The sequence below is a fragment of the Taudactylus pleione genome, unplaced genomic scaffold (genome assembly GCF_031769625.1).
Source record: "Taudactylus pleione unplaced genomic scaffold, aTauple2 ptg000329l, whole genome shotgun sequence".
In the NCBI taxonomy this organism is placed as follows: Eukaryota; Metazoa; Chordata; class Amphibia; order Anura; family Myobatrachidae; genus Taudactylus; species Taudactylus pleione.
In genome coordinates, this window is record NW_028284730.1 from 4,257,984 (window position 1) to 4,318,931 (window position 60,948).

At 44.3% G+C, this 60,948-nt stretch overlaps 1 protein-coding gene across 1 annotated transcript; it reads left to right on the forward strand.

The window, feature by feature from the left end:
• The first annotated feature begins 19,398 nt into the window (after nt 1-19,398).
• On the forward strand, nt 19,399-59,610 carry NPC1L1 (NPC1 like intracellular cholesterol transporter 1). The gene is made up of 21 exons (XM_088443444.1): nt 19,399-19,525; nt 19,592-21,033; nt 31,162-31,376; nt 32,805-32,905; nt 34,247-34,419; nt 35,086-35,214; nt 36,303-36,485; nt 36,719-36,833; nt 39,446-39,573; nt 40,251-40,388; nt 42,914-43,003; nt 43,883-44,073; nt 48,691-48,806; nt 49,502-49,628; nt 51,027-51,082; nt 51,769-51,919; nt 52,169-52,400; nt 52,890-53,003; nt 53,099-53,261; nt 56,303-56,434; nt 59,194-59,610. Exons 1-21 carry the CDS (start codon nt 19,399-19,401, stop codon nt 59,355-59,357), a joined length of 4,287 nt encoding a protein of 1,428 aa, XP_088299570.1. The 3' UTR covers nt 59,358-59,610.
• Nucleotides 59,611-60,948: the final 1,338 nt, after the last annotated feature.

Below are 60,948 nucleotides of genomic sequence, written 5' to 3' on the forward strand. Positions count from 1 at the left end.
TATTGCCACTAAGGAGAGATGCTCTGATGGATGACCTGTGAGCTGCCATACGTTCTTTGAACATACGTTCTGTTTTCCCAATATATGACAGCCCACAGGGACAAAGCAGTTGATAGATAACAAATTTAGAACAACAAGTCAATCGCTGGCGTATAAATAATGTACGTCCCGAATGGGGATGTTGAAAAGTGTCACCCGGAATCATGTATTGACAGGTGATACAAGTGCATTTAATGCATCCTTTCTTTGACGTTAGAAAAGTTGTTTTGTTACTAGGTATGCGTGTAATATCAGATTTAACTAATATATCACGAAGGTTCCTACCTCTAGTATAGCAGGGCATCAAAGTTGAATCACTTAATCCCAAGTCAGGATCGGTTTTTATAATCGGCCATAGGTTCTTGGATATACTATTAATTCCTGAACTAGCAGGATTAAATTGACATACCCAAGGGATCCTGGATGCATTGCCTGTCTTACGATTATATTGCAATAAAGTATTGCGATCTAATTGTAATACTTTTTGTTTAGTTTGTTCCAAAAAATTAGAATGATATCCTCTTTGCTTAAATTTTTCTATCATGGTATCCATTTGTCTTTCTGCTACAATAGGATCAGATGTAATTCTCTTAATCCTTAATAGTTGGGAATAGGGAAGGCCACGTTTTAATGGTTTAGGATGAAAGCTACTATATTGCAATAAGTTGTTCCTGTCAGTGGGTTTAGAGTACAATGCTGTGTTAATTCTACCCTCAGTTAGTGAAATTTCAACATCCAGAAAGTTAATTGAAATATTACTCATGGTATACGTTAATTTGATAGGATGAGATTTAATATTATGTTGATCGATGATCCCAATAAGGTTATCTTTAGAACCTCTCCAGAACAATAAAATATCGTCGATATAACGATAGTAAAGGGCGATATTAGCTGCAATATGGGCATCTGTAAAGAAAATATCCTGTTCTACTTCGAACATGAATATATTAGAGTAGGCAGGGGCCACACTAGAACCCATGGCACATCCCCTGCCCTGGAGGAAAAAACGACCATCATAATAGAAAAAGTTTTTTGTTAATACCATCCGCAGTAATTCTAGAACAAGTTTCAAATCTGGACCATGGTAATCTGGATGACCCGCAAGATATTTGCCGGCAGCCGCCACGCCCATATCATGAGGGATCACCGTGTAAAGACTTTGAACATCAATACAACACATCAGAATATCATCACTAAATGTAGGCAAATTATTAAGTTTGATCAATAAACTCGTGGTATCAAGTAGAAATCTGGGGTGTGACTGAATACAAGGCTGTAAGATAGAATCCAAAAAGAGAGCCACAGGTTGAAATAAAGAATTTTTTGCCGATATAATCGGGCGGCCCGGAGGTTTCACAAGTGACTTGTGTATTTTAGGAATTATGTACAACAATGGTACGACAGGACCTATCGGAATAAGGGCATCTCTAATTTTACTTGATATCAAACCGCCTTGTACTGCACCATCCAAGAGATCAAACAGTTCTTTTTTAAAAGAAAAAATAAACACATTATTTATTTATTACCAGTTTTTTATATAGCGCACATATATTCCGCAGTGCTTTACAGAGAATATTTGGCCATTCACTTTAGTCCCTGCCCCAGTGGAGCTTACACTTTACATTACTACCATATATGATCGATGGTGCACATGTAGGGGCCCAAACAAAAGTCTGTAGCAGTAATTGTATAGCCAATCTCACTCCAGTTTATGTAAGTTTAGTATACTGTCAAAATGTATATCACTTAGGTTGAGTGAGTGGGTTACACTAAGATATACACACATACACATATATATATATATATATATATATATATATATATATATATATTTATATTTAATTTAGTATCCTCTTGGTTTTAAAGTTATTTTCAGTGTAAATGGTGACCTCTGGGGTTAGTTGCACTCCTCTGGGTTTAGTAGCAGCTGCTACTTGTACTTAGCTTTATAATGAAGCAGTCTGTAAACGCACAAACTCTTTTTCGTCGGGTGGCTTGTCACCTAGCAACAGCTGGTGGGTATGTGTGCAAGCATCCCAACTTTGTTGAGAAGATAAAGTTAATTTTTTTTTTTACTTTTGGGCAGCACAGATGGTGTAATGGTTAGCATTACTGCCACACAGCACTGAGGTTGTGGGTTCGATTCCCGCTACGGCCCTAACTGTGTGGAGTTTGTATATTCTCCCTGTGCTTGCGTGGGATTCCTCCGGGTACTCAGGTTTCCTCCCACACTCCAAAAATATACTGATAGGTTAATTGGGTCCCAACAAAAAATGAATCCTAGTGTGTGTTTGTATGTGAGCATGTGGTAGGGAATATAGATTGTAAGCTCCACTGGGGCAGGGATGGATGTGGACACATATTTTCTGTAAAGCACTGCAGAATATGTGTGCGCTATATAAATAACTGGTAATAATAATAACTTACCTTCTGTCACATCCAGGGGAGTGGGCCGATGTGACTACCATGGCTTGTACATGCGCACAAATCATAGATGCACGCGCATCAAGGACTGGTCACATGCACGCCCCCTGTTCAGATTTTACCTCAGAGCTAGAGATGGAGGATATAGTGTCTGTGTCTTCCACAGTGACTAGTAATTTCTGACCTCACAGCAAGAGGATTCCCAGACAGTCCTCTAAACATGGGATGTCTGATACTGCAGATAATTCCTCCTTAGAGGAGGAATACTTTTTAAAAGAAGAATTTTTATTAACCCTGCCAGGTCAGTAGACAGCAGGGACAGCTCAGAGGAGGAAGGAGTCTGTTAGGCTGTGGGGACTTCTTCGCCTCCTGCTTTCTCACATAGGGCTCTATTTATTAACATTATTTTTACTAAAATAAAGTGAAAAAGGGTGTTTTCACACCCTTTTCACATTATTTTAGTTTCACCTATAGTTATTACATGGCAATTGGAGTAGAATTAGTAAAATTCTACTCCAACCCCTAGTATCACTTATTTTTAGTAAAGCAGATCACATTTCCCATAATAGTTACTAAAATAAATTGTAAAAAAATACCGGGGAAAGCCCTGTGATAATAACGCCACCTGGAGGTGGCGTTATCCAGGGTCTCCCCCGGTTACCGGGCTCCCTCTCTGCTCTATCAGTAGGGATGTGCAGGCTCGGATAGGTTCGAGTTTGCACGTTGAGTTCGGATTTTTCCCTCCAAAAAAACGGAACTCAGAAAGAGGCTAAACGTCATCTTACATGGACGAACATCATCATTCCTGGACTTTTGTCCACAAGCTGTTGCTAGTGGCAAGCCTCCTGACAAACATTAGTTTGCAGGAATCTGCAAACTCTCCTTGTTCTAGGGAATAGGTTTGCCACCTAACAACAGCACCCACCATACCCACCCTATAACTTGCTAGGTCTGTTGGTTGTACTCTCTAAACTTCAGTTATTATTAATGCCTGATCTCCCTATTGGTTCTAGGAGCTCCAAGAAGTCAGAAGAAACAGCAAGTGCAGCCGCCTAAAGAACAGAAATGTCTGTTCTTCCTCCGTTACCACAAATTTGCTTGAGTTTGACTTCCATTTCCCAGTTCTGTGACAACATGACGGTCTACCTTTGTCCCAACAGCGGCGTCACAAGGGTGGTGCGGGGGTGCAGGCCGCACCGGGGGTCACCCTCCAAGGGGGTGACACCAAAAGCCACACACTCCTACCCATACACCTCCCTTCCAAGGATTACCACAATGGGGGAGGAACGCGGGTGGAGCTACAGCTCCAGGCCGCCCACGAGACCACTAATCACAGTGCTGCTGTGCACAGGAATTTTCTTTTCCTGTTTACAACAGCCTGCCAGTGTTCGTGTGAGGCCCCGCCCCCTGGTTACAGGCTCTGCCCCCTGGTTACAAGCTCCACCCCCCACAAATGCTGCCCGCGACCCCCCTCCGGGTCCAGGTCGGATCATCGGCACCTGCCCCATGAGGAAGTTTGGGCCCCCCTCTCACATGCAGTTCCCCACCTCAGCTACCTGCTAGCTTCCTTTCTTAGCTGTCCCACCCCCCAGCTCTCCTGGGCATAGTGTGGATGCAGGGCACTGCACTAAAGAACATATATACAGTATGTGAGAGAAAGTGACAATGCTGCCCGTGCAAAGAGGTACCTCAGCCCTTCTATCCTGTGAAGTCTGTCCCACTCCCACTGTCCTCTTTGCCATTCCTGCCTATGCCACCTTCCTATATGTCTGCCCCTTTCCCATATATGTGCTTTTGCAAGTTTTGCTCCCTCCCCATGTCTGTTCTACTGCCCATCCCCATATTTGTGCTACTGCCCATCCCCATATGTGTGCCTTTGCCCCTCTCTCCATATCTGTGACTCTGCCCCCTGTCCCCATATCTGTGACTCTGCCCCCTCTCCCCATATCTGTGACTCTGCCCCTCTCCCCATATCTGTGCCTCTGCCCCTCCTCCCAATTGGTGCCTCTGCCCCCTACCTATCTATGCCCCTGTCCCTTTTCCTCTGTGTGCCTCTCCACATTGTGCCTCTGCCCACATTATCTATGTGTGCCTCTACCATTGGCTGCTGGTTGGCGATCAAAGAGGCAACACTGAACAGAGTATCAAGTTCATTCAACACCACATAAATGAACATACGGGTGCCAAGTAAGCAAAGTTTTCAATTATTAAGGGCCCATATATATTATTAACGCTGATGCGGTCTCTTCACTCCTTGCACATCGCAGGGATGCGCTCCATTCAGATCCCCTGTCCCTGTGGGTACTATTTCATAAATCCCGGCGCTATCATTGCATACTGCAATGCAATCATGGGGACTAATATTACGCCTAGATCTCATTTATTGATAAATTTTTCTCCAGTTTAAAAAAATGCTTTTTTCCTTTTTAATCATTAAACTTTTCAAAATATATATTTTTTTAATAGTTTATCTACTCTTTAACTTTTTGTGTGTGTTAGCGTATATACTCTGTGTGTGTGTATATACATATATATAAATATGTGTGTGTGTACCTTGGTCCATATATTTTTTTTTGGTGGAGGGAGGAGAGGGGGATGTCACCATGCATTATAGCACTGGGTGACACCAACCTTAGTGACGCCTCTGTGTCCCATTTCCAAGTTTAACTCCCTAAGATCTTGTTGAATTGCTTTCATGAATATTGCTTGTAAACACTTTTCTCTCTGCATCCAATGGTCTCTAGTTCTTTCTTTGGAATGCTAAAGGAACTATAGTGATTGCACCCCTTTTCCCTCTTGTTCTATTTAGGATTGCCATCTGTAAGCTTCTGTAAAATCTGGACAGGAGGCGAGTTTGTAGCGCATATGACCGTGCGTGCATGTGACCTATCTGTGATGCACGTGGTTCTGTGACGCATGTGCATGTCAGAGTGTGGAGCACGTGCATCCGTGATGCACATGTGCGAGTCACAGACGTCACGCAGCTCTCTCCCCTGGCTGTGAGAGAAGGTAAAGTGTTCTTTCACTTTACCTTCTCAGAGAAGTCGGGAGGCTTGCACACTTACTCACCAGCTGTTGCTAGTTGGCAATACTATTCCCTAGAACAAAGAGAGTTTGCAGACCATAGATTCCTGCAAACTAATGTATATGCTGGCTATGCTGTCACCAATATAAGCAGCTGTTTGGTTAATGTAGATAGAGCTGTTTATTTGAAGATGCTGTGCCTGTTTACAGCTAATGAAGCTCAATTATTTTACATATCCTAAAGTGGGTTATTGAAAGAAACAGAGCCATCAATCTCTGCTCTTAATCGGGACTCAGTGCTCCTTCCCATTTATTAGGCATCACCTCTCCCCATAGAACAGGTAAGGCTTTATTTCTCTGTGGCATTCTGGGGCTGCCATTGCCATCATTAAATGCGCCTCCATACAGCGCAAAATCCCCTCTCTCCACTTTTACCTCAGGAGCACCCAGTTCTAACTGACTCCTCTCTCCAACTGTCACTTTTAACTTAGGAGCACCCAGCTCTAACTGACTGCTCTCTACAACTGTCACTTTCACCTCAGGAATACCCAGCTCTAACTGACTCTTCTCTCCAACTGTCACTTTTACATCAGGAGCACCTAGCTCTAACTGACTCCTCTCTCCAACTGTCACTTTTACATCAGGAGCACCCAGCTCCAACTGTCCAACTGTCACTTTTTATACCTGTGTCCGTGTGCACAGCCTGCAGCACTGGCTCTGACTGGTTCTAAGCAGCCAGAACCTTCTGCCATATTCTGTCCCACGCCAATAATTATGTAAAGTACCCATATTTATATATATTTTATTTATAGAGTAATACACCTAACCCCTAGCATTACAGGGGTTACACACAGTTTGCTATAAATTGCGAGATGCGATTGCATTCGGACTTGTGTGTGACTCAGGAACAGGCCCATAGCACAGAACAGAATAAATACTAGTATCTGCTCTACCTTGCCATACAGCATGAGGAGTACAGGAATATGAGATGAAGAGGGAAATATATCAATCCCTCCAAACAGTGGAAAAGTTGACAAATGGAGAAGTTGCCCATACCAACCAATCAGCTTCTAGTTAGAATTGATCAAGTTCAGTCTATGCAAGCTGATTTGTTGCTATGGGCAACTTCTTCAATTGTCCACATCTCCACTCTTGAGAAAATTTTATACATTTCCACCTTTGCCTCATATTCCTGTACTCACCTTATATTGTTTGCCAAGGTGTGTGTGTGCTACATATGGGAAAGGGGTTATATTGTACCCCTTCCTCACACTGGTGGGTCATTGCCCTTCAAAAGGCACAACAGGTCCAGTAAATGCAAGGTTAACAAGAAGACAGAGTGTAGTATGTTTTTTTCGCTTTTTACCCTCTGTTGGTTTAATTACTATTTATATTGCATATAGCCCATTCAGTACCATCCTTACCGCTGCCCACTCCTGTTCTGTGTTTGTTGTTTCTGCACTTATAGAAGGACATCCACTATTAACTGGATACCACCAGGCTTATGTTTAGACCACTTAATGTTTTATGTTTTGCTTGTTTGACCACTTAGGGCCAGCTGGGCAGTCCCAGAGCAGGTTTATGTACTGGCTGATGAGACACGATACCCCCATGACTTAAGCAAACAATTGAAAAAGTGCAAGTGTATTTAAAAATTAGATATATGTATGTGCACAGGAGAAACTACAGGTTACAAAAAGCCAAGGTGTTTGCCTCACAAAAGCCTAATACTCAACCCTACCCTAAAGGTGTTATAGACACTGCCTTGACTGAAGTGCTGTCCAAGTCACCAAGCCGCACAGTTAACTACTCTGCCAGCAAGGCAGGGAAAAAGGACAATGTCCTTTAGTTTTTGGCAGGTATATATAGTAGCAAAGCAGCTGGATGGCTGGGGTCCCTCTTTTAAACCCATTTCAGTTGCCACAATGGTGTGTCCTCGGTCTGACTTCCCCGCTGGATCAGGTACCTACATATCAGAGTGCGGTCACTGAGCCACCCCATGTCCTTGATTTGTAGCAGGCACCAACTGGTCAATGGCTGGATAGACTCATTGGAGAACAAAGTGCAACCAGTTATTCAATTCCAAATATTTTTCGCCGGTGCGGAAACTCAATGCAATGGGACCCTGAAAATATTTTGCCTATGAATAGGTGTCGAAAAAAAGTGCAGAATTGGGGTTTTGGGGCACAAAGTAGAGGGAACCCCCTGCACTCTTGTCTTGGGACAGTCCTCCAACGGTAAACTGCATATAAAAAAGTTTAAAAAAGTCTTTAGATCACCCCCCAAAAAAACTTTAATTTTGGGGGCAAAAAAGTTCAAAGTTGGGGGACAAATGAAAAAAGTAGCGAAATAGACTCCAGGTGGTCCCCAGGTATTCCCCAGGTGTTTTTAAGTTTGCAGGTGCTTGCGGAAGGTGGATTTTTAACTATTATTAAAAGTTCACTTTAGCAACTTAAAAATATGCTAGCACCCATTTTCATGTACCCCAAGTTTGCTGGGACTACTTATTTTCTACAAAAAAAACCTGCTATAAGCTATTCTTCAGCACTTCTGCAAAGACGCTAATTAACAGCCATTGAGAGCATTTAAGTATCCCAAATACCTTCAGCAGGGTTATTCGGGGGTATCTAGAGTGATCCCCAATGTCAGTGCATCTTTTGGGGGGTGTCAGGCTGATTTCCCCAAATTTTACAGCACTTTTCGCATGTAACAGTTTCGCCAGCTCCCGTTTTCGACGATTTCTAATTGAATACGGGGAAAAGCGGGCACACGCACGCAATACTTTTCCGCATTGAAAACCAGCCAAATCAGCGAAAAGACATACGTCTCCCACTGTATCACTCTCTCACAGTAAAAACAAGAATGAAGCCTCCCTGGAGGAACAAATTGCTTAGTAGCGCACTCTCTTATCAACAATAACTCCTACCTAGCCTGTTCCAATTAGTAGTTAGAGTGCAGACCGGGCAGCTGGGCTCGAACTTTCAAGCATAGGTCGGTTCCCACAGGTGTGTATTCAATGGGACTGGACTCATGTAACATTTACCCTCTGGATTGGGTATGTGTTTATAGGAGGGCAGCTCAAGGTCTGGCTCAAGTTCGTAAAAAACAAAATGCATTCATGTACTTGATCATACAGTATAATTCCCATCCTGTGATTTACCCATGAGTGTCTTTTTGGAGAAAGTGTATCCAAAGTTGAACAGCACTTCCAGATCACAAACGGCAGATGACATTGAGCCTGGGTGAACTTAGCTATTTTAGAAGATGTGATGTAGATCCCAGCAGTACAGGAATAACCCACCGGGTGAAATTTAATAGAATAAACATCATTAATGTAGGGTCATTTTCATTTGCAATGCTGGGTAAGAGGAGATGCCAAATGGGCTTAAACTTCAATTGCAAGATGCCCGGCACATTGCTCTTTCCACAGTTGCAATAAAAACTGTCAATGTCTCTACATGTTGCACAAGAGCTGACACTCCACTGACTAAACTCCCAGTAGCCAACCATGCACTGCCTGTAACATCTCCTTATTCCTGCACCTTCCCTAGAATCATTACTCCCTAATTGTACATTTTCTAGTTGGCTTGTTTACTGAATCTACTGAATTATTGGGTACATTCTTCTAAACAGTGTACAGTAAAGTTATACGAACATGGCAAATATTTATTTTTGTAAAAATTAATGTTTGCTAACATTTACTGAAACTATTTTATGTTTAGGCACCCAGCCTGTGTTTGCTGTCCTGTATGTTATTATTGCACTGATTTTATACACAATTCTCATCCAGTATCGCAATATGCCAATCCTGTACTAACATGAAAAAATTTAGCCTCTGTTTTGCAACCTGTCCTCTGCTCTACTATGCTATTTATGTAGAAAGCCCTGGGCTTGGAAACTCCATAACAAACAAATCTACTCCAAAGGTCCCAAACAACCAGAGATATCAGGATGTACATATGTGATAGGATGGCTATAACTTTGACCTGTGTACATTGCTACAGACAGAGTAATGATATGTTCTGTAACAATCTCATATTTTGTAATGTTGTCCACTGCTGACCTCAGTTTGCAATTCAGCCTTTTAAAATAACCTCATACTGAATGTGAGGCTCCTGTGAAACTGGTGTGGATTTTTTTTCCCTTTATACAGCAAGTTAAGTAGCTTTTAAGCATGCTTGTGATAATAATTTGTCTAAGCTTACCACTTGAAATGAATGTCTCCTTTTCAAAAAAATTTCTGGAGGAAAAACTATTATGTCAACTGTAAAGACACCGGTTGCCTGCTACACAGAGCTCAGAGGGGCATTCAAAAAGTCTCTCTGCTCACTGCATCATGTGCCATGTGACTGTGGTTGCCATGGTAGTCACAGAACAGTCTGGAAAATCTGCAAAAATTTTAAACAGTAATAGATTTTGTTTAATGGGATAGCTGCTTTAAGTTCATGCGTTTCATGCAGAGGTCCATTTCAGTTCACAATCTTCTTGGCTATTAAGTAAATATCATTTATGAATTGTGTCTAGTATTCACAACAATCTTATTGATAAGATTTGGTATTCATCAAAGTCCTAAATTATTCATATAATACATCTTTAATAGGTAATACTTTGGGGCCTATTCATAAAGCACTTCCGTTCGGCAGTGTTACTGTAGTATCCATATCGCTGCGAGTAGCAGCTTTAGATACTAAAACAGCGAAGCAATTCTACAATGCTCCGCTGCAGAGAGAGTTGATGTGAAGATCAGCAATCCCTGTGATCCCTTTCACTGCTTCTTTGGTAGCAGTGAAACTTAGCACTGTCGAGTCTGACTCAGCAGTGCTAGAGAAGGTATGCAGTCGGGCTACCGATGGTCTAAATGGCGACCGTCGGCATCCCAACTGTCTAATCTCAGCAAGGGTCTAATGACAGGCGTCGAGATGTCGACGCCTGTAATTTTACCTATGCCGGGAGCCCGACGCCCGGCATCCCAATCGAAAGAAAACCTGGTGCTGGGTGCGGACAGCCGGGGAGGGGGTTAGGTTAGGGGCTCCTGGGGGGGACTTAGGGTTAGGCAGCACCCCGGGAGGGTTAGGCTAGGGGAAGGGGGGTTAGGGTTAGGCACCCCCGTGGGGAGGTTAGGGTTAGGCACCCCCGTGTGGAGGTTAGGGTTAGGCACCACCGTGGGGAGGTTAGGGTTAGGCACCCCCCTGGGAGACCTAGGGTTAGGCTGCTGGGAAGGGGGGGTTAGGTTTAGGCACTTAGAGGGGGGTTAAGGTTAGGCACTTGGGGGGGAGGTTAGGGTTAGGCACCCCTAAAGAAGGGTTCGGGTTAGGGTAGGGAATTAGGTTAGCGGTACTTACCTAAATTAGCAGTCGGGATCTTCACCCCTGCCGGGCTTCCACTGCGGCCGGCGGTAAATCATACTGATTCCCTAGAGAACATGCGTGAACTGTTTTTCACACAAGCACATGAAGAAGCCTGTGTCCAGCGGAGGATCCGAACAGGGGTAGAAGGATCCTAAAGGGTTCCTTTTCGTAACCAAGACCTCCTTATTATAGGAAAGAGCAGGGGATCAGGAATCAGCACCATCTGAAGATGGTGAAAGTTCCCGCAGTCAAGCATTAAAAAGATTATATTTTTTCGAGCTTGATGAATTTCCATCTCCATACAATAGTATGGGGACAGCGGGCCAGATTGGGAGTCAAAATTAAGCAATAGTTATCAGTGATATGCGTTACCTTTATAAAGAATAGCCCCGATACTTAATTTCTACAAAAAGTAGGTGAAAATTTAAATTTTCACCTAGTTTCATAGCAATTAAGCAATAATGAATTAGACCCCTTAATACTTTAAAAAAAAAAAAACTTTTTATTGGTATTTTCATAGTTATTTTTAATCACAGATAAAGGTGTAGATTAGAATAAAAAAGCATATAAACAAGTACAATAGATATGGCCAATTATAATGTATCTGGAAGTCATATCAATCAGTTGTAACAGTTAAGATTATGTTATATCACGTAAATTAGTAGGCACAAGGTTATCAGTGATATAATGTCAGACTGATAAAGCCTTGTAAATAAATCCCAATTTGTAAATTAATCAATGTAAAGCGGACTGTTGGCAATAGTGATAAGGATGTGGGGCAAGAAGAGGGTGAGCACCTGACTGCGGGTGTATCTACATGCGAAGTTCTACCTAACAATGTCACAGCGGCTGTTACACTGTAACGTAGCGTTTCGCATACAGATACACACCCGCAGAAGGTAAAAAGTTACACGAAAAGACGTTGGGCACTACCGAGCCACGCCACACTATGTCGCAACTAGAAGGGCTGTTTAACGCACAAGGAAGTAAGATGTATGTGGACACATCTATAACACCTAGATGCCAAAGGGGGCATTTTCTGTCCTGCACAAGTGGCATTACTAAACTCCACCCATGGGTGTATCTAGAGCCTTCACCACTAGATAGAACATTTGCCCCATTCCACCATTTGTGTCCATCTGTCTCTACCCCATCTCTCCTGCATGCACCCTCTCACCCCCTCCTGCCTCCTTCTCTCTATTGAGTATTCAAACTATTGTCTCCTGTGTAGCGATGGTCCGATGATGTCTGGCAAACAAGCAGAGGACAATGATTGATGTTTTGTTGTTTTTGTTTTCTCGCTGATGCTGATGTTGATGTTTTCTGCCAAAGTTGACTGTGTTTTCCCCCCCCCCCCCCCCAATTAATTTTTTTTTCATTTCACTTTTTCCATTCTTTCAAGACCAAAATCATAGATGTTTTTGGATGGTGTAGGTTGTGGTGTTGATGGTAAAATCGATGTTAAGCTGTCTTTGTCTCAACCATCTTTCGGGTATCAGCTAGGGATGGTCATCAATGGTTAATTAGTGCGCATGCGCAGTCAGAAGCGGAAATTTGCATATGTGCAAAAGGTGTTGTTCTGTGAACACAAGGCCTGATTCAGAGCTGCTCATAAGTGGTCACTCACTCCGAGCGATGTTCGCACATCTGCGCATGCGTATGGGTCATAATGCGCATGCGCCAACCAGTCAGTGCGGTCAGAAATCGTGGGCTCGCAAAATAGCGAGTGCCTGCTAATTTGAGTGACAGGATGAGGCGTTTGTGGGTGGTAACAGGGGAAGGTGCTTGAAAACGGGGAGTGGAGATCCGAACGCAGGCGTGCCAAAATGTCAAAACGGGCGTTTTATGGGTGTGCATAATTAACAAAGCAGCGTCATTGACCACGTCACTTGGTTGTCTTTTAGCCTGAACTGCTCGCATGATTGCGGTAGGAAAATGCTACCACAAGAATAGCGAGCAGTTCATATGCCTTTCGATGTACTTGATTAATCAAATAAATAGTGGAGATGACGTATGATGCGAACGGCCAAGGGGCGTCTTTACAAAATAGCGAGCGCATGTTTCGGACGCTCGCTCAGACATAGAGGCGTCAACAGACCGCAAAGAGCGAGCGCTCAATTTAAATAGCCAGACCATTTTTCTGAACGAGCGTCCGCAAACAGCGTCCGGCTCTGAATGAGGTCCTGAGTCTATTGAATTCTTGGAAATGTCAGATGGATCAGGCAAATGTTTAACATGTGAACATATCTAAAATGATGAAAATGAGGGCTTGTACCGAGGCTCTGATGATCAGAAATGGGTGCAAACTCCCCATGTCATGGCTGGGAACCTCATGCCTCTGCAGCTCTCATTCAAGGTTTCTACTAGGGGCTTGATTCAGAGTGGTACGTCCATGCACACAGGAGCTGTATCATCTTTACATACAGCTGTACTGTACATATATGCTAATGTATAATATATGGTAATGCTGCTGGAGGCGTGAAGGAAAAAGACGCCTCCAGCTGGCCTCTCAGATCCGATGTCTGCTTCCGAAGATGCAGGATCGAATCAACATCGCAACAACCATCGGTCACTATGTTTGCAGCCATCAGCCATCTGAGTAAGCCAAAACCACCTCATGGCCGCTTGCGAGGCTATTAAATCTGGGTGGACAGACACTGGCATCGGCACTCTCAGAGAATGGGTCCGATTCGCCCCTATTTCCTGGGCAACGCAGGCAGCACCGCTCCGTCCCCACCCCAAATGGTTGCAGCATGTAAATGTTGCGGCATAGGGGTGACTGCAACCTCCATGGCAGTCAGTGATTGGCACATGCGCTGTACAGATCCTGCGCATGAACTGATCATTAAACATCGGCGTTGCACACACCATCGGGTTTGCGTACCACTACGAATCAAGCCCTAGGTTTGCGCACTGGTACACAACTCTCCCTTTTTTAATTTCTAGATTGATAAAAGTCTGGGAAATCCCAGTTCTCTGTTGTATTTCGTTGTAGAACATACAGTCAGGTCCATAAATATTGGGACATTGACAGAATTTTCATATTTTGTCCTCTATTCACCACCACAATGGCTTTGAAATGAAACAAACAAGATGTGATTTAACTGCAGACTTTCAGATTTAATTTGAGGGTAAATACATCCAAATCAGGTGAACGGTGTAGGAATTACAACGATTTCTATATGTGCCTCCCACTTTTTAAGGGGCCAAAAGTAATGGGACAAACTAAACAATCCTAAATCTAACTTTTACTTTTTAATACTTTGTTGCAAATCCTTTGCAGGCAATTACAGCCTGAAGTCTGGAACGCATAGACATCACCAGACGCTGGGTTTCATCCCTGGTGATGCTCTGCCAGGCCTCTACTGCAAATGTCTTCAGTTCCTGCTTCTTCTTGGGGCATTTTCCCTTCAGTTTTGTCTTCATCAAGTGAAATGCATGCTCAATCGGATTCAGGTCAGGGGATTGACTTGGCCATTGCATAACATTCCACTTTTTAGCCTTAAAAAACTCTTTGGTTGCTTTTGCAGTATGCTTCGGGTCATTGTCCATCTGCACTGTGAAGCGCTGTCCAATGAGTTCTGAAGCATTTCACTGAATATGAGCATATAATATTGCCCGAAACACTTCAGAATTCATTCTGCTGCTTTTGTCAGCAGTCACATCATCAATAAATACAAGGGAACCAGTTCCATTGGCAGCCATACATGCCCACGCCATGACACTACCACCACCATGCTTCACTGATGAGGTGGTATGTTTTGGATCATGAGCAGTTCCTTTCCTTCTCTTCTTTTCCCCTCACTCTGGTACAAGTTGATCTTTGTCTCATCTGTCCATAAGATGTTGTTCCAGAACTGTAATGGCTTTTTTAGATGTTGTTTGGCAAACTCTAATCTGGTCTTCCTGTTTTTGTGGCTCACTAATGGTTTGCATCTTGTGGTGAAACCTCTATATTCACTCTTGTGAAGTCTTCTCTTGATTGTTGACTTTGACACATATACATCTACCTCCTGGAGAGTGTTCTTGATTTGGCCAACTGTTGTGAAGGGGTTTTTCTTCACCAGGGAAATAATTCTTTTGTCATCCACCACAGTTGTTTTCCGTGGTCTTCCGGGTCTTTTGGTGTTGCTGAGCTCTCCGGTGCGTTCTTTCTTTTTAAGAATGTTCCAAACAGTTGATTTGCCAAACCTAATGTTTTTGCTATCTCTCTGATGGGTTTGTTTCGATTTTTCAGCCTAATGATGGCTTGCTTCACTGATAGTGACAGCTCTTTGGATCTCATATTGAGAGTCGACAGCAACTGATTCCAAATGGAAATGTCACAGCTAGGATCAACTCCAGACCTTTTACCTGCTTAATTGATAATGAAATAACGAGGGAATAGCCCACACCTGTCCATGAAATAGCTTTTGAGTTGATAGTCCCATTACTTTTGGCCCCTTAAAAGTGGGAGGCACATATAGAAACCGTTGTAATTCCTACACCGTTCACCCGATTTGGATGTCATTACCCTCAAATTAAATCTGAAAGTCTGCAGTTAAAGCACATCTTGTTTGTTTCATTTCAAAACCATTGTGGTGGTGAATAGAGGCCAAAATCTGAAAATTCTGTAAATGTCCCAATATTTATGGACCTGACTGTATGTGCTGTGCCTGTGTCATATATTTGTTTCCAGCGGTTGCTGCATTTTTCAGCTGCAAATTGTATTTTTTATTGTAAGCGTGTGCTTATTGGTGCGTAGATGTGGGTAGTGGGCATGCAGATGTAGTACAGTAACATAGTGGTGTGAGTACAAATTGTGACTGAAATGGCCGCAGATAAGCCGCAAGTGTAGCTGGCTGGAAAGGTCTCATTTGCATTTGCTATAACCCAGGTGTAAGTTGCACCCTGATTATGCAAACACAGTACAAATGCTGCAACAGCGCTGTAATAGTCACTCTACACTACATACTTCAGATCAAGACTGCCTCATACTCAGCTGGGGAGGACGAAGCCTGCACATACACTATGGGCCTGATTCAGACCCGCTCGCAAATTGCGGCCGCTCGCTGGCAGAAAGGGGCCGGATATTGAAATTAAGCGCTCGCACTGCGTCTCGTAAGGACGCTCTCTATGTCTTAGCGAGCCCCGACAATAAGCACTCGCTAGTGTATAAAGACGCCCCCTTGCCACTTGCAACACATGTCATCTCCGGTATTTGAAGGATTATTCTCGGTAACATCGAGAGTCATCTGAGCTGCTCGCAGCGCTTGAGGTAGACCTTACCCTCCCGCAAGTACTGCGAGCAATTCAGGGTAAAAAACAACCAAGTGACGTGTTCAGTGACGCTACTTTGCTATTATGCACACCCATTAAACTCCGTTCTGATGGTCAGACACGCCTGAGTTCGCAGCACCACTCCCCTGTTCACAAGCACCTTCCCCTGTTATCACCCACAAATGGCGCAATATGTAACTCATTCCACCGGGCAGTCCTTTCAGGGCGAGCGAGCAAAATCCGATCTCTCGTACTAGTACACTGCGACTTATACGCATGCGCAGACGGGCGACCATTGCTCTCAGGGCCTGATTCAGAGCCGGACGCTATTTGCGGACGCTCATTAAGAAAAAGGGGCTGGCTATTTAAATTGAGCACTCGCTCTTTGCAGTCTGTTGACGCCTCTATGCCTGAGCTCGCTATTTTGTAAAGACGCCCCTTGGCCACTCGCATCATACGTCATCTCCGCTATTTATTAGATTAATGGAGTACATCGAAAGGCATATGAACTGCTCGCTATTCTTGTGGTAGCATTTTCCTACCGCAATCATGCGAGCATTTCAGGCTAAAAGACAACCAAGTGACGTGGCCGATGACGCTGCTTTGTTAATTATGCACACCCTTAAAACGCCCGTTTTGACCGTTTGGCACGCCTGCGTTCGGATCTCCACTCCCCGTTTTCAAGCACCTTCCCCTGTTACCACCCACAAATGCCTCATCCTGTCACTCAAATTAGCAGGCATTCGCTATTTTGCGAGCACACGATTTCCAACCGCACTGACTGCTGGTTGGCGCATGCGCATTATAAGTTAACCCATACGCATGCGCAGATGTGCGAACATCGCTCGAAGCGAACGAGCGGCCGCTTATGAGCGGCTCTGAATCAGGGCCTCAGAGCGAGCGAGCGCAACTAAAGGTGCCCACACACATAGCGACATTTTACACGATTTGGCCGATTTCGACGAATCGTGACGACGAATCGGGTAAAAAAAGTACAAATCGTGAGTTTATACTCACGAGCATGATGCCGATGCGCGTACCCGGTCGTCGTACATCGCATCTTCTGATCTGCCGTGCTGCAGGGCAGATTAGCCAATCTGGGATACAATGCATTGGCTGCAAGATAGATCTTTAGTCAGATTGGACATTTTTAACTCCAAATCGTGATCACGACGGCAAGGGAGCTCCCGTGAAAGTTCATGAGTAAATTGGCCATAAAATCGTATCGTGAGGACATCGGTATGTGTGTGGGCACCTTTAGCGTCCGGGTCTGAATCAGGCCCTATATCTTCAAGTGTTGTCATTAAAAACTGTAAATGTTATATATATATATATATATGTATATTTGTAGCTGCATTATCTGCCAATTAAATATGACTTTTTTTTTGTGTACTAAGATTTTGAACATTTTTAGTGGCCACACTTGCAGTCTTATTCCAAATGTCTGCATAGAGGGCCTGATTCAGCAAAGATCGCTATTGCGATCGCAGCTGCGATTACGCACGCATGCCAGCTGCAAGAAAAATTATAATGTTTGCAATCACCATGCCGTCGCAGCCCAACATAAGGACGTCCACATCCGTAATACCTTGCAAGTCTGCAAAACCATCGGTAACACTGATGCCATCGGAGCCTCACGCACAATTACAACAGGTCTGACCTTACTCAGAATTAGCTAATCTCATCGCATGCAGTGAAAGCTCAACCTGCGTATGGCATCGCAGTGGCTAATTTATGCACCTCCCCTCTAACGGCATTCAAATGCACTGACACGCCTACGTTTCCCAGACAACCTCCCTATTAACACCCCGAAATGGTCACCAGTGGTGCAGAGAGGGGGGGGGAGTGGGTACTAATTACCCGGGCTTGGGCTTGATGGAGGTCCGGCACCGCTACCCCCCCTCTTACATCACAGCAGCCCAGCACATGCTGCTGTGTGCTGGACTGCACTGGGAGACTGTTCGAGGCTGCAAAGAAGCAGCCACAGCAGTCTCCAATGCCTGTGGGGGGAGCGATCACGCTGATTATACTCCGGGCTGAGGGGGCTCACTGTGCCCCCCACACCAGCGCCGCTTCGCGGCCCTGCAAAGCTTTTTCTTTTTACATAAGGGGGCATGCCCATGCCTCCCGCAATTAGGCCACACCTTTTTTACCTGGGACCGGCGCAGCTCTTGGCGGGCCTGATGGTCACTTCCTGTCAATCACTATGGGATGGGTTTCCATGGCCACTGCGATTGCAGTGTGATCACTGTGGAGCCTTCACGCAATCGCAATAGTGATCCTTGCTGATTCAGGCCCAGAGATAGCACCGTTATTCCCAGATCATTGACATTTACTTCTCTCATTGTTTTAAGCTGCATACACACGGTACGATCTGCACAACCAATGATATCGCTGACCGATTTCCCTTGAACTTTCCTTAGTGCAGGACAAACGATATTGGGTGTAAACACTGAAAGATATCTATGATAGATATCTTTCAGTGAAGTCATCCTGCCACATCTCTGAACATGCAAATCGTGATCAAATCGTCCAAGTTGGCCTGTATGTACAGACGACCATAGATAGCGTTATCGTCCATGCGGGAACGCGCATCGTTGGTTGTTCATTGATTGTTCACTGCATAAAAATGAACTATATGAACGATTTATCGTTGAACAATATCATTATCGTTAATATCGTTGATAGAAATCGTACCGTGTGTACGCACCTTCAGAAGCAGCATGTTTAAAGTGTGGAACCTGTTAAATGAATATTATATTGCTGCATTGTATATCAGAAGTATCAGTATTCAGTTTACTTGTGACACATTTACTATCTGTGAGTAAATTGTTGCTACAACTGTGCCCCTGACCCCTCCTCTCCTAGTTAATGAGAAGCAGGATTTATAACACTCCCAATTGGCTCCTGTGTAGAATACAGGTCTACAAAAAGTCAGATCTATAGCACATTGTGTGTTTGCTTGTACAGAGGAACATCCCAGCTCCTGGCACAGATATCATCCAGTCTTCCTGACACCGACCCCCTTGGGCTATTTTGAAGGGGTGAAGGATGCTGGCCAGGATTATCCTAGTGGTAATACTGGGGGCAGTGTTCCCCCTAAAGGTGGGTACTAAAGTTTATATGAACGTTAATACACAAAATGCATAAAAGTGTTCCTTGGACTATTGTTAATGTATGTAACTTGGGTGGGCCAGGTTGGGGAATGCACTGTGCACTTAGCAGGTTCATTATTGAATTCTGCTTTTCTTTTCCTTTACACATATGTTTCTGCTCTGCACTGTGCTTATAACCTGCAGAGAATATGATGTTGGACAAATCTTCCAATCAGACCTGTCCAAGTTCAGTGCAGACTCTAAACACTTCCCTTGTGGTCAGCAGTGACCCAGCCAGGCTTAATCTTCCCACCGATTTTCCCACTATCGAGTGCCGTATGTAACTTCTTTCTCCGTAGTTTTGATCTCTAACCATATACAAAGTTCACTTTGCTTTTAAAGCCTCTTCTGTCTGCTCTGCTACTGTTCGGTCTACCACTTACCCACATGTTGTTACTGTCTTGCTAATCCCCAGACAATTTATTAAATGTCTCCTTTATGTTTCTTCCATACAGGTTATTGGGTTCACTCCAATACACCAGGAGGGGTATTGTTCAATGTATGAGGAGTGCGGCCTTAATCCGGAGGCGACTGGCAGTCTGATCCCACCTATAATCCCCTGTGTGTCCAACACGGAAGCCAGGAAGCTGTCCGGGGCACATCTACAGCAGCTCAAAAATGTCTGCCCAATGATGTACACTGGAGATGATAATACATATGCATGTTGTGCTCCCAGTCAAATAGAAAGCATTCGGAAAAGCTTTGCTCTATCTAAGACCATCTTGAGTCGATGTCCATCATGTGAAGATAACTTTGCCAACATCCATTGCCAGAACACTTGCAGCCCAAATCAGAGCTTGTTCATTAATGTCACTCGTACATTTGCCACCACTATAAATGGGAAGCCTGAGCAGGGTTTACTGGAATACCAGGCTTTCTATCAGCGCCAGTTTGCCGATCAAACCTTCTACTCCTGCAATAATGTGCGTCTACCCTCCACAGGGGGTTATGCTTTGGACACAATGTGTGGAAAATATGGAGCAAAGCTTTGCACCCCTCAGCGCTGGCTGGACTTCCAAGGAGACATCAGCAATGGGTTGGCACCTCTAGCCATCGAATTCAGACTACTAGACAATGGCACTAATGTTGATGGTGGTATTGTGCCACATGGCAACAGAGTCTGGAGTTGTAGTGAATCTCCAGACGGAGAACCAGCTAATGCCTGTACTTGCCAAGACTGCAAAGAGTCATGCCCCAAGATTCCCCCACCAGAGCCTCTACCAGAACCATTCATGCTATTGGATATTGATGGGAATTTGATGGTGAGCATTGCAGTTTTTGTCAGTTTGACCTTTCTTTTTTTAGTGTTCTTGGGTATAGACTGTGTCTCAAGAAAGTGCAAGAAACGCAAAAATAAAGAAGTGCCACGCTTGGTGTATGCTGATCTGAACTGCTCAGAGAAGGTGAGCTTATTGACTAATCGCTCCATGGAAAAAACATTCCGGTGGTGGGGAACTCTCATGGCAACTTACCCTAAAACAGTTATCGGTATCTCTGTAGTTGTGGTTGTTGCACTTTCATGTGGCATGATCTTAATTAAGCTGACTACAGATCCTGTAGAACTGTGGTCAGCACCAAACAGTCGAGCTAGACAGGAAAAGGACTTTCATGATTCAAATTTTGGACCATTCTTCAGAACTAACCAGCTTATCATCACAGTGAAGAATCGCCCTTCATACACCTACAACTCTCTCTTCTTTGGGCACCTGAACTTTAGTGGGATCCTTTCTCCAGACATCCTCCTGGAAATGCTGGACCTGCAGAACAAGCTGCAGTTCATTGAAGTAAGTGACAAATGTCATTGACCAGTGACACCTTATCAACATATTCTGAATATAGATGCAATGCTATTTTTATAGTGGTCCTTTGGGGTTCACTTATTAAAGTAGATGCATAAACTGAGGTGGGAGGGATGTGAGGAGTCAGACTAGGGAGATGATACTGAGTTGGCAGCAAAACAAAAAAGCCAGTAACTTTGCACTTGGACAAACCATGTTGCAGTGCAAAGGGGTGCATTTATTATTTTTGCATGCAAGGTAATACCAGCTGCTTTTGCATGTAGCCCACAAATGCTGGACAGCTTTATTTTTACACTGCAATTTATTATTATTAATGATAAAAATAATAATAATAATAATAATAATAATAATTCAATAATGCAATAAAAAAACTAAGCACAACCATTTTCTTCTTTGGTCTTAGCAGCAGGATGGGGTTTAAGAGTTACATATGTTTGCTAACAGTCTAGAGGGTATGCAGTCGGGAAGCCGGCAGACCTAATTCCGACAGCTGGCTTCCCGACTGTCATATTCCGGCAAGGGTCTAAAGACAGGCGTTGTTATGCCGATGCCTGTCATTAGACATATACGCCGGGAGCCCGACGCCCAGCATCCCGATCGAAGGGACGCCGGGCACCAAGCGCGGATAACCGCGCGGGGGGGGGAGGGTTAGGTCTCGGGTTCCCAGGGGGACATAGGGTTAGGCACCCCCCGGGAGGTGTAGGTTTAGGCTAGGGGAAGGGGGGGTTAGCGTTAGGCACCCCCGGGGGGGTGGACTTAGGGTAAGGCAACCCCCGGGAGACTTAGGTTTAGGCGGCGGGGAAGGGGGGGTTAGGTTTATTCTGTTAGAGGGGGGATTAGGGTTAGGCAGTGGGGGGGAGGTTAGGGTTAGGCACCCCTAAGGGAGGGTTAGGGTTAGGGGGTAGAAATAGGTTAGTCAATACTTACCTTAGGACGATCGGGATTTCCTCCTCTGCCGGGATACCGCTGTCAGGATTCCCACCGCCGGGCATGGGTCTGGCGGTAAATCATACCGATTTCGTCTAGAGCAGTGGTGGCGAAACCCTGGCACTCCAGCTGCTGTGGTACTACATATCCCAGCATGCACTGTCAGAGTTTCAGCATTCTCTAATAGCAAGGCATGCTGGGATATGTAGTACCACAGCAGCTGGAGTGCCAACCTTGGCACTCCAGCTGCTGTGGGACTACATATCCCAGCATGTCCTGCCACAGTTTTAGCATTCCCTTACAGCAAGGCATGCTGGGATATGTAGTCCCACAGCAGCTGGAGTGCCAGGGTTCGCCACCACTGGTCTAGAGCCTGTTTGTGAATATCATCTACATTAAAAATTTTCCAAGTGTGGACGGTTTGATTGCCCATAATGATATTTGCATCACTATAGGAGACATTTTTTTGCTAAAATGTTTATTGTTTTAGCTGGAAAATACCTTTAAATAAATTTGCATTTTTATTCCCATTCTCAACATAAAAAAAGACGTGCACACAGATTGCTGTTTCCACAGTCTTACTAAACTCAGGGGCACTGAGGAGGAGGGGGGGACTTGATTACCCAGGCCAGGGTGTATTGGAGGGGACCAGGTCAGCTGAGCAGGTTCAATGTGGCGCCAGTGTCATGGAGGCCACCAGCCTACCAGAAAAAAAACACTATGACCAGTCCACCACCTCTCACACCTATTTCCTCCAATCATGCCTGATTTACACTACTGAAAATCTTTAAATTGAATAGATAACTTTCTCAGAATCAGATAATTGATCCAACCAGGCAAACAAAACAGGATAGAATAGCTGCTTTACAGCACTGGACATCCTATTCAGTCATTGGCCAACTTATATACACATAATCAAGTTTTCAATGCAATGCACCAGTGGTTCCCAAAATTTGCATTACAGTGCTCTGTAGTATCAGCATTTTTTCACCGCACCCCTAGGGCCTGATTCAGAGCCGGACGCAATTAGCGCTCGCTCGTCCAGAAAATAGGGGTGGTTATTCAAATCAACCGTTCGCCCTTTGCGGTTTGTTCACGCCTCTAGGTCTGAACGAGCGAACAAAACTTGCGGTCGTTTTTTGAAAAAATACGCCCCCCTGGCCGCTCGCATCCTACGTCATGTCCGCTATTTATTAGATTAATCGAGTACATCGACCAGCGTATGAACTGCTCGCTATTCTTGGGGTTGGATTTTGCTACCACAATTTTGCGAGCAGTTCTGGCTATAAAATAACCCAGTGACGTGGTCAATGACGCTGCTGTTTTAATTATGCACACCCATAAAACGCCCGTTTTGACCTTTAAGCACGCCTGCGTTCAGATCTCCACTCCCCGTTTTCAAGCACCTTCCCCCGTTACCACCCACATACGCCTCCTCCTGTCACTCAAATTATCAGGCATTCGCTATTTTGCGAGCACATGAATTTCGACCACACTGACTGGTTCACGCATGCATATAACGCGATCCGTACGCATGCGCAGTTGGGCAAACATCGCTCAGAGTGAACGAGCGGCCGCTTACGAGCGGCTCTGAATCAGGCCCTTAGTCCAAAAGTTCCTTATTGTGAAATTCAGAAAAAAAAATATTCAATTAAGTAAATTGTACTTACCTGACATCCTTAGTCTCAGTGATGTGATGGTTGCTCTTCTGTTTGTCCACATATTTTATGAGTGGCAGCCACCAGCACCGGTTTTGCCTGTCACATTGCCCATAAATTGATTGATTTTGTCCTGGGCCACCACCCTGTAGCACCCCTGCAAGAAAGCCACAGCACCCATTTTGGGAACCACTGCAATATATCCAATGTAAAACAAATCTTAAAACACACGTGAAAAAACACTCATAGAGAAAAACTGAAAACTTTTTACTTAAAGTGCGGTTGGCGCAATGGTTAGCAATGCTGCCTCACAGCACTGAGGCTATGGGTTATATTTACTAAAGTGCAGGTAGAATCTGATTGGTTGCTATGGGCAACAAGTCCACTTCTAAAAACCCACGCTTTAGTACATATACCCCTATGAGTTCAATGCCTGGTCATGGCTGATCTGTATGTAGAATGCTCACCCCATGTTTGTGTTGGTTTCCTTCCACATGCCAAAAACATACTGGTAGGGTAAATGGATTCTGATCCCAAAAATTTACCCTAGTGTGTATATGGTATTTGTGCCCATGGGATAGGGAATATAGATTGTAAGCCAGGGACGGATTGGGGCTGCTGATCAGCCCTGGCAGTCCCCCTGCCAAAAGGGGTGTGGCCTCACCACAAAAGGGGCGTAGTTACACTTCACGGGGGCGTGTCCCGCGAGTCAATGTGCTGCAGAATTATTTGTGTGCTAAAGATACAAAGTAATAGTTCTATACAGGGCCGTAGAGAGCTGGGCCGGGCGCGGATACTTTCGGGGGCGTCGTCTAATGTAAGGAGCCATGATTACGGCTCATTACATAAAAAATTAGACAAAATAGTATTTGCTGCGCTGCTCCACAGGGTTGTGGTGGGGGGAGTATTGTGACCCTGATACAGCTGCAAATCCAGGAGTGGGGTGGGGTGGGGTGGGGTAGTGTGATCAGTGTGATTGTCCTTTCCCTCTACACAGCCAGAGTGGACTGATGCTGCTGAGGGGGCTGGTGGCGGATCTGGGCCCCTGCCGAGCCCCTCCATCAAGACCCGATAATTAGTACCTACGCCCCTGGTTCTATAGTTGTATTAGGCTGGACTATTGTGATGCTTACATTTATGCAGAATGAGCCTCTTCATCTTCTGCACAAATCAGGCACTTCTAGGGCCTGATTTATTAACGAGTTTTGGGGTCTATTTACTAAGCAGTGTTAGGAGAAGTGAAAAGTGAAGAGTGAAAAGTAATAAGGTGCCAGCCAATCAGCTCCCAACTGTCATTTTTAAAACACAGCCTGTGAGATGACAGTTGGGAGCTGATTCGCTGGCACCTTAATGGTGGGTACACACTACACGATATGCTCCCTGAGCGATATCGTGTAGTGCTGTCCCCGGCAGGCTGTGCTCAATGTCGTTCATGACATTGAGCACAGCCGCTGAACGATATCATTAACGATATCGTTCAGCGCCAGGCTCTCTCCTCCATTCCCTGACATGCAGCAACCTGACGAGATCGTCAGGTTGGCCTGCATGTCAGCCTGATGAACGATGATGACGAACGACCGGCGGGAACGCGTGTCGTCGTCATCGTTCATCGTTTTGATGTTAGAAATGGATGATAAAGTGGACGACTGAACGATAACGATATCGTTATCATTCAGTCGTCCACTTTATCGCCCAGTGTGTACGCACCATATCACTTTTCACTCTGTCTCCTAACACTGCTTAGTACATAGACCCCCTATCACCGAAACAAGTGATAAATGTCACTGTGTATGATGATAAATGGTGATCCAGCCAATCAGCTCCCAACTGTCAACTGTTAGAAAAATGATAGTTGGGAGCTGATTGGCTGGAGCACCATTTATCATACACAGTGAAATGTATCACTCGTTTTGGTGATAAAACTCGTTAATAAATGAGGCTCTTATTAGTTTGCAGAGATTTTGCATACAGGTGGAGACAGAGGGCCTGATTCAGAGCCGCTTGTAAGTGGCCGCTCGTTCGCTCTGAGCGATGTTTGCATAACTGCGCATTAGGGATGAGCGGGTTCGGTTCCCTGAGAACCGAACCCACCCGAACTTCGGGGATCCGGGGCGATCCGAGCCCAAGCTCGGATCTCCCTGTCTGCCCCGGATCCCTCTCCCGAGGCAAAACCTCGAGATCTGCTGTCGGATCTCGAGGTTTTGCCTCGAGCGGCCATTTAAAAAAAAATGCCTTTGCCTTTAAAGGGCAAAGTGCTGATTGGCTGGAAGTACCGTTCTATAGAAAGGTACTAAGTTCGTGGATCGCGTTTTCGTTTTGTTTTTTTGCCAAGTCCGGGGATGCCTACTTTGGAACGAAGAGGACAGAACCTTGCATAGGAGATGGTGAGTATGTTTTTTTTCACAGGTCCCCTATGGATACTTTACCGGACAAGTGGACCGATGCTACAGGTTACATAGTTGAGTATGTGTACATGTGTGTGTGTGTGTATGTATGTTTAATAAACTTATACTGTCACGGTGTGTGTGTCCTGTGTTTTTTTAAACATTTTTTTTACAGGTGAACTACAGGTACTAGTGGGCCCTTAATGCCCTGCATGCTGGTACTTGTGGTTCTCCAAGTACCAGCATGCGGGGCAGGCTAGCTGGGACTTGCAGTTCTACTTGTAAAGACAATGTTTGATATTCTTTATTTACACCACACCACACAATCAACCCGCCACCCACCGCCACCAGGGGTGGCGGGGATAGCCCCGGGCTATCAGCCTGGGCCTGGGGTGCCCTGGAGAGGGTGACCCCTTTATTGGGGGGGTCCCCAGCTCTCCAGGGATCCCCGGCCTGGGCTGACTAGCGGTCAGGGCTGATGCTGCGGCTGGGGGGCCCGGTGAAAGGGCTCCCCTGGCTGTGGCATCAGCCCCCCGCTAGAAAAAGTCCAGTGCTGGTCCTGGAACATACAGGGGAACCCTACTAATTTTTTTCCCCTGTATTTCCAGAACCAGGACTGGATCAGAGCCCAGAGCTGGTTGCGCAGAATACGGGGGACCCTACGTCGTTTGTCCCCGGTATTTTGGCAACCAGCACTGGTTCTGACTAGCCCGGTGCTGGTTGTGCTTAAGTACAGGGGACCCCTACGTCGTTTGTCCCCTGTATTTAAGCACACCCAGCACTGGGTTACTAATGCCCGGGGCTGGTTGCTCTTTTTTGGGGGGGTGCACGCCATTTTTTTTCCTTTTTTACACAGGTTTTTTTTTTTTTTTTTACCACAGCAGCACAGACGGGTCTCACGGACCTGTCATTGCTCTGTGCCAATCACACAGATGCATGTAGCACGGATCTCCCGGGTTCGTGCTACATGCAAATGGGCACCATAACGCTGATTGGCTTCCTGTCTGCCACTGCAGTGCCACTCCTAGATGGGCCACGTGTTTGTGCCGCCCACTTGTGTCGCTTAGCATAGTCATCCAGCTACCTCGGTGCAACCTTTTGGCCTAAAAACAATATTGTGAGGTGTGAGGTGTTCAGAATAGAGTGGAAATGAGTGGAAATTAATGTTATTGGGGTTATTAATAGCGTAGGAACAAAAAAAGGCCCATTTTATGTGATTTTAGCGTTTTTTTTTATTTTTTAAGAAAAAATCCAGATCCAAAACACAAAACCCAGAACCCAAAACACGGAAGGGTGGTTTTGGCAAAACCAATCCAGATCCAAAACACGAAGAAAGATCCAGATCCAAAACCAAAACACAAAACACGAAAAGTGGCCGGTGCACACCCCTACTGCGCATGCGTATGGGTCATAATGCGCATGCGCAAACCAGTCAAATCGTGAAATCGTTCGCTCGCAAAACAGCGAGGGGCTGCTAATTTGATTGACAGAATGTACCGTTTGTGGGTGGTAACAGGGGAAAGTGCTTGAAAACGGGGGAGTGGAGATCTGAACGCAGGCGTGCCAAACGGTCAAAAGGGCGTTTAATGGGAATACATAATTAGTAAAGGAGCGTCATCGACCACGTCACTTGGTTGTCTTTCAGCCTGAACTGCTCGCAGTGATTGCGGTAGGAAAAACCTACCACAAGCACTGCTAGCAGTTCAGATGCCTTTCGATGTACCCGATTAATCTAATAAATACCGGAGATGACGTGTGTTGCGAACGGCAAAGGGGCGTCTTTACAAAATAGCGAGCGCATTTTTCGTTCGCTCGCTCAGACATAGAGGCGTCAACAAACCGCAAAGAGCGAGCGCTCAATTTAAATAGCCGGCCCTTTTTTTGGAACGACCGTACGCAAATAGCGTCCGGCTCTGAATCAGGCCCAGAGTAGGATGGCAGCTTGGCGAGAGCTAGGCGGACCATCTAGTAACACTTATAAAAATTTACTTCATTTTACAAAAACTGATAGTAGCTGTGCTTGACTATCGGTTTTTGTTTGACTGAAACAGTATATGGCGTGCAGACCAACTTCTAAGGTATTTTAAATGGCAACAGCGCAAAATAGTTTTACAATTAAATCCAGTAAATTCATTAAGTATTTTTTTTCACACAGAAAGCAGAAAGTAAACATCCCAACATTCCTGATTAAAAAATCAGGACAACTTAGGCAGGACAGGCCCCTTTCCAAAGAGTCACACCAACTAAGAATGGATATCAAAAGGTTCGCCACTAATAATGTCATTAGTACCTTTCATTGATCGCAGAAAGCCATAGATGAACAGAACAAGTGTGGACATATGACTGTGGTGTGCCAATCAGAGAAAATGGACGGGGCTAAGAGACACCCAATGGGAGGGCAGGGCTAAGCGATGTGTAATGGGTGAAAAAAAAAAAACATCACTGCGTCATCATTGAAAGTCGGTCATCAATGGCAGAGAAACATCAGAACTCCCACACAGATGCGAAAACATTGATCATAGGAAGCAAATGTTTGCTAAATATCAATGGTCGATGTACATCCCTAATTCCAGCTTTAGGGAATGTCCCATGAAAATCGGGACATTTGGAAAGTATGAGACAAAAATGTCCCTTATTCCTTGCTTTGCTGCAAACAGTGTATTTGATTTACAAGGACATCCTGAGTAACCTGAGGGTTAGTCAGATGTCTGATGGTCACGCAGTTCATCTGATGGCTGCGTCTCTGGACACAGCATTGGATCAGAGAGGCCGGCAGTGGGCGTCTTACTATTTAAGACGGCTCCTGCGGCTTTTGCCTATTGTAGCACAGGCGCGGCGTGCAAAGAAACAGCGCCCATCTCTGTATCCGGCTCATAGACCACTAGGTTTCTTATGATAGGTGAATAAAGAGAAGTAAGCACCATTGCATGCCATTACATACAGGAGGAATCACAAACGTGTCCCTTTATGACAAAAAAAATGCTGTGGTAGGTAACAATTCATTTTGTACAGTGGGGTAGATGTATGAAAGCAGTGTTAAGAATGGAGAAGTGTGCCAGTGGAGAAGTTGCCCATTCAACCAATCAGCTTTGAGGTTGCATTTATCAAGTATATGCTAAAAATGATAGGCAGAAGCTGATTGGTTGCCAGCGATAACTTCTCCAATGGCACACTTCTCCACTCTTTTTACTGCTTCATACATCTACCCCACTGTAAATAATGTTCATAGGGTATAAAAAAAATTAGTTGAGTCACAAAATATTTTTTGTAGCACAAAATCAATTTGGCACAAAACCCCTATTTTGTCATGGATCATTTAGCAAATAATCAATTTTGCACTAACAAAATAGCTATTTATAAGACACAGAATGAGTTTTGTCAAGGTAATGCCATAACAAAGTGAAATATAATGTAAGCTGCACCACAGAAAACATTAACCACTCTTTTGTAATGTGATATGTTACAAATGGGACGACTGGCAGATATAAGACATTTAAAATTTCACTGGTTTTCCTACCTCGCTTCCGACAAATGTTGATGTAAATTTGGAAAAAAAGAGGTGGCAGGGCCAATGCCTCATCAACTCACTGGGATATATTTACTAGAGAGCGGGTTTCTAATAGTGCAGATATTGCCCATAGCAACCAATATTGTATTGTATTGTACTGTAAGTCACTGTAAATCAATCTATTTATGTACTTTGTAAGGCGCTGCGGAACACTGGTGGCGCCATATAAATAAACAATAATAATGATAATCAGATTCTACATAACGTTTATCAAGCACCTTCTAGACGATAATAGCTAGAATCTGATTGGTTGCTATGGGCGACATCTCCACTTCTAAAAACCCAAACTTTAGTAAATATACCCCACAGAGTTTATATTCATCTAAAATTATATCTTCAGTGTAGGAGAGTGATGGTCATTTTCTTGTACCATGTCTCTTCCTGATAATATTATACATCACAACTGTCCCTATTTGTGGACTTTGAAAGGAACAGAGGCGCTGACAGAGCGCTCGCTCTGAATCAGGGCCGTCCCTCTTAGTGTTTGGAGAGGCCTCCTGGCCGCTCGCATAGCTGCGGGTGACCACCCACAGCTATAGCAAGCGGCCAAAATGATGGTCGCGATGGTCAAGACCATCGGGCTTGCGACGAGACCCTTGCGGTAGGGTCTTGTTGCCGCAAGCCCTGGAGTGCTTTTGGCTCTATCAGAGGGAACGCCTCCGTCTGGGTAGCCACGCCCCCATCACGCCCACCAAAGGGTGCGTGCTGTCAATCACCATCGACAGCCCGCCCCCTTTGGTGCGAGACCCATAACGACGGCTTGGCCGTCGTTATTCGGGTCTCGCGCATGCGCACCACGGGGCAACATCGACCCGCTTGCGAGCGCACAGCGCTCGCGAGCGGGTCTGAATCAGGCCCAGAGTTTACATGAAAGTGGGCAGAATTTCATCTAAAAGTGGTATTTTTGGGCTGCATCAGTGAGAGGCTTGGGTAGATCAGAAGTGAACATGACTTTTTAGTCCTGATTTTGCATGTCTGTATTGTGGGAGGTATGGATATTCTAAAGGGGGTGAGTGGGGCTTTCTGACTGATTTCATTCATGTCTCCATCCACCATGTGGCTGGTAAGTGTTATGTAGAAAAATTGCCTGCTCTCTTGGGACTCTGGGAGATCTCCCACTAATTGGGGAATCTCACAGGAATTAAAATCTGGGTCTGCTTACAAAGAAAAATGATTGTTGAACGACTTTCAGGAATACATGAGAGAGCCTGTAATTCACTTGCAGCAAGGTGGGAGGGGATGTAACATAAATTGCATCATGATGCCTCACCCACCTCAGGGGTCAATTGTGTCTTCAAACATTTTGTATTCATTTAGAAATAATTTCACACTCAGGGGTCTATTTACTAAGCCTTGGATGGAGATAAAGTGCCAACCAACCAGCTCCTAACTGTCATTTTTCAAACACAGCCTGTGACATGGCAGTTAGGATATGATTGGCTGCTACCTTATCTCCGTTCAGTGTATCTCCATCCAAGGCTTAGTAAATAGACCTCTCAATGACCAATCTCAGCCTTCAAAATATCTGACGGCAACATACTTTTTTTTTTTTTTTTTTTAACCTTTTCCCTCCTAGGTGTGGTCAGAGAAGTATAATAAAACCGTAAGAATAAATGATATCTGCTACGCCCCGCTGAACCCAACAAACCCCATAGCAACGGATTGCGCTGTGAACAGCTTGATGCAATACTTCCAGAACAATAAAACTAGATTCAACATGGAGGTGACACAGACGATTTCAGGAGAAACGAGTCTGGTGGGATGGAGGGATCATTTCCTGTACTGCGTCAAGTGAGTTATATAATATACCATATGATTTATTTGTAGCCACGACTATCGCGCAGATTGAGCCTCGCCTCAAAGTACCAGTTACAATCGGCTTCAGCAGTGGCCTTGTTCATTCTGCTGGCTGAGGCTGCAACTGAGATGGTGCCTCTCTTGCACCTTACACAAATCAACATAAACATTTGTAGTAGTGTATGTACATCATAAAACTCAATTCATGTCACTTTGACTATTATCAAACCTGCCAATATGGTTTATAGTATACCAGTGGTTCTCAACTTCAGTCCCACCAGCAAGTATCTTTAATCATGCACATGTGAGTTATTTCATTTTGTTGGGTCAGTAATTATCCCACCTGCTTCCACAGACAGAAATCCTCAAAACATGACCTGATGGGGGATACTTGAGCCATACTTGCCGACATTCCCGAGTAGCTTTCTGGGAGCAGCAGGAGGGGACCTGCTGCTCTCCTCTTCGGGGGGCAGGGCCAGACTATAGATGGCATTATGACGCGATTTGCAACATTTAGCCCCGCCCCTTCCATACGGACCCGAAAATTCCAGGTTAAATCTCCCCATCCTGCCCACTTCACTATGCGGGACATATGCCTACTCTTTCGGGGGTGCGGGGGGTTACCCGAAAAATCAGGAGCCTCCCTGCGATTCCCGGGAGAGTAGGCATGTATGACTTGAGGGTTGAGGTTGAGAACTTCTGGTGTAAACAATAAATGTTTTAGCAGCTATAAAATTTGCATTTATGCCATTCCCTGCATTACTGTTATCAAAACCTACTGCTGCCACCTGCCTCATATATGCTGTGCCTACAAAAACATACTCATTTCTCTATCATTTCTTGCAACGGTGGGATGATGAATAGGGCTACATTGGGTATTATTATTATTATTAGTTTATCCTCAGCCCCAGAATTCACAGACAAGCAATAGGGGGGATAGAACTACAGCTCCAGGCCTCCGCATTAAAATAGGCCCATCAGCATGACAACATGAACATTACCAGCCACCGAGTTGGCCACAAATATTAAGTTTTAGAATTATATTTCTATTGTCCTCACATGATGCAATTTGTCTTCTTTGCATATTTAGGGAGACATTGGGGCTAATAGTATAGGGGTGTACACACCCACATGGCACTAGTCACACCCACATGGCACTAGTCACACCCACATGGCGCTAGTCACACCCACATGGCACTAGTCACACCCACACAGCACTGGTCACAGCTCCTACGCTTCTCATAATAACTCCTTGATCATCGTCAACTCTTAATCCGACCCTGTGGGTGTATGGATAGCTATGGGTGATATTCACAAATACCCGTCCTGACTTACTAACAAGAGTTCCCATGAGTAAGCTTTAAATCAGTGCACAACTCTCAGTCTAATTCAGTCACTAATCTCAGTGAATTATTTTTGCAGCACTCCACTGTCATTTAAGGACATAACAGATTTGGAACTGAGCTGCATGGCAGATTATGGTGCCCCGGTCTTCCCTTTCCTTGCTGTGGGAGGGTATGATGGTAAATGTTTTTCATTCTATACTAATATATTCTAATACTTTCTTCTATCATATTTACACACATGTCAGTAAAGGAGGTGAATCCCCATAGAAGGGCTATATCAGTGAGGTAGAGGAACGCGTTTCGTGATCTGTTACAAAACCTCTTCTGTTATCATAATCTCAGGATTATTACGCAAATACAGCTTTTTTTTTATAGTTACAGGTTTTTAAATAATTTTTTTATTTCATATTTTTTACCTAGTATTAACATGTATTTATTGATGGAACTGAAATCCCAGATCTGGGCTTTCAGTGTCATTGTTCATGTGCGAGTTGGCTAGCCGTCTTATGCATATCTGCAGGGACAAGCCCGACGACGCAGTAAATATATCTTTACCCTTCTGGACCAATACAGGGGTATTGTTTTAGTTACTTGTGTTGATGAGGGATTATTTTTTTGTAGTTTTGCAATAATCTGCAATACGAAATCATCCTCATTGCTGGGAAAAACTAACCTGTTGATCAATAGGATCCTTTTGGTGATTTTCAGCCATATATTGATATAATCCAGTAGTGTAGTAAATTTTTGTTTATACAGGATACGACACAGAGCTGCTCTCTCTGGATAAAATATGATCAGAGGTCAGAGCTGATCTGTGCCATAACCATGGAAAACCAATATCGACAACTTAGATCAGAGGAATGCCAGAAACATAAAAAAGGAGAAGGAGGCCAATAAATAAATGAAGGCGGTAAATTTGTGTAAAGAAAACATTTTATTCTTTTTACATCATAATTTTAATTTTATTGTCAGTTTCTTTCTGAAATTCATTTTTTTATATTTCTGTCAATTAAATTCAATGTATCCAACCTGTTGAACATTGAATCTTTCCTGACTTATTGCTTGTACTGCATGGGGCCGATGCGAGTCCATTTTTTTCAGACGCATCTTCCAGGTGTTTGCATTTCCACTTGCAGCTGAAGGAGCGTAACTGGGCGGTATCAGTGCAGTGACATGTTAGATAAGGATAGGGCTTGTGACCATGCACACTGATAATGATGATGCCTATGAAACCAGTTTGTTGATAGTGGTGGTGTGGTCGCATATATGCATACAAGTACAACTCTGCACTAAGGCGGAAATTTGCATTTTCTCCATGCAAGCAATGCATGACATCTGTATTTCTCAGGTGTCAGCCATGGGTGCAGCACCTAAGCCACACGTAGCTTTGCACCACTGTAATACCAATGCACAATCACTTTCAGCTGTAACAGTGACACGATATAAACCATCGGGAAGAATGGTGCCTCCCTTCTGCTGCGCTGAAATACCTCCATCCTCTTTTTTATGCCTCCACAGACAATGAATATTCTGTATCGGAAGCTCTGCTCGTGACCCTTTCTCTTAACAATTTTGCCCGTACTGACCGCCGGTTTGAGTATTCATTGCTATGGGAACAAAAATTTCTTGATATCATGAAGGAGTATGTAGAAGACCCAAAAAGTAACCTGAGCATTGCATACATGGCAGAAGTAAGTGGTTGTCCCTCCCTGCCTTCCTTTTTCTTCACTTCCCGACATTCCCTCTACCTACCACCCCCTGTTAAAACATACAGGGCCTGATTCAGACCCGCTTGCAAGCATTTGAGCGCTCGCGAGCGAGTCGATAGTGTGCTCTGCGCATGCGCAGCGGCCGCACAGCGCGTGCGCAAGCCTTCGGCGCGAGAGAGTAAATCTCTCACTCCGTGACTCACTACAAAAGGGACGGCTGTCGATGTTGATCGACTGCTTGCCCCGTTTTGTAGGCGTGGCGGGGGGGTGGCTTCACAAACTAAGGCGTTCCCAAGCGACTGCCTGCCATTTGTGGGCGGCTCCACTGACATCACCAGTGATGTCAGTGAGAGAGCTTCCGGCTCTATTAGAGCCAGAAGCTCTTTGGGGCTTGCAGCCACGAGACCCTACCACAAGGGTCTCGTCGCAAGCCCGATGGTCGCGATGGTCTTCACCATCGCGGCCATCATCCTGGCCGCTCGCAATAGCTGTGGGTGGTCACCCACAGCAATGCGAGCGGCCAGAAGGCAGCACAAAAAAAAAACGCCCAGATGCACAGCGAGCGCTCTTTCAGAGCGTCCGTCTCTGAATCAGGGCCACTGTTCCTTTTTCTACTGTACTCTGATTTTAAAGTCTGGTTTTCAACAGCGATCCTTGGAGGATGAGATCAGCCGAACCACCACAGAAGACATTCCCATCTTTGCCATCAGTTACGTGGTGATCTTCTTGTATATAGCCCTGGCCCTAGGGGAATACAGCAGCTGCAAGAGGGTGCTGGTGAGTGTTTGCAATTTAGATAGCCAGACCACATGACTAATGGTAGAAGAGATGCACAGCAGAGTGTCCTGCATTGGGACTAATATTTGGTCATTTCAGTTTTATAGAACTTACAACTTATAGAAGTTGTTAAATGGTCTTCCTCACTGTTTATGTAAGCTACAAATTCATGAGTGGTCCTGGGTAAATTGGGAGATTGGCATTAAACAATGTGAATTAGTATAAGATTTTGAGGGGGAGATTTATCAAAGTTCGGAGAGAGATAAAGTGGAGATGGATACCAAACAAGCCTGTAAAGTGTTAGTCAGAAGCTATTTGGTTGGTAATTCACCTCTCTCCACTTTATCTCTCTCCAAGCTTTGATAAATGTCCCCCTTTAAGTATTAATGATATGCATATAGCTTACACTCTAGGTTAGGGGTGGGCAATAAGCGCCCCCCCAAATGTTGTAAAACTGCACATCCCAGCATGCCCTGCAACAGTTTTGCTATTTGGCCATGCTAAATATGTTGCCATGCATGCTGGGATTTGAAGTTTAACAACAGCTGGAGTGCCGTTTTATTGCCCACACCGCTCTAGGTAGTACAGTTTCTATGATGGAGAAAGAGCTTGGATAGGGTATACTTGTAGACCAAGGACTCAGGCCCGTTCCTTCCTTGAGGTGAAAATGTTGTGTCATGTGGCATCAGGTCGGGTTGGTAGAAATGAGGTTCTCAACCTGCCTCCTGGTCCAGAGACAGCTTCTGCTCCATCTCCAACACTGCCATCACTGGCAACTGATTGCGGGAAGGAGAGAGCCATCCATTTTCCTTCCTGCAAGTAGAGTAATGGTACCGCAGTGACAACTATCATAGAATAGCAGACGGCCATATGTGATCTGCCTATGCCTGCATGTTGTGTTATAACCAACAACAAAACCTCATATAACAACAAACCCTCAAGTTCAAAACTCAGATGACAACTACACAAATCATAGCAACTTCACTTTCCTCTTTCTGAATAGTTACCTAAACAATGATTCCTCTGTGCATAGACCTCACATATTATGATGTAACCCTAACATTCTAATGTCTCCTACTTCTGCTCAGGTGGACTCAAAAGTGACCCTAGGCATTGGGGGAATACTGGTGGTCCTGGGGGCTGTGTTCTCCTCTATGGGCTTCTACTGTTATATCGGCATACCATCTTCTCTCATCATTGTGGAAGTTGTGCCTTTCTTGGTTCTGGCTGTGGGAGCTGACAACATCTTTATCTTTGTGCTGGAATTACAGGTAATATGATTCCTCCGAAAGTCCAAACTTGACTGCTACATCTTGCAACTCTTGGGCAATCAAAGATGGACAAGGCAGGCGTTGTTGGATGTTGATATTGACAGACGTATAGACAGATATTCCATATGAGCTGAGCATGTGCATATAAAATATCCCCCTGCTATCTATGCATGCCGTCTTGTAGCATTACAAATACAGTGATAATGCATGTTTGCACCTTTGTCATTCTTCAGCGAGATGAGCGGAAGGAGGGTGAGCGAAGAGAGGATCAGATCGGCAGGGTCCTGGGCAGTGTGGCCCCCAGCATGTTACTTTGCAGCCTCTCCGAGTCCCTCTGCTTTTTTCTAGGTAATATATTCACAGAAACGACATCATGAAACTTCAATAGCTGCTGATTTTATTTTATTAGTACAGCGTAGTACCAGCTCCCGGAGACTAGGTGATACTGCATAGAGTGTATGGAATACTTATACCAGTAAGTAATGCTACATCAAGTGTAAGGAGTATTTTATCGCTAGGTGAGGTCACACAGGCTGCAGTGAGTATACCTATCCCTAGGTGAAGCTGCAGTGTTGACCAGTGGTTCTTAACCTGGGGTACTAATACATCCAGGGGTGCTCGAAAAGTTTTCTGTAATGGTGGGGCAGGACATCTAGGTGATTATTAAACATATATAGAAAACAGTGTTTTAGGGAACTCTACCCTCATGCATTACAGTTAGGATTACCCCTTATATTCCTGAACAGAGGGCGTGATGAGGGAGCATGGCCAGTACAGCAGTTGGGTTATAACCATTTCATTTGTCAGATTTCAGGCCATTTTCTATTGACTCTAATAAAGTGCCCCTCAATATGCCTCAGAGCCCACTTATTCTCCTAAATATGTCTGCCCTTACATACCAGCCAAGAGCCCTCTCATGTTTCTTCCAGAACCATTCCTCCTGCCTCTCTTCAGCTCCAGACACCCTGCATCTCTCCAGCTCCAGCCCAATATATCTCTCAAGCTCCAGCCCTGTGCATCTCTCCAGTTTCACCCACCAGCGTTTTTACATCTCCAAACCCCCTTGTGCCTCTTCAGATCCAGCCCTCTTTGTGTCTCTCCAGCTCCAAACCCCCTTTTGCCCTTTCTAGCTTCAGCCCCCTTGTTTCTCCAGCTCCAAGCTGCCTGTGTCCCTGCAGCCCCCTGCATCCTTTTATCTCCTTTTATCTTACCTAATAAGTCTTCTAACTGCTCCTCTTCGCAGCTTCTTTTCCTGGCTCTGAGTTCTCTGCCCATCAGCGGCGCAGAGCAACATCATGCTGACGTCAGGGGTGCTGCTCTGTGCAAACAACACAGATGGGATGGAGAACTGCGGGAAGGGCTGGATCAGCTCAGAGGGCTGGATGGTGACATTACTATCAATGCTTCACCAGCTGGCCCTCTGTGCTAATCCAGCTCTGCCTGCTGTAGGAATTCCGAGCGCAAGTCACTCACATTGTCTACTCTGCTTGGCTGGGTAACTCTCAGGATTGACTCGGTAGAAGAAGAAGGGGAGCCTGAGCCGCTCACAGATTCTCAGACATGTACTGTCCGGGATTACCAACCATCCTGACTCCGGACTGTCCGGAGTAATCCATGGGTGGGTACGTTAATCATTATAGGACAGTGGTTCCCAAACTCTTTAGAATCACGGCGCCCTGGTGTATCAGCATTTTTTCCACAGTACCTTTGAGCCAAAAGTTTCTTATTAAGAATTTCAGCGACCATTAAATGAAGTAAATTGTGTTTTTATGTCACCCTACAATTATATATATCTTTTGATTGGTAGTCATTAGCACTGGTTTTGTCTATCACATTGACTAAAATTAATTTTATTTGGTACTGGAACACCAACCTGAGGCACCCCTGCAAGTGCCCTGAGGCACCTCTGGGTGCCGCGGTACCCAGATTTGGAACTACTGCTATAGGAGCTTGATAACAAAATGAAAAACTCTATCCTTATATTTTTGTTAAAAAAAAGCATATTGACTAGTGTTACTGTCAGCTTTACATTTACATTTTTTTATATGTACAATTAATTCTTGTATAATTTTTTTTGTATCTTGTTTACAGCTCATTTATGGCTTTTATCTATAGCAACAATTATCTAATAGCAATTTTATTCATTACAAATATATTGTTTTGCAAATGTTGGGGCACAAATAACACACATGGGTGGAAAATGATAGAGAACCTCTGGTGTGAGCAGTAACTTTATCAGACACACATGAAAGTCATCTGCAGATTGTTCAATAGTGCAACTTACTGTTAAAAATAATTTTAGTCATTCAAATAATATTATTAATTAATATTAACATGAAAAGCCAAAAAACATACTAGTAGGTTAACTGACTTTCAATAATAAAGATAAAATAAAATAAACAAAAGAATCCTACTGTGTAGATGTGTCCATAGGCTGATGCTTTATCTACTACGCATGTGACTGAGCCACATGATGGTCTTGCGGTAGCGGTGTGGGTTTAGATGCAGTTTGATTGACAGTCAGCGACCATTTGGGGGAGATAACCATAAGTGGTGACTACAACACAGGCGTGTCACAACCGTTTTTAGGGCGTGTTGAGTTGTTCTGGCCCCAGCATCTCCGTTACGATGGACATTATGAATAACCATAGGGGTGCTCCGAGGTCCGATAGAGCAACTGATGTTCCCAATGTTCGTTTGATGGTGCGTCTTCGGATGCAAGCGGCGGATCTGAGAAGCCGCCGTGGGAGTCTCTTTACAAAAGATGGCTCCCCTGACATTTGCATATCTTCTCATGCCCCATATGTGGTGGGGAATATAGATTGTAAGCTCCACTGGGGCAGAGACTTCACTATTTTCTGTAAAGCGCTGCACAATATTTGTGTGCTATATAAATAACCGTTAATACATAAGTAATAATGTTTCTTTGTAATTACAATGTCTGTCTATCTTCACCCCAGGTGCCCTCACACAGATGCCTGCAGTTCGTACCTTTGCCCTGAATGCGGCCCTTGCCATCTTGCTTGATTTCATACTCCAGATTTCCATGTTTGTGGCTCTTGTGGCAATGGATTCTAAGCGACAAGAGGTAAACCAGAGGTTCTGTAGATTTGGGGAAACTTCATGTGGGAAAGTGTCATGTTCATCATAGTCAAACCCCCCCTCCCCAGCCCACACCTTGACCACAATAGAAATAGTAACATAATAGAATGTTACTAGCACTGTATGTTATTCTCACTATCACAAATGAAATAATTAGCACCACCTGTGGATCTTTTAACATGTATCAGCAAGTAATAAATAACTTGTGCATCAACTAGGAGATCTGGAAAACATTCACTGTTAGGGATGTGCTGCTATAGAGCCCAATGTGTACATATATGTCCAGGGCAGTGCTAGGTTACTCCCAGACTTGCTCTAATGCTCTGGAATGGTGCCCGCATCTAAAATAAAAACATTCAGCTCAGGCAGGATGGCCCTACTGCCTCATATAATGACTTACTGTGATCGCTAGTCCTGTACATGCTGGATTTATTACACACAATACACTTTGTATGACGCATATTAAAGCTGGTTAAGTGCTAATTCTACCATCTTCATGGTCTGGCCACACTCACTCTAAAATCAAGGATTTGGAAACCCTCCTCTAGAAATCCTGCATTTGCGACTGTTCATCCCATTCCTACATTCTGTGTTTTGTTTTTGTATAGTTCTACTTTCGTTTCTGTCTGAGTGATCATTGTGTCCTCTGTGCTCACCCACCAGGAATCCCGGTTTGACATCTGCTGCTGTGTGAAGAGTAAGAGTGAAAAACGCAAGAAAAAATCTAAGGGACTGTTAGTCTCATTCATGAAGAAAGTGTATTGCCCCATAATACTCAACACATTCAGCCGGGTCATAGTGGTGAGTAGTAGTCTTTTCTATATAATCCATTGCACATACATTAACTCATATCCTATAGTAAACGATCCAATGCACAATAACTAATATCCAATACTATGTAATCCACTGCACATTAATATCCCATACTATGTAATCCCTGCACAATAACTAATATCCCATACTATGTAATCCCTGCACAATAAGTAATATCCCATACTATGTAATCCCCGCACAATAACTAATATCCCATACTATGTAATCCACTGCACAATAACTAATATCCCATACTATGTAATCCCTGCACAATAAGTAATATCCCATACTATGTAATCTACTGCACAATAGCTAATATCCCATACTATGTAATCCACTGCACAATAACTAATATCCCATACTGTGTGATCCACTGCACAATAACTAATATCCCATACTATGTAATGCACTGCACAATAACTAATATCCCATACTGTGTAATCCACTGCACAATAACTAATATCCCATACTATGTAATCCACTGCACAATAACTAATATCCCATACTATGTAATCTACTGCACAATAGCTAATATCCCATACTATGTAATCCACTGCACAATAACTAATATCCCATACTGTGTAATCCACTGCACAATAACTAATATCCCATACTATGTAATCCACTGCACAATAACTAATATCCCATACTATGTAATCTACTGCACAATAGCTAATATCCCATACTATGTAATCCACTGCACAATAACTAATATCCCATACTGTGTGATCTACTGCACAATAACTAATATCCCATACTATGTAATCCACTGCACAATAACTAATATCCCATACTATGTAATCCACTGCACAATAACTAATATCCCATACTATGTAATCCACTGCACAATAACTAATATCCCATACTATGTAATCCACTGCACAATAACTAATATCCCATACTATGTAATCCACTGCACAATAACTAATATCCCATACTGTGTGATCCACTGCACAATAACTAATATCCCATACTATGTAATCCACTGCACAATAACTAATATCCCATACTATGTAATCCACTGCACAATAACTAATATCCCATACTATGTAATCCACTGCACAATAACTAATATCCCATACTATGTAATCCACTGCACAATAACTAATATCCCATACTGTGTGATCCACTGCACAATAACTAATATCCCATACTATGTAATCCACTGCACAATAACTAATATCCCACACTATGTAATCCACTGCACAATAACTAATATCCCATACTATGTAATCCACTGCACAATAACTAATATCCCATACTATGTAATCCACTGCACAATAACTAATATCCCATACTATGTAATCCACTGCACAATAACTAATATCCCATACTATGTAATCCACTGCACAATAACTAATATCCCATACTGTGTGATCCACTGCACAATAACTAATATCCCATACTGTGATCTACTGCACAATAACTAATATCCCATACTATGTGATCCACTGCACAATAACTAATATCCCATACTATGTAATCCACTGCACAATAACTAATATCCCATTCTATGTAATCCACTGCACAATAACTAATATCCCATACTATGTAATCCACTGCACAATAACTAATATCCCATACTGTGTGATCTACTGCACAATAACTAATATCCCATACTATGTAATCCACTGCACAATAACTAATATCCCATACTGTGTGATCTACTGCACAATAACTAATATTCCATACTGTGTAATCCACTGCACAATAACTAATATCCCATACTGTGTGATCTACTGCACAGTAAATAGCCCATACTATGTAAAACACTGCACAATAATATCCCATACTGTGTAAAACACTGCACAGTAAATAGCCGACACTGTGTAATGTACTCATCTCATATCTCACAATACACTGAACATCATTAATATTATTTATTGTATAAAAAGACAGAGGCCGTGTTTCTTACTGTCTAATCCATTCTATACATATTTTGTTATTTACAGTTTTACCTTTGCAGGTAGATTTTCCTCTGGTTTATTACTTTCAGAGTTTGTAACGGTAAAGCTGCATACACACAACGATTTTTTGAACGATTATCGTTACACGATATCGTTTAACGATAATCGTTTAAAAGAATCGTTCACTTTCTTAGTCAAATGATGAACGGTTATCGTTCATGTGCGTTCATGTTTGTAGTTTGTAGTTCAGTCAGACTTGTCAACTCAACGATTTTCAGTAAGGGAATATGCAAAAATCGTTTGTAGTTCAAAAAAATCATTCATTACACTTTAAAAAATCTGACAGATAATCTGACAGAAAATCGTTCATAAAATCGTTCATAAAATCATTGGTAACAAAATCCTTGTGTGTATGCAGCTTTACTATTATAATCAGTGCTGCACACACTCTGCGATATGTACTGTATAATGAACTGCACATGGCACATGCCTACTGTTCTCTACTGTACAGTTCACCCGAACCCCACACAAATGTAACAACTCAACATTCTGTGCACCCCATGTCCTCCTTCACTAATCTCCTTGTGCCTCTTCTTCTGTCCTCAGATGCTGTTGTTCATATTCCTGTTCTGCTGTGGGGTATATTTTATGTTGCAGACACGTGTAGGTCTGAATCAGGAGCTGTCTGTACCCCTGGTAAATGTCATTCTATGTATTATTGATTGTTTTGTGTAGCTAGTTGTGTAGAGCTCCCATCATTCAGAAATCAAAAACCACAACACCCAATATGAGACCATAACCCCCAGCCTCCCCTATATATCTTTTAAGTTCCTATATAAATTGAAACAACTGTAGGAATCTATTCCCACTTGTTAGTGATAAAATTATGGGAAAATTAATTATCTTGAGTTAAAGACCAGGGTCGTAGCTAGGGTAGTGCGGCCGGTGCCATCGCACAGGGCACCACAAGTCAGGGGGCGCTGTTTGGGCCTGTCAAATTTCTGTTTATTATCATTCTTGCTTGTAGCTTCCTCTTATTTCATCCCCAGCATCTCCTGGCCTCCCCTATCTCTTCCCTGGCCCTTCCCCATTAAACCATGGCCCTTTCTTGGGTGCATTATGTCCCTTTTGAAAAATGAGAGGGGCGCCAATGCTCTTTCTGGCACAGGGCACCAAAAAGTCTAGTTATGGCTCTGGTAAAGACAGAGCAGGAACAGGCTGGAACTCAGTTCCTGAACCTCTCATTAACTATAACGTAATGTCCTGGGCCAAAATGTATTTTCCATAAGATAAGTTTTATATTAAAGTCCCATTGCGTGCCTTCTAAATACTATATAATATATGTATATATAATCTATACATACTTGTTTTTCATAGCTCCACCTCCAGTAGCTCCACTTACAGTTCCTGAACCTATTTATTCCCGAAAAATTGTCCTGGTTAAAGGTGTTTGGTGTAAGAATCCCTATAAATTTATATATGGAGAATACTTTGGGTCAATCACTGTGTGTACAGCACAGGTGTTATACGTGCCTTCATATATAGGGAGATAGTTACTCTGTTATCTCTCCACAGGACTCATATGTGCTGAAGTATTTAAACCATCTCAACGAGTATTTTGAAGTTGGTGTCCCCACGTACTTTGTCACCACTTCCGGATATAACTTTTCCACCCTAGCTGGTATAAACGGAATCTGCTCCAGCGCTGGCTGCGACGGTAATTCCATGACGCAGAAGATACGGTATGCCACAGAGTATCCTGATCGGTAAGTGATTCCCCAGTGGCCCAAGACAATTGGACTCCATGTATTTCCCCTGTGTTGCTCTAGAAGTGTGTATATAACATACATGGGGGGAGATGTATGAAGCCCTGAATCGGTATCAGCTCACGTTATGTACGCTGATACCGCTTCTCCCCGATGTATGATCGGGGGTCTGGGCGGTAAATGACAGGGGCGCTATGCGCCCCTGTCATTATGGGCACTGCTATCTACAAGATAGCAGCGCCGACGGCAGTGCCATGTACGAACGGTCATAACGCATGACCGTTCGGCCGGCTGTAGCTGTCGTTATTGTTATCGACAGCTACAGCCTGGCCCTAGCCTATCCCCACAGCAGGGACAGCGCTGTACCTGCTGCGGCGGCTGCCGGCTCCAGGGCTCCACGCGGGGATCTCGCGATACTTGCGAGATCCCCCGCATGCTCAGTGGGGACAGAGACACAGCGCATCAGCACTAGGCTGATGTTAAGTGCCGCTATAATACATCTACCCCATGGATTGAGATTGGATAATATAGAAAAGGAAGTGTCATTGAACAGCTGTTACAATGAAAAACAGCCAGTAGGGGGCACCCTAACCATATACTGCAATTGTGTTTATTGACAAATGTAGGTTTTCAGGTAATCCAGTTTCGTTCAAAATGACTTATTTCTACAATAGATTCTTACTGTGGGGCCTATGTATCAAAGCTTGATGAGAGATAAAATTATGAGAGAAAAAGTATTCTCCAATCAGCTACTAACTGTCATTTTTCAAACACAGCCTATAAAATGTAAGTTAGAGGCTGATTGGCTGGTGGTTTATATCTCACAATTTTATTTCTCATCAAGCTTTGATACATAGGCCATTGTGTGTGTAGTGCTTTTTATTTTTTTGTATAGCACCACAAACATTCCACAGCACTGCAATTGTGTAGATAATAGTACATAAATGTCTAGGCCCAACATGAAATATTGAGAACTGGTAAAGGCAAACTGCAGCTCGTTCACGTAGTGTAAATGCAAACGTAGCAACAAACTAAGCATAATACAAAATACATCTTAAACAAGGTACAGAAAAACACGAAGCAGCATAGTACAGAACATGCAAGAGGCATAATACGAGAACGCATGGGTGTATGATGTGCTGGCAGAGAAGAATACAGAAGAGGGCCCTGCTCACAAGAGCTTACAATCTAATACATAGATGCATGGGCAACTGTTGTCATCAACCAATCAAAATGTTAGCTGGGTTGTTCAATCAAGCGGATTTGCTTCATGAATGACAGTCTCATTGGTCATTCAGAAGCGTGGGTCTGTTCTGTGGATTCACCATGCTTGGATTAAAGGGGGTTCCTGCTTTTTGAACTCTAAGAAAAGAGAGCCCTATGTTGCCTGCACCCATAAAGGGGCGTCAGAGTGACACAATCACGATTATTGGTTATCATCAGTGATGGTGGAACTTGAGAACCTTTGTTGTAGAAACCCCCTTACATATAATTCTGTTGCTGATAGGTCTGCCTTATCTTTCTTATTCCTTTTTCTTTCTTCATTCCATGACTTATCTAATATTCACACCCTGACTTACCAGTGACCTCCACAGACAGCCCAGCACCTCTCTTCACACATACTCCACATGCTACCTGATTATGTACAATACATAAATAGTTTTTGAACCTTATGTCGGACCACCTAGTCTGTGCTATTGTATATTATACTCACTTTTTGGAATCACCATGCAATTACCATGCCATGGTGAGATTGGTGTAGCAACATATTATTCACATTGTCGTTTTGCTGTAACTCCAATAGTTGCATTTGCATTGGAAGGGTAATTTCACAATTGCAGTTTAGAGCATTTATTGAGTTCTAACTAACTCAGAAAAGTTGTTTCTGTATTGTATGTGGCTAGAAATTATGGTTAAATTCTAAATCAGGGGAGAACAGCCAGTCAGAGACTAAGGGCCATATTTGACTAGCCGCGTAAAGTCGGAATCCGCAAAAAAGTATCGCAGATGACATAATATCTTCAGGCGGAAACTTTTCGTCGTATTTAATTGCAAATATTTTTCGCATATGCGATAATGCAATACAAAGTAATAGGCGAAAAAGTTCGCCTATGAATAGGTGTCGGAAAAAAGTGCAAAATCGCTATTTTGGGGTGCAAAGGTGGGGAAACCACTCTGCACCCCTGGGACAGCTCACCAAAGGATAACTGCGTAAAAAAACTCTAAAAATAATGAAGAACACCCAAATAAATTACTTAGAAAAAGGGGGCGAAAAAGTACAAAATGGGGGTACAAACTTAAAAACTAGCGAAATAGACTTTTGGGGGGTCTGCAAGTAGGGGTGAGGTGTTTTTTTGATTGCAGGTGTTTGCTTCAGGTGAGTTTTTCATTATTTTTTTATACTTCACTTTAGCGACATTAAAATATGCTAGCACCCATTTTCACCCCAAATTTGACAGGACTACTTTTTTTCCACATAAAAATACACCAAAATGCTATTCTTCAACACTTGAGCTAAGACGCTAATTAGAAGCAATTGACAGCACTTAAGTACCCCAAATAGCTTCAGTAGGGCTATTCGGGGACTTCTATATTGGTCCCCAATGTTAGTGCATCTTTTGGGGGGTGTCAGGCTGGTTTCCCATTTTTGACAGCACTTTCCGCCTGTTCAAGTTTTGCCGGGTTGCGTTTTTGCGTGTTTTGGAATTGAATACGGCGAATAGCGGGGGCACGCAAGAAAAGTTTTCGCGACCAAAACACGCGATGTAGGCTAAAAGTCCGGCAGGGGGAAAAGTATCGCGGGTGCGAAACTAATTGCCTAAACACCTGCGGCTCCATTTCACAGTTGGCGGTAGGACCTTCTTTTTACTTATGTGACATGTTTTTACCATTGTTTTATGATTCCAAGTTCTGGAGAAATTAGCCTTATTTGTTAAGGCCTTTTTATGATCATTTCTGGCACATTATTTCTGCCTACTGTTATACAATGTTTAATGTACCCATATCCACCAGATTATCTGTTGGGTGATCAGTGCATAATTATCTGTGCACATATTTACATGTTTAATAAAAAATATCTTTTTATGGTTTATTAGGCTAGCGCCAATTATTTGTGACACTCTTTTTTTCTGCCATTATTGTTACCCTTGTGAGGTCTAATTAGGGAGACTCACAGTCACATTTAGGCTTGCTCTGACCCTAGAAGCGCCCACACAAGCACACTGTAAAATCTTTTACCATTGCAAAACTAATTGAATACGGCACTAAAAGTCATACATTTCCGTAGAAACTGCAAAGGGGTTATGTCTTTAAATTCACATGTTCTTCAAACCTCCCCACATGCTATCAGATCTCCCTACATGCCCCCCAGATTTCACATATTCCCCTTACAGCCCATCAGACCATCCCACATTTTACCCGCAGGCCTCAACATATGACAATAAGAGCTCCTACATGCCCCTTAAATGCCGTTAGTATCTCCTAACATGCATTACAACCACCCATAATGCCATTAAATCTCAACATTCCATCAAACCACTCAAAATGCCAGACATTCATAAATGCCCTTCACATGCTATCAGACATCCCCACCTTCCATCAGACCTCTCCACATGCCCCACAGATTTCCCACATGCCACTTACTGTCACAAAGAGCAATTCATATGCACTTTACATGCCCATTGGAAATCCCAACATGCTATCAGCCCTCTCACCACATGCTGGCAAATTTCCCCACATACCCATCAGATTTTCCACACTTCTTAGAAAAAAGTGTGAAAACTAGAGGCAGAGTAATCATGCCTCCCCACTTGCCCCTTACATGCTCATATTATTTCCTTATATACCATCAGACCTCCCAACTTGCCATCAGACATTTCCAAATGAACATCACATGCCATCAAACCTACCCACATTGCCCTTCAGACCTAATTCACATGCCTATCATATCCCCACAACATACCTTTCACTGCTCCCCTATTTATCTTTACAGCTAGAGACCACAGACTCTACAGCACAGGGGAAGGAGGAAAACCAGAGTGCAATGCTTCTTCCTCAGAGTATGCCAAAATATGAACAGCTGGCGGGGGACCAATCTGCCCCTGCCAGCACATGGAGCACTTGTAGCTGGGAGCAACATTTACAGTCCACCACTGCTCTAAATTCATCTTTTGTTCCTCAGCCACCCCCAGTTTACTTTACAGAGTCCCCATCCCTTATAAACACACAGTTGTATTGTTTATCCAATTAAAATAAAATATTTTACTCTATTAGTTAAAAATAATGATGTATTATTCTTACTGGTAGATTAACCCAGCTCCCACGCTCTCAGTCTATCTCTAGAAGTACAGATATAGATAAAGTAAGGAAATAAAATTACAGGTTAGAGTTTAAGCGGCAAATTACCGCTTTTCCACATTACCCAGGAATCCCCATCTACAGACTACAGCACACCCTAATTTGGCCCAATTCTGCAGACTGCATGATAGGAGGTAGGCTTGCTATTCAGTGACCTTTCCACAAATCTGGGCCTGATTGCAGTTGTTGGCGTTATACTGTTACCAATATTATCGTGTCTTGACGCTCACACCAATGTCTTGTATCATTGTCTCTGCCCAGATCTTATTTGTCTATACCAGCATCCTCCTGGGTGGATGACTTTATAGACTGGCTGAACCCCGGATCAGACTGCTGCAGAGTGCTATTTAATGGGACATTCTGCTCCTCCACCAGCAGTAAGTACTAGGACATTGTAGAGCGATACACCAAATTCCATAGAGACATTAATAAACTGACATAATATAATAATAACAATAAAAGTTTGCATGATGTAGTTTTTGTGAAACAGTATTGAACAGGCAGCATTACGATACAGGTGTTGGGATTGAATGTAACAAGACATAGTGAATGGCATTGTAAGGTCACAGATTTATTGATTAATTAAATACTGAATGATGGGTGGCCAAGAATCCATTGCAATTCCAAGCTCTAGCAATGAACACTACTAAACAAATTGGAGACGGATGTCTGCCCAACTTCCCTTAATTGATGTAAGCCTGACATCTAGGAAGGTGCCAATTTAAGGCATTGACAACTCGCACCACGAGAGGAGAAGTGTTCAGCAACTACCTTTTGCACACACCTGCCCACTGATGTATTCCTGGTACATCTTCCCCTATTATTTGCAAGGGGGGGATGGACACATTTGCAACTTATGTAGAGTTGTTCAAATCTCACATTTGCTGCCAGCTCTGCACACTGTAGGTAGCAAAATGATATTTTCTTTTCCTTTGGATGTATTTCATGTTTGTGCTTAGATGCAAGACACAAATTGCATCCATCTCTGACCGATGTCCAGTACACTTTACGTGTAGTGTGTTAGTGTTGTCACTACAAACTGCTTATGTTTAGCCTTTTTCTTGAACAATAGCGGCTCCTGGATGCATAAGAAAGTGTATGAGAACTTCGTCTGGACCACTGAGACCAAACATAACAGAATTCCAACGTTTTTTACCACTTTTTCTGGCAGACTATCCAAATCTGAAATGTTCCAAAGGGTGAGTGACACTTGAATATTAATAGTATAGGTTGATTCTCCCGTATCCAAATATTCCGAAATACGGAATATTCTGTAATGCAGAATTTTTTGAGCGTGATCGAGATAGTGACACCATTGCTTTCTGTTCATTCAATGTACACAAACTTTGTTTAATGCACAAAATTATTAAAAATATTGTATAAAAATATTGTATAAAATTACCTTCAAGCTATGTATATAAGGTGTATATGAAACATAAATGCATTCTGTGTTTAGACTTCAGTCCCATCCCCAAGATATCTCATTATGGTATGCATTTTGGATATGGGCGACTTGACCTGTACTTACATACGGTAACAGTACAAGGAAGCCGTAGGTAGAACATGCAATATGAAATGGCTAAATCGCAAATCCAGCCACTAATACCCCCTTTTACACCAGAGCTAAAACCTGGGTTATTGCAGGGTTAATCCGGATATCTTATTGGTGTAAAAGGGGACAGGGTTCGATTTCCGGGTCGAGTGACCCGGAAATCCAACCCAGGTTACTTGCAGGGTTAAACACGGGAATAACCAGTGTAACCCTGCAGTATAAACGGCGCGATCCGGGTCACGAGGATTGGCCGGCTTCAGTGGCGCTTGGGGATGATGTCATCTCCAAGCGTCCACATCAACGCCGGAAAAGCCGGGTCCCTACAGAGCCGGCTACGGTGTGGATGGCGCCAACTCGGGAATATCCAGGGTCGGCGGCGGGGAAATTCTAGGTCATATCCAGATTGGAACCCTATTCCAACCTCTTGATCAGGCCCCGAATTTAGGTATAAAAGTTGTATAAGTGATCAGTCTGAGTGACAGGATGACAAGGGGATTTCATTTCTGGAATTGCACATGTTCAGGAAATACACTGTACAGTAATATCACCCGCTTGTGTAACCCTTGTACAAAGCATATCTCCAGTCCAAACATGGCACATTCATCCTAAAACGTTGTGCTCTACTACTGCTTTTCCAGCTTATTCCTCAGCTGTATTAGATTAGGAAAATTGAGGCAATATCTTCTAATGAAAATTATATATATTTATTTTTATAGAAATAAGTGGGAATACTAGAGGCAGAGTAGTTTGCCTTAGGTTAAATCTGTAAAATTGGGAAGATAGCCTGATAGCAGAAAGGACATGACAGAGTTGCCAAAATGAGCCCAATTCAGTTGTATTAATTTACACGGCAATGCTATAATCATTATTACATGACATATACAGTATGAAACTATTCAGCATATGTGTTCTGTTGTTATGGGAATCTCAGCCTTTTCCTCTGCACCAGGATTCCTGAACACCTCCAGGTCTCCCCCTCACCACCAGTGTGCCCCAGTGAGGGGACTACATGCACCTAATATGTTCTCTTTCTGCCTTTCTGCAGGGGTCTCGGTGCTTATGATACTGCTGTTAAACTCAACGATGAGGGAACGATTCTCGGTGAGTAGCGTCTTCCACATTCTGGACCTCATTCAGAGTCGGTCGTTGCGGCCGTTCGGTCGTAAGGTAAAAGGGGCCGGATATGCAAATGAAGCGCTCGCAAGTTGTGTCGTTAAGATGGGATCATTAGCTGGACGAGCAAGGGGAGGATGCGGCCGTAAGTCTAAAAATACGCCCCCTTCGTTCGCAATACACGTCATCTCCGGGCATATAAGGATTAATCGAGACCATCGGAGCTGGTCGTAGAGCTTAAGGTTGACCATACCCTCTCTTAAGCACTACGATCATGTCAGTGTAAAAACCTCCCATGTCACATGTGCCATGACACTACTTAGTTAATTATGCACTCCCATAAAATGCTGTTTGCATAGTCAGGCACGCCTGCGTTCGGATCTCCACTCCCCCGTTCACAAGCACCTTCCCCTGTTACCACCCACAAACGCCTCATCCTGTCACTCAAACTAACGACCTGGCTGTGTTCAAGGAGAGAGCAATTTCTGAACTTAATAGCTAGTTTGCGCACGCGCATTGCGAATTTTACGCATGCGCAGTTTAGCGAACATCGGTGGCGTATGACCGAGCGGCCGCAACGACCGCCTCTGAATGAGGTCCTGTGTGTATGAAGCGACTTTTCACGTCACTGGTGCTCAGTTCATACATGTGTTTGTCTTGGACTTTTCCCACAGCCTCGCGTTTCATGGCATATCACACTCCGTTAAAGAACTCACAAGAGTACACAGGTGCCCTGAAATACACCCGAGAGCTGGCAGCGAACATGACAGAGTCACTAAGACAGGTCAATGGCACACACCCTGATTTCATGGTCTTCCCATACACGTGAGTTACTTATATTATCATATTAATACAGTTCTGTCACAATGCAGTCTTGTACCCTCTCTGTATACTTTTTACTGTTGCGTATGATATCTTTAATTCTGGGTGCCCCTCACTTACAGTGATCTTCTTTCCATATTGTTTATATGGTCCCACTGTGGTTTTCAGTATGTGTATTAACCCTGTGCATGTGTGTTCTTGTAAGTGAAGTTCCCTATTGGTTTTAATCCCACACTACACCTCCTTACACAGGATCACATATGTATTCTACGAGCAGTATCTGACCATCGTGCAAGAGGGGCTATTCACGCTGGCCCTCTGCCTGCTGCCAACCTTCATTGTGTGCTGCATCCTGCTGGGCATGGACCTGCGCTCTGGCTTCATTAACTTGTTGACCATCTTCATGATCATCGTAGACACTGTTGGCGTCATGCATCTATGGGGAATTGATTACAATGCCATCTCGCTCATCAATCTGGTGACGGTCAGTGGCCATGCTTCGGCGCATCTTCTAGAGCCTATAGCCTATAGAGAGCAGATGCAGCCATTTTGTGGGTGGGACAAATAGGCAGCCTATCAATAAATGGGGAAATAGTGACACCTCTGAGGTACGAGGCACTCTGCATTCTCCTGCATATTGGCTCAGTCCACAAAATGGCTGCCTACACTGTGTATAGGTGATGGTATTTACAAGTCTGTGTTTGTTTTATTTCTCTTCCTTGTCTCCATTTCCATCAAATTCATCTGTTCCATCAGTCTTCAGTTGTCAATCACTTCATGGATTTTCTTTACTCTGCTACAAATATTCCTCACTTTATTTCCCTCATACGCTTGCTCCTCACCCCTTCCCCAGTGCCTCTTCCCTCTTCTCTATAGGACATCCCCGCTCTGTGCGTTCTCTGTTATGTCTCTCTTATCTATGGCTTATGGCCTCTTTCCCTCTAACTTAGCTCCTTTGTTTTATTCGCCTCAGGCCATTGGAATCTCAGTGGAATTTGTCTCCCATCTTACTCGTTCCTTTGCCATGAGCAACAAACGTAATAAAGTGGATCGAGCCAAAGATGCCACCATCAACATGGGCAGTGCGGTAAGTGAAAGTATTGAGACAATACCACTTTTATGCATTGGTTAATACGATGTCTACCCGGGTCCCTAAGTCCTTCTTCCTCTCTTGATAAACAGGTGTTTGCTGGAGTAGCAATGACCAATCTCCCGGGGATCATCATCCTGGTGTTTGCCAAAGCCCAGCTAATTCAGATCTTCTTCTTCCGTCTAAATCTGACGATAACTCTGCTGGGACTTGTGCACGGCCTAGTTTTTCTGCCCGTCGCGCTCAGCTACTTTGGTAAGTTAATACAATACTGACTGTGTAGTTAGCTTTTGGGCAGATAGGCTTTGATAAAAGGACAACACATGATGGGTGCTTCAATAACATGGCTGTATAGTAAGCACTCAGCTCAGCATAGAGAACGGCGTACCTACAGTAGCAACTGTCCCAAACTGAACAGTACATATTAGCTGATAATGATTAATAAGCATAATAAGACCTCGGGGGAACCGGGTGGTGACTGGCTGTGACTTGGTGCTTGTCAGGTTGAATTCTGTATGCACAAATAAGATGAATTACAGAATGTCGACATGGTTTAAATGTCGACATGCAGCATGTAATTATTTCTCATGTGGGCACTGCTGGAAAGTGGATATGATGGAATGTTGAGAAGCCATAGAGGCAGCAGTGATGTCTCCAGCGTTGTCTTCCGGGTCCCAGCGGACACGTGTGGATCAGCTCCACTGCAGACCTCTGATGGCGCGGCGGTTCCGATCAGTATTCTTCCCCTCATCCCTACCCATAACCCTAACGCTCCCGCAGCCTAACACTAACCCTTCCGTCCCACCGCCTATCCCTAATGTCGACATTCTAAGAATATCAGGAATTCGGATGTCGACATTGTGAACATGCCTACATTTTGAGGATGTCGGTATGTTGAGTGTTGACATTTCAACTGTTAGAGAGCAGTGTGCTCTGACACTGTATCCTGTGCACATCCGGGCTCTAGGACCCGGAGTCACCGGGAGATCTGACCTCTGACCCGGTGATGTCATGGCGCACAGGCAGTCTAGTATGTGCCACTTTGTGTAGTGTCACAGTACTTTGCGGTCACTACCACTGTGTACTGCTGTTACCAATAAACTAACCAGTATCCCGGTTAAGGACATCTGTGTGGCCTAACATCCACTTTGTCATCCACTGTCACCCTATTGGGGTCACCTCAAGGTTCCACCAATAGGTCATATTAATATCAACAATATCATAACTGTCGACATTGTTGTGTCAACATTATAATTGTCAACATTGTAAATGTCGACCTTATGATTGCATCTTCTTGCTAAAGATATAAATATGGAAATGTAATATAGCAGAATTGTTTGTAAAAAAAGAAATCTTCTATTCCCGAAGTAGATGAACCACACACACAATACATTGGTATAAACCACTTATCTGTGTATACATTGTACATTACCCTGCTCTGCCCACAAGGAAACATTTCCGTCTCTAAGGCTCAGCAAGGGCAACACTCTGCTCACTGTGCGCTTCATTGATTTTATAGTTTAGTTTTTGTACATTAGAAATGTATTCCTTGAAAAAACTTAACTATGGGCTTAATTTGGGCTTAATGATTTCCATTTATTTATTGTAAACCAGGGACGTACAATCGGGGTAGGCAGGAGAGGCAGAGCTTCCCGTCATACTCCTGAGATTTGATATAACAATTATTAGAATAATACAAAGAAGATATTTATAACTTATAAACATCTTCTTTGTTTATTGTAATCATTTTTATAGATAACACTCACCAGCTCTGTGGAGTTCCCTGGAACTGAAGGGAGACAAGAAATGAGGAAGCAACAGCTCAGCCTCGCTTCTGTATAGTCAGACACTGCTTGCAAAGCTGGGGGCAGGGCCACACCACGGGTAGTAGGATGCACAGAAACAGAGCTAATAGAAGCTTGCCTCTGAGTATGAGAGGTGTGCCTTCCGCACTGATGGACACCTTGGATGTGTCATGTGAGGAAGTGCACTGCAGTTTAGAGATCGGAGCTCAGTCAGCAGCAGCAAGATAAGACACAGTGATGCAGGTAGGAGAATCAATTGACACTGAAGCTTAGTGTAGTGAGGAGAGAGTTACAGTGAGTAGGGGGTGAGACAGGCTCCCAGCCCTCAGACCCAACTCCATGGGTACCTCCTCAGCCATTGACCTCACCGCACATCACTGTTGTAAACATGTGGTATACGTATATATATATATATATATATATATATATAGTGGTAAGACAGTATATGACTATGGCAAGGAGGGTGTGATAAGACAGTAGAGAGAAAGTGGTCTAGAGGGCAGTAACAGATTTGGGCCTATATATGTGTAAATTAATATTTTGTCCATTAGTAAAGATAGAAATAAAGAATGGTAGAAATAAAACATAGCTATCATTGTAGCAGCGGGTGCAGCTGCGCAAATGCCCGGAGCTGCGGGGGCGGCCTTCTTTATGAAATCCCTAAGTATATATACACGAGTATATATGCTTTTTTCAGCCTTGGGCGGCACATAGGGCCAAACTTGTATGATGCTGAGCTGCCCCCGGAGACTACTGCCTGCACTGTCGGCTCATCCTCTGTGACAGGAGCCGAGAACTGCAGGAGAATGTCACAATGCAGCACCCAGCTCCTGTCACTGAGGCGGAGCTGGTGTTTTGGTGTCACGTCCTCTGAGGGTAATACCCAGTGCGTCCCGCACCCCCGTAGTGATGCCACGGCCGAACTGCCTGGATTTAGGCAGGACAGTCCTGATTTGAGGGCTGTCTGTCACAAGCAGGTCAGCTTGGTCCCACATGAGACAGCTGGGCGGTATGACTCGCACACTGCTGTTCTGCATAGCAGAGCAGCTGTGATCAGGTGCCGTGCGTACCTGCCATGTGTGCAGCATTCACAGAGGGCCTGATTCAGAGATGGATGGAATTGCAGAGTCGCACATAAGCAGCACATAAGTGTACTCTCCAGCACGCCGGTCTGTCAGATGATCCCAGAACAGTCACATGACCGCCAGGACCCAGAAGATGCCACTGGAGCAGCTGCAGATGTCAGGAGCAGGTAAGTCTCCGCCGGGCCACCAGGCTAGATAGGCTGACATTCTATCATGTCAACATTTCATCATTGTTAACATGTTGAATGTTGACATGCATCCTCATCAATCAGGTGTCGGCATTCTCATGTTGACATTCTGAATATCGGCATATCATACCACATCCCTTTGATATAACAAATAAAAATTGCATGTAACCTTGACACATTTCATGCGTGACTGACTGTGGTAATTGTTTACAACACAGGACCCAACGTGAACCGAGCAGTGTTACTGCAGTACCAGGAGAAGGAAGACAAAGACAGGGATAAAAAGGAGGAGAATGGCGTTCATGTATACAGTAATGTCATCTTCCAGGGAGACGAAAAAGACGGAAAAGGTCAGAGCTTACCTGAGGAAAAACCCAAATATTAAAGCCTTTTGCCTGCAGCATTGGATTGCACCATGAACAATCTCAATGCTTCCACCACAAATCAGTGCACTGTGGCAATAAGTGACACACGCAGCAGGAACGACACCACACTAGACCTCACACTAACTGCAGCATCTCACACAGGCCCTGTATAGTAATCTCTCAGCTCAGCAGGGAGAATGGTGTATCTAGCAGCTGTCCCAAAATGAGCAGTACCTATTAGCTGATAATGCAGAATAAGACCTGCAAATCTGTTCTTCACTCCTTCTGTGGAACCAGGCGGTGACTGGCTGTGACATGCTGCTTGTCAGGTTGTAATCTGTATGCAAATACTTTGATGAATAGTGTGTCCCCTAATTCCAACAAATTAATGTACCAGATATAACATGTATAGGCTTATCAGAGTTGATGATCTCTATGGTATCCCACTGTCTCTGGTGTATGGGACAAGTATGGAGCAGTAATAGAGCAGAAAGGACTGAAATAAAAACAAAACTATTCTTAATGTTGATTAAACACACATACACAATACATTGATATAAACCACTTATCTGTGTATATACATTACAAATGGGTTGTAGTCATTAGGTCAACAAGAACAATATTGACATTCATAATGTCAACACTACAATGTTGGCAGTTATGATGACAGTTAATGTCGACATTGTCAGAATGGTGACATTAGGTAAGGTAAGACTGCGGAACTGGAGGGTTAGGGTTAGGCATTAGGGGGAGGATAGGCTACAGGGAGGGGAGGTTAGGGTTAGGCATTAGGGGGAGGATAGGCTACAGGGAGGGGAGGTTAGGGTTAGGCATTAGGGGGAGGATAGGCTACAGGGAGGGGAGGCTAGGGTTAGGCATAAGGGGGAGGATAGGCTACAGGGAGGGGAGGTTAGGGTAAGGCACTAGGGGGAGGATAGGCTACAGTGAGGGGAGGTTAGGGTAAGGCACTAAGGGGAGGATAGGCTACAGTGAGGGGAGGTTAGGGTAAGGCACTAGGGGGAGGATAGGCTACAGTGAGGGGAGGTTAGGGTTAGGCACTAGGGGGAGGATAGGCTACAGGGAGGGGAGGTTAGGGTTAGGCACTAGGGGGAGGATAGGCTACAGGGAGGGGAGGTTAGAGTTAGGCACTAGGGGGAGGATAGGCTACAGGGAGGGGAGTTAGGGCATACTTGCCGACTTTGCAGAATCTTCTCTCCGGGCTGCTCCCGAGGAGGAGATTCTGAAAACATCTTCGGGAGTGGGTGGGGCCAGACTCTATAAGTCATTAGGCCCCACCACAGGAAAAGACAGCGATTTGCGGTTCTGCGAGGAGGGGCTGGGCTTAATGATGTGATTTGTGTAATTTTAGCCTCATCCCCTCCCGACGGACCCATTAATTCCTAGGAAAATCTCCCCATCCTGCCCACTTCACTGGGAAGTGGGCAGGATGTGGGGGATCTGCCTACACTTTTGGGGGTGTGGGGGCTACCAGAAAAATTGTGAGCCTCCCGCGTCTTCCGGGAGTGTAGGCAAGTATGGGTTATGGTTAGGTACTAGATGGATGGTTAAGGTTAGGCTACGGGGAGCGGAGGTTAGGGCTAGGCTATGGGGAGGGACGTTAGGCACTAGAGGGAGGGGAGGTTAGGGCTGGACTATGGGGAGGGAGGTTAGGGCTAGGCTATGGGGAGGGAGGTTAGGCACTAGAGCAGTGATTCCCAACCTCGGTCCTCAAGGCACACAAACAGTCCTGGTTTTAGTGATATCCATGGCTGAGCAAAAATGGTTAAATCAAAATAACTGAGGTACTAATTAAGTCACCTGTGCTCAAGTATGGTTATCCTTAAAACTTGGACTGTTAGTGTGCCTTGAGGACCGTGGTTGGGAACCCCTGCACTGGAGGGAGGGGAGGTTAGGGCTAGGCTATGGGGAGGGAGGTTAGGGCTAGGCTATTTGGATGGAGGTTAGGTACTAGAGGGAGGGGAGGTTAGGGCTAGGCTATGGGGAGGGAGGTTAGGGCTAGGCTATTTGGAGGGAGGTTAGGGCTAGGCTATTTGGAGGGAGGTTAGGCACTAGAAGGAGGGGAGGTTAGGGCTAGGCTATGGGGAGGGAGGTTAGGGCTAGGCTATGGGGAGGGAGGTTAGGCACTAGAGGGAGGGTTAGGGTTTATTTTAAAACAGCAAGCATGTTAAAGGCAAAACCAGCTTGACTTAGCCCATGGTATATAGAAATTGGTAAGACTATATAAGACTATGGCAGGAGGGTGTGATACAGGTATGGGACAGCAGAGAAAGAGCGGTCTAGAGGGCAGTTACATACAGTATCTGGGCCCATATCTATGTAAATTAATATTCTGTCCATTAGTAAAGATAGAAATAAAGAATGTAGAACTAAAACTCAGTCAAAGGGAATAACTATCATTGTAGCAGGGGGTGCAGCTACTACAGTGCCCAGAGCTGTGGGCACTGTAGCAGCTGGCCCACAATTGAGGCCCACAAATGTCAAGTTTCGCCCCTGAACACAATATGTGATTACTATTACCAAACTGTCCTGCTTGTAGGCTGGACAGTCCAGATTTGAGGGCTCTGTACAGAGAGGGTCAGCTTTGTCCCAAACGGACCAGAAGGTAGGCAGGTGTATGGCACTGACAACTCCAACTGCTAGACCTAGGATACTAACAATGAAACATTGCATTCAACTTGATACATTTCATTGCGTTGCTGACTGTGGTCATTGTTTACACACAGGTCTTAATGGGAACCCAGCAGACTTACTGGAGCACCAGGAGAAAGACAAAGCAAGGGATAACAAGGAGGAGAATGGCGTTCATGTATACAGTAACTTTACCTTGCAGGAAGCAGAGAAAGACGCAAACAGTCAGAGCTTACCTATGGGGAAGCCAACATCTTAAAGCCCTTTCCCTGCAGCATTGGTTTGCACCATGAACTATTTCAATGCTTCCATGCACCACAAATCAATCAATCAATCAGTGCACTGTGGCAACAAGTGTCAGACACGCAACACCACACTAGACCTCATACTAACTGCAGCATCTCACGCATGAATAAAGGGATGACATGGACATTACATAAACCAACAGGAGGGAATACATCTGAGGAACTTGAGGGGAGGAAGCAGTTCATTTCTTTTTTTTTTTGTCCCGTTAATATTATTAAGACAGATATTGTATAATAAAACGTTATTTTTTGCACCTTGTCTGTTTTCACAAGCAGTTTTTAAAAGCTGCCAAAATATGAATACAATATCCGAGAGACACGATCACACCTCACAATGCAGCTCTGTTATGTCTCAAAGTAAGTGACCTGTGGTCCTTCAGCCTAGGCAGACAGGGTATGCTTGTACCTGTAGTACTATTACCACTGGGCAACCACAGTTTGACAAAACATGTGTTTATTGATACGCATTAATAGATTTTGAATATCCAAGAACAGAGGGCCTGATTCAGAGCCGGACGCTCTGACCAGAGCGCTCGCTCTGAATCAGGGCCCTCCTACCTTAAAATGGAGCGGCCTCCTGGCCGCTCGTATAGCTGTGGGTGACCACCCACAGCTATAGCGAGCGGCCATGATGATGGTCGCGATGGTTAAGACCATCGCGACCATGATGATGGTCGCGATGGTTAAGACCATCGCGACCATCAGGCTTGCGACGAGACCCTGCGGTAGGGTCTCGCTGCCGCAAGCCCTGGAGTGATTTTGGCTCTATCAGAGCCAAAATCACTCCCACTGACATCACTACTGATGTCAGTGGGGCCGGACTCAGACGGTAGGCGTTCCCATGGGAACGCCTCCTTCTGGCAACCACACCCCCGACACGCCCACCAAAGGGGGCGTGCTGTCACTCACCATCGACACCAGGCCCCCTTTTGTGAGAGACCCATAACGACAGCTTGGCTGTCGCTATGCGGGTCTCGCGCATGCGCACGACGGAGCTCCCTCCGTCGTGCGCATGCGCATTAGGGCACCATCGACCCGCTTGTGAGCGTCCTGCGCTCGTGAGCGGGTCTGAATTAGGCCCACAGATCATTCAATGTTAGCAGTCCTGAGCAACTATATGGTCGTGCAGAATGGGATCAAGGGGGGAGATGTATGAAGCCCAGAAGCGGAATCAGCACACGTTATGTGCGCTGATACCGCTTCTCCCCGATGTATTATCGGGGGTCTGGGCGGTAAATGACAGGGGCGCTATGCATCCCTGTCATTATCGGCGCTGCTATCTACAAGATAGCAGCGCCGAGCGGCAGGGCCAGGTACGAACGGTCATACCGCATGACCGTTCGGCCGGCTGTAGCTGTCATTATCGACAGCTACAGCCTGGCGCTGCCCTATCCAAAAAGAAGGGACAGCGCTGTCCCTGCTGCGGCTGCTGCCGGCTCCAGGCTGCTCGCGGGGATCTCGCGATACTTGCGAGATCCCGCACATGCTTAGTGGAGGGCATCAGCACTAGGCTTATGCGCTGTTGTCTCTAGCGGGTAGAGCCGG

Excerpts from the sequence above, each read along its gene's own strand:
- NPC1L1 (XM_088443444.1), top strand. The coding sequence starts at position 19,399 with ATGATGTTGGACAAATCTTCCAATCAGACCTGTCCAAGTTCAGTGCAG. Across the intron at positions 21,034-31,161 it reads ACAAGCTGCAGTTCATTGAA|GTGTGGTCAGAGAAGTATAA; the intron begins GTAAGTGACAAA and ends TTTCCCTCCTAG. Across the intron at positions 36,486-36,718 it reads TCTTTGTGCTGGAATTACAG|CGAGATGAGCGGAAGGAGGG; the intron begins GTAATATGATTC and ends GTCATTCTTCAG.